At 39.8% G+C, this 70,568-nt stretch overlaps 2 protein-coding genes across 2 annotated transcripts; one reads left to right on the top strand and one right to left on the bottom strand.

Annotated features, from left to right (window-relative positions):
- The first annotated feature begins 56,820 nt into the window (after positions 1 to 56,820).
- Positions 56,821 to 60,030, top strand: LOC113092609 (E3 ubiquitin-protein ligase UHRF2-like). Its single transcript, XM_026258273.1, has 4 exons — positions 56,821 to 57,118; positions 57,807 to 57,900; positions 58,161 to 58,357; positions 59,502 to 60,030. Exons 1-4 carry the CDS (start codon positions 56,977 to 56,979, stop codon positions 59,693 to 59,695), a joined length of 627 nt encoding a protein of 208 aa, XP_026114058.1. The 5' UTR covers positions 56,821 to 56,976; the 3' UTR covers positions 59,696 to 60,030.
- A 299-nt stretch (positions 60,031 to 60,329) lies between these two features.
- On the bottom strand, positions 60,330 to 62,497 carry LOC113092604 (uncharacterized). The gene is made up of 5 exons (XM_026258268.1): positions 62,221 to 62,497; positions 61,609 to 61,737; positions 61,107 to 61,300; positions 60,761 to 60,921; positions 60,330 to 60,343 (listed from the first exon to the last, which is right to left on the bottom strand). The coding sequence occupies exons 1-5, from the start codon at positions 62,431 to 62,433 to the stop codon at positions 60,330 to 60,332; spliced, it is 711 nt and encodes a 236-aa protein (XP_026114053.1). The 5' UTR covers positions 62,434 to 62,497.
- Between the last annotated feature and the right edge of the window lie 8,071 nt (positions 62,498 to 70,568).

Below are 70,568 nucleotides of genomic sequence, written 5' to 3'. Positions count from 1 at the left end.
TACTTTTATGTCGAATTGCAGTGATGTTTTTCTTAGTCTAAAACGCTTCTGCTGTGAAAGCTCTTCATGATTGCTATGTCTCCTTGCCCACATAACAGATGTTATAAACTTCTCCAAGTCTGGAAAAAAATCACTAACTTCAACTTTTTCTACCCTTCGTTTCATCAAGAAATTCACTGTGATTTCAGCCACAGTATACAAATCTTCCTTCGCCACTGTTGGCATCATATTACACCTTTCCACCCATTGATCATCATCTTTCATGCTATCATCTGTACATTGAGGACATTCCATCCAACTCATCTACTGAGCCTTCCTCCACTGTTTGTACATCTGTCTGTGTCACATTCTCAACCACATCTTCAACTTCATGATTTGAATGCCTGACAACAGCATAACTACATCCAGCTTTCTCACCATCGCTTTCACTCACCTCATTATCCCCGATGATTCGTTCAGCAGGCCTTTCTCTGTCACTTTTTTTTGCCGTGTAATTTCCACGATATCCGAACTGTTGTTATCTTTTGACGATCCGCTCTCGGTTGAAACGACAGCAAAGGCTGTTCATTGTCCACTTTTTTGTGCGGGCAATAGAAACGTTTGTGGCCCAAATTTCCACATTCGAAACACTTAAGATTATCAGTACTCGCATACAGCATATATGAACTTTCTCCATGACTCACGCGGAACGAAATCTCTAAAGTGCGCTCGGGAGAAGTGAGACACATCAAAACTGCCGCTGAAAGAAAGGACGTGTTTCAATGCCGTGTTTTTACATCCCAGCGGGATCATATCTAACTGGACTAGCAATTTTTCCATAACGAATCAACTCTTTAATGATGGCTTCATTTGAGATGAAAGGGTGGCACGTTTGAAAATTGTTACTTTCGTGGCCGGAGCCGCCAAGGGAGTCACAGCACAAAAGTTTCATTGATCCCAAATCCCGCTCTCTGTCAGCTGATTCACTAACTGTTCCGTTTTTAAAAAACACTACAATCGCCTTGTTCATTCGTGATGCTGAGAGAATTTTCTCAAAACCAATCAAATTCTCCCCACCACCACGAGAATTCCTCCACGCTAACACCGGGCTCGACCACACACCCGCACCCCATTTCGCATGGACACGTGTGGGTTTACCTGTGCAGTTGTCAGATGCCATACGTCACGCGACAAAAGCCGCGAGCGGCTAAAAATACAAAAGTACTTTTACTAAATAATAATTAATTTAACACCAAAGAGGGGAACAAAGAAAAAATTAGATAAGAAGAAAGTTTTTTCGCTCGCTCAACCAACACACTCCACTCTTCACCACACACTCGCAATGCGCACCCTCTCGCTACCCAGCATGCAACACACCAGAGAGAGTGAGAGAGAGAGAGAGAGAGAGAGAGAGAGAGAGAGAGAGAGAGAAGAGTGTGTGTTTGTGTGTGTGTGTGTGTGTGAGAAGAGAGAGAGTGAGAGAGAGAAGAGTGTGTGTGTGTGAGAGAGAGAGAGAAGAGACGTTTAAAAATTCTTTACTCAATCAAAAATTACATTACACACTCAACATTAATACAATATATGTTCAAAAGTATTCACCCAAACAAATGATAAACAGTTTTCTTCACAAAACACAAACAAACCGCTATTTTACACCACCATTTGTTCATAAATTCGCCCATATTCCCGGTAGTTTTAAAAAATATATATTCTGCCCTTATTCTTGATTCAACAAGTGCTGTAAACAGAGTCAAAACTTTAACAATTCTTCCTTCCAGAGCAAGTCTGCAAGTCTTCCACATAGCCAATTTTGCTTGCCCAAGAATAAAATTAGCAACAGTACAGTGATCCTTGTTCACTTTAGAATACCTACAGCCAAAAATAAAAAATACTTTGTTAAACTCAAAACCCAGCCCATCAATAATTCTTTCCAGCAATGCCAAAAGTGGCACTAACCTTGGACATTCAATAAAAACATGAAAAACCGTTTCATGACTATTACAGGCATGACACAAGGGCAGAACATTCACGTTGAGTTTGGACACAAAAGCATTAGTGGCTATCACACAGTGTACTATTCTCCATTGCAAATCCCCTGAACGCTTTGGAAGGGGACTTTTATAAAAGAGTCTCCAAGAAGGAGAAAAATCATCTGCAACTGTGAGCTTTTCTCTCCATTTTGTATCAATTCTGTCATGAAGATCCTTAAAATACGCAGTTTTTACACAGGCCTGATACATGTCTTTTTTCCCCACAGAATGAAAAAGTAACCCTTTTAATCTCTCAAAATTTAGCAGCTTTCCAACCTGGCTGGTTTCAGGACAAACTCCAGGGCACACACCTAAATCAGGAAAATCAAGATGTGTAGGCCCACCCTCTAGAGAAAGCTCTACAAACTGCAAAAGAGGGAACGGAAGAGCAGCTTTCATCCCTGAAATCAGCCGCTCTACCACCCTCACAGACCTCAAATCAACCTGACTGGCAATATCTTCTGCTGACCTCCACTCTTTTGATTCTACATTAATCAAGTGCCCCACTTTGGTAAAACCTTTCTTCATGCATAACTTAACTATACTATTAGCCACGCAAACATTTCCTAAAAAAGGATTAAAAAACAGTGGTTCATTCAAACCATAATGATCATTTTCAGACCTATGCAGCTTAAACATTTCCCAAGATTTCAAAACCGATGCATAAAAATTTGCACCAAATGTGACCTTTTCAATAAACGGTGACATCAAAAACAGTTGCTAATCAAGATCACTACTACAAAGGGATCTTAGTAAAGTTAGTCCAAAAGACACCCAAGGAATAAAATCTCTAGAAAAAAGCAGCTTTTGTGCAGATTGTAGTCTCATGGCTCTGATTTTAGCTGATAATTCAATCAGCCCTTGACCTCCTTCATTTACTGGCAAATATAGGATTCCTGAAGGAAGCCAGTGAAAACCATCCCAAAAAAAATCCACAAAGTCCTTCTGTAGCTTTTGTAGTAGTTCTTTTGGGGGGTCGATAACAGTCAAGCGATGCCACAGCATAGATGCTGCTAGATTGTTAACAACAAGAACCCTTCCTCTGTATGACAATTGTGGGAGAATCCATCTCCATTTCTGTAAACGACCAGCCACCTTTTCATAAACGCCTTCCCAGTTTTTCTGCATGTATTGCTCTGTTCCAAGAAAGACCCCCAGCACTTTAAAACCCCTCTGAACTCCAGGGGCAGTGCTGAGGAAGTTTAGGAACAGGCCTACCTTCTTCCTCCCATTGGCCTATTAACAACGATGCACTTTTTCCCCAGTTAACTCGAGCTGAGGAGGCTTTTTGATACATGTCAAGAGCCACTTCCAGCTTGCACACATCTTCATTGGATCTTATTATGACAGTGACATCGTCAGCATAAGCACTGAGTTTAACGGGTACCATCTCTGATTCAAAACGGCCCGCCGTTGAAAACTCCACAAAGTTGACGCCTCAGTACAGTTAGCAACGGTTCAATGGCTATGGCATATAAAATACCTGACATACTGCAACCCTGCCGTATGCCTCTGCCAACTGAAAAAGGTCTTGTAAGTGAACCACTTATTTTTAAGAAACTATAAATATCAGTGTACAATAATTTAACATAAGAACTAAAAACAGAACCAAAACCGAAAGCTTCAAAACATTTAAAAAGAAACTCATGATCCACACGATCAAAAGCTTTCTCCTGATCTAAAGATAAAAAACCCACATTAACATTATTGTCTCTGGCACATGAGATCAAATCACGAAGCAGAAACAAATTATCAAATATTGTGCGTTTTGGAATACAAAATGACTGGTCTGCGTGAATTATTGTCGATATATGGAGTTTTAATCTATTAGTTAATGCTTTTGACAGAATCTTATAATCCACTCCAAGCAAAGACACTGGACGCCAGTTTCTTATATCCGCCAGATCACCCTTCTTGGGTAGCAAGGTGATAAGTGCTCTTCGTAAACTCAGCGGTAAGGTGCCTCTTTCAAAGCACTCTAAAAAAACTGAGAACAAGTCTTCTCCAATCACTGACCAAAACCGTTTATAAAATTCTGCCGTTAAGCCATCCAATCCTGGAGCCTTTCCAGCAGACATGTCTGTAATAGCAGCAGTCAATTCACTTAAGTGCAAAGTCTGATCAAGCTTGGCCTTATCACTCTCCATCAGATGAGGTAAATCCTGGATAAGTGTTTCTGCTATTTCTCCATCACATGGCTCTGCTTTGTAAAGGTTTTCATAAAAAAGCAGTGCTTGAGCAATTATCTCATGTTCATCAGTCGTTTCACCTCCTTCAGGCAGTTTCAGACGACTTAAAGCTTTTTTATCAACAACTTTCTTCTCCAAATTGAAAAAAAAAGATGTTGGGGCATCCATGCAATTAAAGGATGTAAACCTTGCCCGAACCAGAGTCTCTTTAGCTTTCTCTTCCAGGAGATTGTGTAGAAGAATTTTCCTAGTTTCCAACACCTCAACAGCACTTCCATCATATTGTTCAATGTTCAGCTGCAAAATGTCCTGTTCAAATTGTCTCATTTTGCTTCCAAGAGTATTCTTATTATGTGCAGTATATTTCTGGCAAAACATCTTAACTTGAACTTTACTAATATCCCACCACTGACTTAGGGATTTATACTGAGACTTACTCTCTCTCCACCTCTCCCAGAAAAGTGAAAGAGTGCACAAAATTTTCATCCTGCAAAAGCCTATTGCTAAAGCGCTAGTAGGGGCATTTAAATGTGCTCTGTGCAGAAGTGATACTGACAGACACATAATGATGGTCTGAGAAAGGAGTAGGAATAATAGAACTATCAATAAACTTTTCACAAAAACTTCTTTGAACATAAATTCTGTCAAGTCTGGCTGCAGAAACCCTATTTGAATTTACTTTTGTCCACGTATATTGTTTTACATCAGGAAAAGCTTCCCTCCAAACATCCATGAGATCATGATAAATTACCAATTTTCTAAAAACTTCTGCTGACGGCCTATGAGGTTCTTCATGATTTCTGTCCACTGTGTGATCTAAAGTGCAGTTAAAATCTCCAGCCAAAACAATAATCCTACCCTGTGGGACACTGTTTAATGCTGTATGAAGTTTTTCAAAAAAAAGTATACGTTCCGTCCCAATATTGGGGGCATATACATTAAAAAGTGAAAAATCGAGCCCATGTAATGCAACATCTACTCTCTGCATTCTACCTGGTAGAACATCAAAAACGCTCACATTTTGTTCCTTAAAGTCAGCTCCAAGAAGAATAGCCACTCCTGCACTGTTACTTGAACCATGACTCAAAACAACCTGTCCATTCCACCCACTCTGCCACTGGATTAGATTTTTAACATCCGTGTGAGTTTCCTGTAGAAAAACAACACTACTCTTTTTCATAAAAATATAATCAAAAAGACTAGTCCTCTTCAAAGCCTCACGACACCCATTTATATTTACTGAGCTAAATTTCAAAGGTGCCATGAAATAGAGTAAAAGATAACCACACAATAAAAAGACTCCACAGGGATTATTTGACAACCAAACTATATTCATTTTTTACTTTGCAATTTCAAAGAACTTCTAACGTTGCTAAGCAGTTTCTTGAGACGGTACCGTTTTGGTTTATCAAGCTCATCCAAAGAAGCCTTCTTCATGGCCAAGGAGCCGGACAATAAAAACAATTTTACATCAGGGAAAAATGAATCAATTCTCGGTTTACGTAGTCCTTTTGTAGTATCCAAAAAGTGATTAATCTGTTGAAGTGAATAAAGTTTGATCTTACCTCCAGAGATGAGCTCCGAATCCTCCCCATAATTACTCATTAAATCCGTATCATCATGCTCATTTTCAGAGTCATCCACTAAATCCAACGAGGCCTGAGATGAAAAGTCATCTTTACCCTGTTTAAACAATTCCTCAGTAGTAGTATCACTCTCCATTTTATCAGGCTGCGCCTGTCCTTCATCGCAAACCAAATCAGTTTCGGGCATGGGCTGCAAACCCACCTGTCCCGAGCTCGTCTCCGGCTGCATTTCGGCGGGAGCATGACTCGGACCGGCTTCCTCCTCAACAGCCTCCTTCGGGCCGTCTCCAGAGGCCTCCAGCACCCCAGTCCCCTCGGGCAGATCACCGGGCGCAGAGATCGCTCCGTCCGGCTGCGGTTCTGACGCCCCAGCGGTCGCAGCATCATCCGCGCCGGCCGCCCTCTCAATGTTCTCCAAAGCCGGAACCGGTTTATCTCGCTTCGGGCAAGTTTGTCTGACATGTCCAAAATCACCGCAAACAAAGCACTTCATTGACTCTGAACTTATAAATACAGTGTAATCCTTTCCCTCAATACTCAACTTCGCTGCCAGATTTAATGGATCACTCTGAGAATTCAGAATCATTAAAGCCTGACGTCGAAACGACATGACGTGTCTAATCTCCGGACTTTTACATCCAAGAGGAATCATTTTAATTGGACTTACTATCTTTCCATACCTCTGGAGTATTTGCTCTAGTTTTTCATTTTTTACAAACGGTGGTACGTTTGATAAAATGACCTTCTTGGCTGGGCTTGACAAAGGCAAAACAGGCACAAAGATGTCTTTGATTATCAACCCTGTTTCAACCAAATCGTTCACCATGTGGCTTTCACTGAGAAAAAACACAATTGCTTTGTTCATACGGGAGGCAGATTTGATATTTGCGCCACCGATCGCCGCACTCACAGCTATCAGACAATCCTCCACTGACACCGCGGCCTCAGGCATACACTTGCAACCATGTTTGATGGTTAACTGTGAGAGATCCGCCATATCTGGCCCCACAAACCTCCCTCTCTGACCGAAGTCAGGGGGAGAAAAAAAAAAAAAACTAACCTAACCCTAATACCTATAAATAAGTGAAAAGAAGAAAATAAATAAAGAAATAAAGAAATCTCACTCAACCAAGGAGACACTTTCACTCCCAACAAATGGCTCCTTCCACAATTTTCTCACGCAAACTGCTCTGCTCCACGCACCCACACCCTTGCGCAACAGTCACACCGGAAGTGTGAGAGAGAGAGAGAGAGAGAGAAAGAGAGAGAGAGGGAGAATTTTAACATCCTTTTATTACAAATATAATTTACCATTTATATATATAAAAAAAAAAAAGCAAAAAAAAAAAAAACTCACAAACGTGTAAAAACCAAATCACCTTCAAAAACAGAGCACAAAGCTTCATTGTAACACCAAATGTCCTCAAAAGCAGCAAGATCATCCATATGTTTATAGTATCTAAAATCTATCAGTATTCTTGCTTGTACCATGTTTGAAAACAATGTAACCACATTTGGTTCCAAATTTTGTTCCATCTTTTTCTTTCTACTTACATAGATGGCCAGTTTTGCCTGGCCTAAAATAAAATTCAGCAATTGACAAATAAACCTTTTCTTCCTTACATATTTACAACCAAAAACAAATAGCACCATAGAAAAAGATTCATTACAATTCTTAAAAATACTGCCTAAACACAAAAATAAAGATTCCAATCTAGCACAATTCACAAATGTATGAAAGATGGTCTCTCTCTCCATGCAAAAAGGACAACCCACATCAATCTCAGGATTTATAATTGAAGTAAAAGCATTGACAGCGACAGCACCGTGAAGAATTCTCCACTGCAAATCACCTGTTTTTTGGTCAACGGTGGTTTATATAGTGCTCTCCACTCAGGCTTCTTATCCATACTCAACTTAAAAAAAGCACGCCATGGAGTATCAGTTCTCTCATTTAACATTTTTTTGTTAAAATTAATTACACAACATTTATACAGAACTTTCCCAGTGCATGAAAAGAAATCTACACACATGGAGTCAACAACTTCAAAAAAGACACCAGAAAACCCTTCTAAATTCAAAGAAAAAAACAAACAAGGAAAAGAGTCTTTAGGATTTGGGTTGCAGAGGCCATCACCATACTCAGTCAGCAGAGTCCTTTCTGTAGCATTAAGAGCTGTTGACCATTTCTCTAAAAGCTGTGCAATCAGACGCGTTGATCTAAATCCCAAACGTTGAGCCGTTCCCTCCTCATTCTTAAAATCAGGTCCAGCTATTTCCAATAGCTGTCTTGGAGACTTCCAAAACATCACGAACCAATGAAATATTATCAAATACTGATCTACGGGGAACACAGTAAGTCTGGTCAGGATGGATGACACTATCCATCACTCCAGTTTATAATCACTACAGAGTAATGATACTGGCCGCCAACACTTAATCTCTGTAAGGTCGCCCTTCTTAGGCAGGAGGGTTAGTACTGCTCTACGGCAGCTCACAGGCAGCTGACCTTCAGCCAGGCTTTCATTCAACACCTCCAAAAGGTCCTCTTTCAGATCTGACCAGAAAGATTTGTAAAAATCAACTGGCAAACCATCAATTCCCGGTGCTTTTCCAGACTCCATTTTTTGGAGAGCCTTATACAGCTCTCCTGTGCTCAAGGCACCCGAGATTTCAGTGTTGGCTTCCTCTGATACCTGGGGTAAGTCATCAAAAAACTCACTTTCACCCCTGTATCTGGCTCCAAGTTCATTCCTATACAAGTTCTCATAAAAAGTAACTGCTCTCTTGCGAATATCAGCAGGGTCAGTTAATAAACCCCCAGATTCAGAGCGCAAGGCATGGATGGCCCTGCTCTGCCCATTCTTCTTCTCCAAGTTGAAAAAGAACTTTGATGGAGCATCCATCTGGTCGAAACTCTGGAACCGAGACCTGACCAGGGCCCCCTGTGTTTTGCCACCCAGCAAATCAGCCAACTGTCTTTTTATTTAAAAGAGAGTACAAATAACTTCGGGCACCAGTTGTCTCAGCCATTTCTTGAAGTTTTAAAATGTCAGCCTCCAAGGTGTTCATACTCAAAGTTATCTCTCTAGTGACGTTTTGAGTGTATTGTAAACAAAATTGTTTTATTTGGGCTTTTCCAAAATCCCACCACTGCCGTAAAGATTTAAAAGAACTCTTTGTAGTTCTGAAATCATCCCAAAACAATTTAAACGTGCTCTTAAAATATTTGTCACTTAACAAATTGGTGTTCAGCTGCCAGTATGCACTCCTTGGTTTAATAGAATTTAGAAACGCAGAACACTGCACCATACTGTGATCAGAGAAACTGAGTGGTGTAATTAAACATCTTCTTACAATATTACAATGATGCTTAAAAACATAAAATCGATCAAGTCTAGCCAGAGAAATCACACTGTCACGAATATGAGTCCAAGTATATTGTCTTTGTTTCTCGTGAAATTGTCTCCAGATGTCACACAAATCGTGTGTCTTAACAAGCTGGGTTAATAAATTTCGAGAGGGTAAATGTGGTTCAATGTGATTCCTGTCCAAATTTGACAACGTACAATTAAAATCACCACCCAAGAACAAATGTTCCTCCCCACAGCATTTTTGTAAAACCGAGCACAATGTATTCAGAAAAATAATTATTTCTACTGCTGAGGTTGGAATATACACATAAAACAAACTGTTCAAAAGTAGCTCTTACTTTTAAAAGCCTACCTTTAACTATTTCCTCAACCTGATAAGAATGTGGACTGAAAGTTTTAGCAAAAAGAATGGCCACCCCTCCACTAAGTGAGGTTTTGTGGCTCAAAACTGAGACCCCCCCCCCCACTCCCCTTCCCAATCAGCAGCATTCTTTAGGTCGCTGTGTGTTTCTTGCAGCATAACAACATCAATTCTCCTCTGTTTAACTACCTCAAATATTTCTGCTCTTTTTTTCATTTCTCTTGCACCATTTACATTCAGCGTTGCAATATTTACTTCACTCATCTTTAGAAAAGAAGATAAAGATGAAAACAAGAAACATAGCAGCACTCCACACACACCAACATCAATAACGAAGCTGTTAGGCTTTCTCAGAATCTTCATTGGCATCATCAGAAGTGAATTTTCTCACAATCTTCTTTAAACGATACACCTCTTTGTTGGTAAACAACCCCTCCGACATAAAAGACTTAGTTTTACCAACAAACTGCTTTATGTCAGGAAAATACTCATCAACACGCACCCCTCTCTTATTTTTGGTGGCTCTGAGAAAAAGCTTAATGTCATCCACTTCATAACTTTGGCTAGAAAAATCACTCTGAGATAAACTGACACTGGAATCGGAAGACTCACTGCCACTTTCTATTCCGTCTTCACCATAAACCTCCTCTACATCTACTTTCTTAGCCTTAACGGCTTGAAACTCAACAGATTTTTTTTCTTTTAGATGGAACTTTGAATTCACTTTGGCCCTTCTCCATTTCAATGACATCACCAACCAAAACGGGCTGACAAACGTTGACCGCGCTATCGCTTTGTCTCTTGTCCGTCTTAAAAGCAGACTTACGAGACTGAACATTCAAGCTTTCAGCACTCGCAGTGGCCGATGCATTTACATCATCCGCATCTTTGGGATCAGTTTCCTGAATCACATTCGCTGCGCCCTCACTCTCAGACGAATCCACAATAGTTTTCTCCTCCACTGCACCTGTTTCTGCCACAGGCGGCCCAGCCTCAACAGGCTCGCCTGCTGTAACATCATTCGCTGAGTTGTTTACTTTATTTTTAACAGGGCAAGCGCGGACCAAGTGACTCGTCTCCCCGCAATTAAAACATTTCATTTTGTCCGTTGTAACATAGATAACATAGTCAAAATCATCGGCTTTAAGATGCAGTGATAGATCGAGCTCCTCGTCATCTTTTAAAATCATGTAAACGAAACGTCTAAATGACACCACATGTTTTAAGAGAGGCGAACCGCAACCAATTGGTATCATCTTAATAGGTGACACCAATTTGCCATATCGAGACATAATTCTCACTAATGTTTCATCACTTATGAAAGGGGGAACATTTGACAGCAGCACTTTTTTGGACGGCATGGAAAGTGGAAGGACTGGAGTAAAAAGATTGTCAACAACAATTCCAGACTCAACCAACTCATTTGCTTTTTCTACAGTTAAGAAAAATAACTATAGCACTATTCATTTTAGAAGCTGACATGATGTCCTCATGTCCTATAACTTCTCCTACAGCTAGACAACAGTCTTCCACGCTCACCGCGGACGCCACTTTAACACCGTGGCGCCGCGTGAGTTTACTCGAAAACTGCGACCGTGGGGCCGTCATACTGGCCGCTAAAAGAACACGGCAGCACGCGGCCCAACAAAAAGAAAATAAATCACCAACAATTAAATAACAGTAGCCCAAAGCAAGGAAAAAAAAGAGATTCACTCACAGTCTCCCATTCACACCCGCACCACTCTGCCACGCGCACGCCCAACAATCACACCGGAAGTGAGGGAGAGAGAGAGAGTGTGTGTGTGTGTGTGTGTGTGTGTGAGTGAGAGAGAAAGAGAGAGAGAGAGAGTGTGTGTGTGTGTGTGTGTGTGTGTGAGAGAGAGAGAGAGTGTGTGTGTGAGTGAGTGAGTGAGTGAGTGAGTGAGAGAGAGAGAGTGTGTGTGTATGCGTGTGTGATTGTGTGTGTTTGTGTGTGAGTGTGTGATCGTGGTGTTTCGTTTTTAAATTAAAGATAATGCTCTGAAATCAGTCTGTGCTCATGTTATAAATCATGTTATTGTTTCTCTTCTCAGGATTTTGTGAAGAATATTTGTGGTTCTGATCATTTCTGGATTGGTTTGACTGATGTTGAAGTGGAGGGCAGATGGAAATGGGTTGATGGCAGCACACTGACCTCTGGGTGAGAAATCACTGAACTGATTATTATCTAATAAATGATTGTCTCAGTCAGTATCATATCACACAGAAAGCAGCTCTGATCTAACTCTGATCTGTTGATACAGGTCCTGGGCGCCCAAAGAGCCAAACAACTATCAAGGAAACGAAGACTGTGCTAACACTCATTCATCAGGATGGCTTGATACTAAATGTGATAGTAGTGTTAAATGGATCTGTGAGAAGAGTATCCTTAAATAAATGATACATTATAATAAAAATATACATATATACATCATGAACGGATAAATGTCAGTAATTTTACCTGTTTTTTTATGGCACATTAATTAGGTTATTCTGTAAAAACAAATACAAAATAAATAGAAAAAAACATTGTAATATTACAATTTTCATACAGTATTGTTCAAAATAATAGCAGTACAATGTGACTAACCAGAATAATCAAGGTTTTTCGTATATTTTTTTTATTGCTACGTGGCAAACAAGTTACCAGTAGGTTCAGTAGATTCTCAGAAAACAAATGAGACCCAGCATTCATGATATGCACGCTCTTAAGGCTGTGCAATTGGGCAATTAGTTGAATTAGTTGAAAGGGGTGTGTTCAAAAAAATAGCAGTGTGGCATTCAATCACTGAGGTCATCAATTTTGTGAAGAAACAGGTGTGAATCAGGTGGCCCCTATTTAAGGATGAAGCCAACACTTGTTGAACATGCATTTGAAAGCTGAGGAAAATGGGTCGTTCAAGACATTGTTCAGAAGAACAGCGTACTTTGATTAAAAAGTTGATTAGAGAGGGGAAAACCTATAAAGAGGTGCAAAAAATGATAGGCTGTTCAGCTAAAATGATCTCCAATGTCTTAAAATGGAGAGTAAAACCAGAGAGACATGGAAGAAAACGGAAGACAACCATCAAAATGGATAGAAGAATAACCAGAATGGCAAAGGCTCAGCCAATGATCACCTCCAGGATGATCAAAGACAGTCTGGAGTTACCTGTAAGTACTGTGACAGTTAGAAGACGTCTGTGTGAAGCTAATCTATTTTCAAGAATCCCCCGCAAAGTCCCTCTGTTAAAAAAAAGGCATGTGCAGAAGAGGTTACAATTTGCCAAAGAACACATCAACTGGCCTAAAGAGAAATGGAGGAACATTTTGTGGACTGATGAGAGTAAAATTGTTCTTTTTGGGTCCAAGGGCCACAGGCAGTTTGTGAGACGACCCCCAAACTCTGAATTCAAGCCACAGTACACAGTGAAGACAGTGAAGCATGGAGGTGCAATCATCATGATATGGGCATGTTTCTCCTACTATGGTGTTGGGCCTATTTATCGCATACCAGGGATCATGGATCAGTTTGCATATGTTAAAATACTTGAAGAGGTCATGTTGCCCTATGCTGAAGAGGACATGCCCTTGAAATGGTTGTTTCAACAAGACAATGACCCAAAACACACTAGTAAACGGGCAAAGTCTTGGTTCCAAACCAACAAAATTAATGTTATGGAGTGGCCAGCCCAATCTCCAGACCTTAATCCAATTGAGAACTTGTGGGGTGATATCAAAAATGCTGTTTCTGAAGCAAAACCAAGAAATGTGAATGAATTGTGGAATGTTGTTAAAGAATCATGGAGTGGAATAACAGCTGAGAGGTGCCACAAGTTGGTTGACTCCATGCCACACAGATGTCAAGCAGTTTTAAAAAACTGTGGTCATACAACTAAATATTAGTTTAGTGATTCACAGGATTGCTAAATCCCAGAAAAAAAAAATGTTTGTACAAAATAGTTTTGAGTTTGTACAGTCAAAGGTAGACACTGCTATTTTTTTGAACACACCCCTTTCAACTAATTGCCCAATTGCACAGCCTTAAGAGCGTGCATATCATGAATGCTGGGTCTTGTTTGTTTTCTGACAATCTACTGAACCTACTGGTAACTTGTTTGCCACGTAGCAATAAAAAATATACTAAAAACCTTGATTATTCTGGTTAGTCACATTGTACTGCTATTATTTTAAACAATACTGTATAAAACATTTTAAAATCATTTTGTTTTGAATTTTTAGATCTGAACTAAAATCTGAATGTGAAAAACAACAGCAATGTTTCTACAGACTGAAATAAAATCAGTAATACACTGATATAATAGAAATATTCATAAAAACAGCATTGATCCAATATTCTTAACCAAAATGATCATGATTTTAGGAATATTACTCAGTACATAAAAAATAAAGTTTGATTTGAAATGTGACTCTTGCAGCTTTTTTGTAATTACAGTATGACAATAAACCTACTTGACAATGATTTACTTGTTTTCAAAAACTGGTATATTTCCTGAACCACGTGAAGATGAATATAAATGGAAAGTTGCATAAACAGCTTCTAATGTTTGACTGAGAATATGAACAATAGTCTGACTGTAGAAATCAGGATATGATCTAACAAGTACATCTTCTTTATAAACACTTTCTAGCATCAGTATGATCGGTACATCACCAAATATAAGGAGAGTCATTCATTATCACTATATGAAACTATTACATGTTATTAATTTTTTTATGACTGTTTGTTTTATGCTAGTGAAAGAAAAAATTGCTTGCACAGCAAGCCCAGGCTTTACCCCAAAATGACTGACAGTTCCTTTAAAGTCCAGCCTCATTAAAGTGAGTGAATAATGGACTGAAGGAAGAGCATCAGATGTAGTCGCTGCTAAAACTGTTCATCCGTCTGAACTTCTGATGAAACGACCTGAAGCTCATCAAACATCGAAGGGTTTCAACACCAGATGAACAAGCCCCTGACGTCTTTACACACAAACAGACAAACTGTGCTAATGATTGTGTTTTCACATGTTTATTAATGGTCATTGATTTATTCAGATCAACACCAAATTTGGTATACCTAATCTAAAGCCCTTTGTGATGTTAAATTGCGAATATCTTAAGGTTTCGTTAAAGGGCGTGTCCATGGCGGCTTGACAAATTTCGATGTTTCGCCATGAAAAAGGAAGTTGCTGTAACTCACACATACAATGTCTAATATGCCCCTAACTTCACATGTTTGATAGGACTTCTGCCCTTAACAGATCTACATGCCCATTTTGTCATAATCATAGCGCCACCTGCTGGCAACAGGAAGTGGCATGTTTTACGCTGCGACAAACCACTCCTAGAAATATTTTGACATTAATGTATTTTTTTGTGGTCAGTCTAATCTAAAGGCCTGTGCAATGGTAAATTGTGGAGATCATGAGTTTTTGTTAAAGGGTGAATCCAAGGCACCATGACAAAATTTGATGTCTCGCCACAGCAAGAGAAGTTGTTGTAACTCAGGTATAAAATGTTCAATCTTCCCCTAACTTCATATGTTCGATAAGAGTCCTGCCCTGAACATATCTGAAGGCCAATATTCCATTATAATGATAGCGCCACCTGCTGGCAACAGGAAGATTGACACATATATGGAATATACTTTGATATATTCTACTTATATTTACGACTTTAAATGCACATTTCTCACCATTAGTTTTTTTTACTAAAGCAGCTCGCTGGCGGTGAGCCAGGTTCTTAAAAAAGTATAAAAATTATAAGGCAAACGCAGCATTGTACAGTGTAATAAACACTTTTTTATTATTAATTTTACTGTTAAAAATGGCAATTTCCCTGCAAGCTACAATTATCTTCCACTGCCTACTTTGTATACAGAATTACACTATGTTTGTATTAAAGGAAGGGATGGTGATTTGGTTCAAAAACATTTTTATGCTGGTTGAAAATCTCTTCACATCCAGACAGCAATCATTGAGTTAAGGGTATAAATGTATTTATGTCAACCATAAAATGTTTGTCCAATCATATCCCTGGGTCTGAGGACTTTGACTGTTTGCATATGAAACACCAGCAGCGCATTGATGCAGACCAAACAGAAAACAAGCGTGCAGTGAATGTCTGGGCTGCTGAATGATTTCATATCATCAGTATGAGAAAGGAAAATGAAAGGGGTGTATCATTACGGTTTTAAATTATATAGCATGACAAGACACCTTGTCATGTACACCTGAGTACACCTGCAAAGCGTTAGCACTCGTTAGCTTGTCATAAGCGTTATCTTTTCTCCTCTCCTCTCCTCTCCTCTCTCATGCTGCAGTTTTCCACAAGTTCATCAAACAACCGCAGAAAGAATATTTCATCAAGCACGGTGAGTAATGGCTTCTCCTACAATTGTTATTTGCACCTCTTGCCACATGTACAGTTTATCTATCTCTGTCGCTGATGAGGGATTCACATGTGATAAATGCAGGGAAATAGTGAGGCTGACAGAGAAGATTTCAGAATTAGAGACACGCATCCAAACTTTAATTGAGGACAGTAAGAATGCTAGGGCTCTAGATACGGCTTTGGATGCGTCTAGCTCCACTCAGTTCCACTCATTCTCTACTATAGGGGAGGAAGAATTGTATGAACTTGTTAAATCATCTAAACTTACAACATGTATGTTAGACCCTATACCATCTAAGCTCTTAAAAGAGGTGCTTCCAGAAGTCATAGGTCCTCTTCTGACTATTATTAATTCCTCATTGTCATTAGGATATGTCCCCAAAACCTTCAAACTGGCTGTTATTAAGCCTCTCATAAAAAAGCCACAACTTGACCCCAGAGAACTAGTTAATTATAGACCAATCTCGAATCTCCCTTTTCTGTCCAAGATACTAGAAAAGGTGGTATCCTCACAATTATATTCTTTCTTAGAGAAAAATGGTATATGTGAGGATTTCCAGTCAGGATTTAGACCGTATCATAGTACTGAAACTGCTCTCCTTAGAGTTACAAATGATCTGCTCTTATCATCTGATCGTGGGTTTATCTCTCTATTAGTTTTATTGGATCTTAGTGCTGCGTTTGACACAATTGACCACAACATTCTTTTGCATAGACTTGAACACTTTGTTGGCATCAGTGGAAGTGCATTAGCATGGTTTAAATCGTACTTATATGACCGCCATCAGTTCGTAGCAGTGAATGAAGATGTATCATATCGATCACAAGTGCAGTATGGAGTACCTCAAGGCTCAGTTCTAGGGCCGCTACTCTTCACGCTTTATATGTTACCCTTGGGAGATATCATCAGGAAACATGGTGTTAGCTTTCACTGTTATGCTGATGATACGCAGCTCTATATTTCCTCGCAGCCCGGTGAAACACACCAATTTGAAAAACTAATGGAAAGCATAGTCGATATAAAAAATTGGATGACGAGTAATTTCTTACTGCTAAATTCAGAAAAAACAGAGGTGTTAATCATAGGGCCTAAAAACTCTACTTGTAATAACCTAGAACACTGTCTAAGACTTGATGGTTGCTCTGTCAATTCTTCGTCATCAGTTAGGAACCTAGGTGTGCTACTTGATCGCAATCTTTCCTTAGAAAGCCACGTTTCTAGCATTTGTAAAACTGCATTTTTCCATCTCAAAAATATATCTAAATTACGGCCTATGCTCTCAATGTCAAATGCAGAAATGTTAATCCATGCATTTATGACTTCAAGGTTAGACTATTGTAATGCTTTATTGGGTGGTTGTTCTGCACGCTTGGTAAACAAACTACAGCTAGTCCAAAATGCAGCAGCAAGAGTTCTTACTAGAACCAGGAAGTATGACCATATTAGCCCGGTCCTGTCCACACTGCACTGGCTCCCTATCAAACATCGTATAGATTTTAAAATATTGCTTATTACTTATAAAGCCCTGAATGGTTTAGCACCTCAGTATTTGAATGAGCTCCTTTTACATTATACTCCTCTACGTCCGCTACGTTCTCAAAACTCAGGCAATTTGATAATACCTAGAATATCAAAATCAACTGCGGGCAGCAGATCCTTTTCCTATTTGGCGCCTAAACTCTGGAATAACCTACCTAACATTGTTCGGGAGGCAGACACACTCTTGCAGTTTAAATCTAGATTAAAGACCCATCTCTTTAACCTGGCATACACATAACATACTAATATGCTTTTAATATCCAAATCCGTTAAAGGATTTTTAGGCTGCATTAATTAGGTAAACTGGAACCGGAACACTTCACATAACACCGTACTTTCTACATCATTAGAAGAATGGCATCTACGCTAATATTTGTCTGTTTCTCTCTTGTTCCGAGGTCACCGTGGCCAGCAGATCCAGTCGGTGTCCAGATCAGAGGGTCACTGCAGTCACGCGGATCCAGTACGTATCCAGACCAGATGGTGGATCAGCACCTAGAAAGGACCTCTACTGCCCTGAAAGACAGCGGAGACCAGGACAACTAGAGCCCCAGATACAGGTCCCCTGTAAAGACCTTGTCTCAGAGGAGCACCAGGACAAGACCACAGGAAACAGATGATTCTTCTGCACAATCTGACTTTGCTGCAGCCTGGAATTGAACTACTGGTTTCGTCTGGTCAGAGGAGAACTGGCCCCCCAACTGAGCCTGGTTTCTCCCAAGGTTTTTTTCTCCATTCTGTCACCGATGGAGTTTCGGTTCCTTGCCGCTGTCGCCTCTGGCTTGCTTAGTTGGGGTCACTTCATCTACAGCGATATCATTGACTTGATTGCAAATAAAAACAGACACTATTTCAACTTAACAGAGATGACATAACTGAATTCAACGATGAACTGCCTTTAACTATCATTTTGCATTATTGAGACACTGTTTTCCAAATGAATGTTGTTCAGTGCTTTGGCGCAATGTATTTTGTTTAAAGCACTATATAAATAAAGGTGATTGATTGATTGATTGAAGACAATTATTGTTACATATAATTATCCATCATGCAGTTGATAAATGACACTGCAATAGTCTAATGTGTCTGCCAATTCAAATTTTATGAAACGTTTAATTTTAACTTTACTACATTGCAAAACATAGACTTTTTCTCCCCTTTATTTCAAAGTTTTTTCCTCAGTGTGATAAGGTGCATCTCAAAATCATAAAGTCCCTGCTGGAAAGGGTTCAAATATGCAAAGATGCTGGGAAACTGAAGAATCTGCAGGACCCTAAAGATTTTTCTGAAGAACGCTGCTCAGTTTAACTGTTCATAACAAACAAGGGACTCATGCACAACCATCACAAAACAGAAAGACAGTCTTGGATCATCAGGTGACAGAACACAGTATTAAGAACCAAGGGTTCCCAAACTTTTGAGTGGGGTTATTTTAATAATTTCAGCATTTTTTTTGTCTTGTTGAATAAATGTTAAAATATTTTATGTACAATATCTTACTCAGGACAGTACTAAATAAAATATAACATGCATTTAGTATGATCTCTCTTATTTTTTGAAAATTACTCATATTTTCACAGATTCTGGAAGGGGTGCCCAAACTTTCGATCCCCACTGTATATATATATGTGTGTGTGTGTGTGTGTGTGTGTGTGTGTGTGTGTGTGCTATATATATTTTTCTTGTGCTTCTATGGTCATAATTACTAACATCCTAAAGTTATGTTAAGACCCATTCACATAAATATATACACATGCACAACAAGTGAATATCAATGAATGCCAGAAGCTGCTCAGTTTAAGTCAAGAAAAAATGTCAACAGTGAAAAATATACAAGGCAATCAATTGCATTCAACAAAACATTTAATTAAACGTTACATCCTGCGACAGGGTAGATACATTTTCCTTGAATGTTCGTTCTTCAAAGAGACTCGCTTGACTTCCAACAAGGAAGCTGTAAGTAATGCAATAGTTACTTGAATTTTTGGGTGAGAGCATTCCATTGCCAGAAGCAAACCATGTTACAGGCCCCAGAGGAGACTGGGTCATGAGTCATTCAAGCCCATTGCAGCTGGACAGAACTGGGAGTGGTCAAGAAAGAGGAAACGGTGTTAAGGTTAATATATTGAAGGACAGATTAAATAAACATTGAAAGCCTATGTTTCGTAAACATTTTCATGGGATTGAAAGAAAGAAGTGAAAGCACACACCTATAGTTATGTCCATACTTATTTGGATGTCTGTCCGGATTTCTGTTATTTTGGCTCTATACCACAGTAAAGAATTTAATGTTTCCCTGGTCCTGTAATGAACTGGCTTTTGTCACAGGAGTCCAGGAAGAGACAATAGGGGAAAATGGAGTTGTAGGAACTACAGTATTGGAAGTGCAAAGATTTGGGAGGAGAGAGGAGGTGGAGTTGGTTAGGAAGAGGTGGGAGAGTTTGATGGCACCCCTTCCTGAAAACTGATCACAACATCTAACTTTTATAGACTGATTTTCTTACCATGGTTGGCTGTGTGGCATTTTGATGCACCAATCGGTCTGAGAAAGGTATCCAGATGTATGGTTTCCCAAAAGATGGCGACAGGAAAAAGAAATGGTTAGCCCAAGTCAGCAGAAGCAACCTGACCATAACAAAAGATTACAACAACAGAAAACTGTGTGCAGTAAGTTATGCTTGTAATGCACATTTGGACATCTCACTTGTGGATCAAGGTTCAAAGTCTAATATGTACAAGACTGCAATGAAATTGTGATTTAACAATTATGATGTAATATCTGGAAAATGTGGGGAAAACAACCCTATAAGCAACTCTGCAGGCACATTTTGAGGGAGAGCAATTCTCAAGGACAAAAAAACACAATCTGATATTGAAAACTGACACTGTTCCAACCATATTTATGCATCGCCCTGAGCCCAAGAGGCGGAAGGTAAGTGAGGGAAGAGAGGATAAGGAAGGAGAACACTGTGAGCAAATTGAGCGGGACATACCAGGAGCCAGGTGCCAGAGAGTCAGGTGTCAGTGAGCCAGGTGCCAGTGTGCAGGAGTCAAGTGAACAAAGACAAAGAAATAAGACAAGGAGGGCAGAGGGAGCTCTAAAACAACAGGAAAAAATTAATTCTGTCCTAGTCATGGAAAAGAAATTTGCTACAATTTTTTCTAAAGATCAGATAAAAGTGATCAGTATAAAGAGTAAGAGGGGCATGAGATGGGGAAACACTACAGTCAAAAAGGCCATAAAACTGCATTTTGCCACCGGCTCAACAGGCTAGAGACTGCTTCAAGACATGGAGATTCCTCTACCTGATATCAGAACACTGCAAAGAAGACTGCAGCATATAAAGATTGAGCCAGGAGTGTTAGGTGATGTATTTGACATGCTAAAGCTGAAGGTTGACAGCCTGACAGAGATGGAGAGGGAGTGTGTGCTGACACTTGATGAAATGGCAATTACACAGAGTGTGGAGCTGCACTTGGGAAGTGGGAAGCTTTATGGAGACGTGACATTACCTGACCACACAGGAATGGCAACGCATGCTTACATTTTTATGTTGGCAGGAACAACAACATGATGGAAGCAAGTACTGGCTTACCATTACAGCAGTAACTCCACTAATGGGGCAACCTATAAGCCTATTGTCCTCAACATTGTTGAGAAGGCAGCTTCCATAGGGCTTCATGTGGTTAACATCACCACTGACATGGGCAGCCCTAATCGGGCAATGTGGAAGGCATTTGGCATGGATCACAACAAAACATCTGTCACACATCCTGCAAGACCAGACAGGAGGTTATACTTTATGCCAGACGTTCCACATCTTGTTAAGAACTTGAAGAGTGCCCTGGTCCGTGGACAGACGTTCACAATTCCTCCGGATACGGTAGAGAAGGAGAAACTCTTCTTCAATGAAGTTTCCATTGGTCCACTGAAAGATCTGGTGGATTTTCAAGAGGGGATGACATTAAAAATTGCTCCAAATCTAACAAGTAAAACCCTTTAACCCAGTCATTTTGAGAAGATGAAGGTGGGCCCTGCAATGAATATCTTTAGCAAGGCAAACAGTGCAGGCCTGAAATACATGGTGGAGCAGGAACATAGACCACCCACCTACCAGACCACAGCATGGTTTCTAGAGCAGGTCGACCACTGGTTTGACATCATGTCCTCTCGCCGCCCAGTAATTGGCACTCAACACACACAAAATCGAGGAGTACCAAAAGGCCATCAAGTTCCTTCAGGACACCATCCAACTCTTCCATGGGCTGAAGATTGGACGAACGGGTAGCTTGAAGCCTGTGCAAACAGGAATTGTGATGGCAACACCTTCAATTCTATCAATACAGCAAAACATGCTGGCCCAGGGACACGTTTGTGTTGACCAGCAGGTTTACCCAAGACTGACTTGAAAACCTATTCAGCTGCATAAGACAGAGGAATCCAGTCCCAACTCCAGTAGAGTTTCAACAGGCACTGAAATCAATATCAGTTGGGCAGTTTCTTGCGACTGTGAAAACAGGAAGTTATCAGGAGGATGACAATAGCCTTTTGGCAGACTTCCTGGACACAAAGCAGTCACTTCCAAGTCCTGGCCTCAAAGTGGAGGAGCTGATGGCACGAAGAGCTGCTCCTGACCTCACAAATACTGAGATCAGTGCTCTCTACCACCTTACAGGCTACATCGTGCATAAAGTGATTAAATATTCCAAGATTTGTGAGGGTTGCCAAAGTGCAATTAAGCACAATGATGACAGTCCTGAAGGAAAGCACAGTGTTTTACTGAAGCTGAAAGAGTTCAAGTCAGGTGTACTTTGTCAGCCGTCACAAGAGGCCTTCGATTTAGTCCGGCAAATTGAGGAGCTATTCCGAACTAGGACCAGTGGCTCATTTATGGATCCAAATGCCATGGATATGCTGGAGAGAGAGGGTAGGCTCTTGGACAATAGGCTTCCTTCATGCCATGATATGCAAAAAAAGAAATAACCAACAGATATATCAGGCTGAGGTTAAGAATTGCAGCAAAGCAGATCTGATTATGGTCATCTTGGAAGCAAAAGCCAGACAAAAAGGGCAAAAAGGAACCAGCAAGGCCAAGAAAGATCCAGGCCTACAACAAGCAGGCCCCCACCAAACACCTTGCTTGTTATCATGGAGGAGTTTGGTCTGACCTTTGCTCCTACAAATGTCCCACCACCTAGCAAGGACTTCAGCTTCAATAGGTATGGAGGGTCTGTTTCGCCTGTTTTCTGGTATCTTCTTTTATGTCTATACAAGTTTCATTGATTGTATATGTGTTATTCATATATTAGTCCAACATATCTGCTTAAAGGGGGGGTGAAATGCCATTTCATGCATACTGAGTTTAACACTGTTAAAGAGTTGGATTCCCATGCTAAACATGGACAAAGTTTCAAGAATTAAGTTGTACGTATTTTTGTTCCAAAAAATCTCCTTCTGGTTTTTCGGAAAGTTTTTCGAGTATGGGTCTGTGTGACGTTAGATGGAGCGGAATTTCCTTATTTGGGTCCTAAGGGCACTTCTCCCGGAAGAGCGCGTGCTCCCGTATAGCAGAGCACTGACATTCACTGATCAGAGCGAGAGACCGAAATGTCACAAAAGTAGTGTGTGCCAGGGCAAGACAACCCTGCACAGATTACCCAAAAAAAGAAAAAAAAAGAAAAACAGCATTAAGGGACCAGTGGATGGAGTTTATTTTTACAGAGCATCAACGGAGTTGTGCAAGTGTTTTTGTTGGTTCCCTCCATTTCGAAGATGCTTATTTTACAAACAAGGCCCAGTTTGACGCCGGATTTGCGTATCGTTTATTTCTTAAGGATAATGCAGTCCCAACGAAAAAGGGTCACGATCGTGTGTTGGAACCGCATGCGGTGAGTAAAACTGCTTCAAATATCTCTGTGTTGTTAACTTAGCTATCGGCGCATCAGCACATCAAGTAAACAACATGCAATGTTGTCATCAAACTGCACTTTCCACATATACACCTTAAAAAAAAAAAGACGACATAAAGTGGAACTTAATTTCCAAAACCGCTAAGCAAATATATACAGTTTCAATACATACCACACAGAGACGTCATTGCTGCTGCTGCTCTTGTTAAATTTCAGCCTCTGGATCTGATTCTGGATCATAAATATATGGCTGAATCTGACTGTTAGCCATGGTTTGTTTTGGATGATGGTTTTTTTTCCTCACGGTAATGTCACAGCTTCCAAACGCTCTCAACGCAAAAGCCTACTCGCGCTCGTGATTCTTTAGCTCCGCCCACATGTCACGCCTCCAGGCGCTCGTGTTTTTCCGGTAAAAAAACAGTACAGACCATCTTTCTCTTATGAATATAATAAAACTAAAGACTTTTTGGAGTTATGAAGGATGCATTACTACTCTATAGGTACTCAAGATTAACAGGATATTGAGTGAAAACGAGCATTTCACCCCCCCTTTAAGGAAATTTTGAGAAAGATGTGACTTGTTTGTGGTAACTCTGGCACTTGACAAGATTTGACTAATTATGGACAATATTATCTTCTATCTTACACTTACAGCCTCACCATCACCCCACCAGCTTCAGCACTCCACTGTTCAAATTCAAACCAGCTTCATCATCACTCCATTGCTTACATGAACCACAAGCTCCCCCAGCCTGGCCACTGCCCCACTCCCCACCGATGATCCATCCTGTTGAAAAACAAAACACACACATACAGTGATGGCTTACAGTTTATGGCTTTGTAAAAATTAAATCCCACCTGTTCGACAGCTGGAACTTAAATTACTGTGAGTCACTTTATCTAGGTATAAGTCTTGGTTTTGACTTGTTTTCACCTCCTAAAAGAGAGAAAAAAGTGAAATATTGTTAAATTAAATGTCATCAAAAAATACTTAATATTTCCAAAGATGTATTCTGCTTTCATGTGTATACATTCCATTACACAAACAGGACTGTTAGATTAAAGTTCAATGTGTTATCAGAGCAGCAGTGTACATGTGCTTCTTTCATCAAAAATTTTAAGAGCCATCTACATGAGTTATGCAGCTGAAATTCTTCACTGTATTCTAAATAACAACTTTTAAAATCATGACTTCAGTTTTTTGGTCAAACGCCAGTCTCAAATGGTTTCACATGTCAATGCCTCTTGAATGCCTTTTCAATTTAAAAATAGATTAATAATCTTTCTTTTTGCAATTATACTTTTTATTTGCTGGCATCATCTACATTTATGCTACATATCCTATCATCACAAAGCACTGTCTAACAAACGGTCTGTGTAACTTTAATGACTAAATTAACCAAAGAACAACCTTGCAAGATAAAAGTTAGCTATGTTATCTAGTTGAGCTAGTAAAAATAAATAAAAACAAAAATTCTAGTTAAACTAGCTAAAGTTAATTGTAATCAGGTGTACTGATACGGTTGAAAACAAGGGTTAATCACTTTAACAACAAATCTAATAACCGACGATAAATGTTGTATGCCAACGAACTTGAAGAAAAATTTGAGGTAAATGTAGCCCATCATCAGATTATGCTAGCTAATATTAGTTAAGTGTTTGTTACTTAAGCAGCTACCTCAGGCTCCAATAAACATTAATAAAGCTGGCTACATAAAATACAACTATTATATAGATTCATGGGAGGTCGGCTAATGCGTTCAAATGTTGGAAATACAGTAATTGCATCAATTTACCAGCAAGCGTACTTCAGAAACATTGAAAATGTGTGAAGTTCAGCGCTGGAACTATCAGTGTTTGGAACTATTGGCTGCTCCACGACACGCGTTCTAAAGTTCCTATGGCAGTCTATGGGAGTGTTGCAACTCTGTTTTTCAACGGCTCTGCCCCGGACGTCAGCGTGTAGGGTCCGCTTGACGTTGTGCAGCGGACATTCGGGACGTTTTCAAATGTTATTTTATTTTAATTTTAGGCTAACCAAAGAAAACAGACACATGCCAACAGTTTGGAACATAGGGTACATTTAAACAATTTAAACGTTTTTTTTTTTCTTTTTCTTAAATGTTAAGAAATAAAAGATATATAATACACAACTGTAACAAAACAAAGTATAGTATATGTAAAGAGAATAAAAAGGATTGCAAGAAAAATGAATGTATAAATTAAATGTATAATTATGTATAATTAAATAAAATGAATAAATATAACTAAATAAAAAAAAGAAGAGAACAACTGCATCTAAAAATCAATGCTACAAAAACAACGTTAAATTTTAAACTACATGACTCTTAAGCAAATAAAAAAAATATTTGTATTTGTGTTTTTTTTTTCAAAATTAAGCAAATATACTGAAAATGTACTCAAATGTTTTCTAACCTATTCATTTAATTTGTAAAGGTCATCATCAAGTAAAATAAAAAATGACATTTGAGGACTTAAAGGGGGGGTGAAATGCTATTTCATGCATACTGAGTTTTTTACACTGTTAAAGAGTTGGATTCCCATGCTAAACATGGACAAAGTTTCAAAAATTAAGTTGCACGTTTGAAGGAGTATTTTTGTTTTCCAAAAAAACCTCTTCCGGTTTGTCACAAGTTTCGGAAAGTTTTTTTTCGAGTATGGCTCTGTGTGACGTTAGATGGAGCGGAATTTCCTTATATGGGTCCTAAGTGCGCGCTTTTCTGCCGGAAGAGCGCGCGCTCCCGTATAGCAGAGCACTGAGAGGCTGAGCACAGCCTGATCAGAGCGAGAGCGTCGCGAAAAGTCACAAAAGGAGTGTGTTTTTGGTTGCCAGGGCAAGGCAACCCTGCACAGATTACCAAAAGAGAAACAGCATTAAGGGACCAGTGGATGGAGTTTATTTTTACAGAGCATCAACGGAGTTGTGCAAGTGTTTTTGTTTGTTCCCTGCATTTCGGATTGCACATCGTTTATTTCTTAAGGATAATGCAGTCCCAACGGAAAAGGGTCACGATTGTGTGTTGGAACCACATGCGGTGAGTAAAACTGCTTCAAATATCTCTGTGTTGTTAACTTAGCTATCAGCGCGTAAGCACATCAAGTAAACAACATGCGATGTTGTCATCAAACTGCACTTTCCACATGTACACCTTAAAAAAAAAAAAAAAAACTGGTGTAACTTAGTCATTTTCCAAAACCGCTAAGCAAATATATACAGTTTCAGTATATACCACATAGCATACCGCCTTTGCTGATGCTGCTCTTGTTAAATTTCAGCCTCTGGATCTGTGTCACAGCTTCCACATGCTTCTCAATATCATAAACTCGTCGTTATCTTTAGGACACGTCCCAAAACCATTCAAGCTGGCGGTTATCAAGCCTCTTATTAAGAAACCAAAACTAGATCCTAGTGTACTGGCAAATTATAGGCCTATTTCAAATCTTCCATTTATGTCTAAAATTTTAGAGAAAGTTGTGTCTGCTCAATTGAGCACCTTCCTGCATAAAAATGATCTGTATGAAGAATTTCAGTCAGGTTTTAGGCCCCACCATAGCACAGAAACTGCACTTGTTAAAATTTCAAATGACCTGCTCCTTGCGTCAGACCAAGGCTGCATCTCATTTCTAGTCTTACTTGATCTTAGTGCTGCGTTCGACACCATAGATCCTGACATACTCATAGATCGATTACAAAACTATACAGATATTCAAGGGCAGGCTCTAAGATGGTTTAGATCTTACCTGTCCGATCGCTACCATTTTGTTTACTTAAATGGGGAGTCATCTCATTTATCATCAGTAAAATATGGAGTGCCACAAGGATCCGTCCTAGGTCCCCTTCTATTTTCAATATATATGTTGCCCCTTGGTAATATTATTAGAAAATACGGAATTAGCTTCCACTGTTATGCTGATGATACTCAGCTATATATCTCAACGAGACCAGATGAAACTTCCCAATTATCTAAGCTAACAGAGTGTGTTAAAAATGTAAAAGATTGGATGACACACAATTTTCTCCAATTAAATTCGGATAAGACAGAGATACTAATTATTGGACCAAAAAACACTACACAGAATCTTGTAGATTACAATCTGCAACTAGACGGATGTACTGTTACTTCCTCTACAGTCAGAAATCTGGGTGTTATATTAGACAGCAATTTGTCTTTTGAAAATCATATTTCCAATGTTACAAAAACTGCATTCTTCCATCTTAGAAACATTGCCAAGCTACGAAACATGTTATCTGTTTCTGATGCAGAAAAGCTAGTTCATGCATTCATGACCTCTAGACTGGACTATTGTAATGCACTTCTAGGTGGTTGTCCTGCTTCGTCAATAAACAAGCTACAGGTCGTCCAAAATGCAGCAGCTAGAGTCCTTACCAGGTCAAGAAAATATGATCATATTACCCCAATTTTACAGTCTCTGCACTGGCTACCTATTAAGTTCCGTATCAGTTACAAATTATCATTACTTACCTATAAGGCCCTAAATGGTTTAGCTCCAGCGTACCTAACTAGCCTTCTACCACGTTACAACCCATCACGCACCCTAAGGTCACAAAACGCTGGACTTTTGGTCGTTCCTAGGATAGCAAAGTCCACTAAAGGAGGTACATCACATTTGGCTCCCAAACTCTGGAATAGCCTTCCTGATAATGTTCGGGGTTCAGACACACTCTCTCTGTTTAAATCTAGATTAAAAACACATCTCTTTCGCCAAGCATTCGAATAATGTATCTTTTTAATTGTGAGTGTAGTTGCATCTGTTCAAAGGTGCATTTTTATTCATTAACTTGGGTTAAACTAATTTTACTTTGTTGGATCAGCAGCTATGCTAATGATGTCTGTATTTTGTTTCTATGTTTCGCCACCGGATTTACATCCCGTGGTAACTAGGATTTACACAAGCTCCAGTCTGGATCCAGAACACCTGAGAAGAGATGATGCTGACCCTCAGAGGACCTCAGATGATGCTAACCCTGAATCAACAAACAGAACTAACAAACATTGCTAAACGTGTGACTGAATCATATAATAACTTAATTAATAATATTGATAGTTCATCGTCTAGCTGACTACGTCTTGTATTATTATTATTATTTTTTCTAAAATCCTGTCAAATGTGCACAAACTACTAGCTACTACTAAATATTGTAGAAACATAATTTTCTGTAAAGTTGCTTTGTAACGATTTATTTTGTAAAAAGCGCTATACAAATAAACTTGAATTGAATTGAATTGAACACAAAAGCCTACTGGCGCTCATGATTCTTTAGCTCCGCCCACACGTCACGCCTCTAGGCGCTCGTGTTTTTCCGGGAAAAATCGGTACAGACTATCTTTCTCTTTTAAATATAATAAAAATAAAGACTTTATGGAGTTATGAAGGATGCAGTACTACTCAATAGGTACTCAAGATTAACAGGATATTGAGTGAAAACGAGCATTTCACCCCCCCTTTAAAGTGAACATCCAAAGTGGTCGCTGAACGTCCGGAGGACATCCTGGTGACCTTTATTTGTTAGTTAGGATATTGGCGTTAACAGTCACTTAAACATTAAAGTGGTAAAAATCTTTTAAAGTTGTTTCAATCAGGACCACTTCAGTCAAGTATATTTATGACAATTATAATTGCACACAGTTAGTGTTGGCGGTATGGTTATGTTCTGGGCAACACTCCACACGCCTGTCCATGCAGCCATGCTTGGACAGAGTGTGGAGAGCAGCAAGACAAACCCCCCTGGGGTACAGAACAGAACCATTATAAGCATATAGAATTACAATTCTCAATTACATGAGTTGTAAACAAAATGTGAGAGAATGCTTCCAATGAAGACACTGTAAAGAAAGAACAAGTTAGATCGGATTACAGGTTCAGTTGGTGGAGTTGGAGGAGGGAGTTCATTGCAAGCAGCAATGTGATGGAGAGACACTGAATAATGGGAATTTAAATAGACCGCAGGTGATAGGTGTCGAGACTGGATTGGTACACGTCAGCCACTTCCGTCAAGTATATTTAATGACAATTATAATTGCATACAGTTAGTGTTGGCGGTATGGTTATGTTCTGGGCAACACTCCACATGCCTGTCCATGCAGCCATGCTTGGACAGAGTGGGGAGAGCAGCAAGACAAACCCCCAAAACAACCATATGTTGGACAAAGATAATAAAACTCCTGTTATAAAATAACACACATTAGAATGGAATCTGGAATCTCATGACCAGAGCAGAAAGCTGATGTAATAAGTGAAGCACAATTAACTGCTTTTCAGCTTAAAAACAACACTACGGCTGCATCTGAAAACTTAGGCAGGTGACTTGCTGGCTGCGGTCTAATCATCTGACTTTGCAGGCAGCGTTTTTCCCAGAGGCACCTCATGCAACGGATTTCGGACAGGCTTCTGAGGCAGAGTAATGGTTTAATGATCTACATCAAAATATAGAGAGCTTTGGTTATAACTAAGTGGATATTTCATTACTGCAATATAAATTTCTCGCTTGAAATTACATAAGTGGAAAACATTGTTCAGAAACATACATTTACACACAAACTGACCACCGACCGCAACTTTCAGATGACAGCTTTCTTTTTTGCTTAACTGTCACAGATTGGAACGCATGGGATTGTGGGATATCAAAGGCAGCGAAGGATACATCTATGCTGCCTTCAAAACCGGCCAGATGAAGGCATCTCAGGAGACAGGAAATGAAGCTGACTTTAATTTCGGACGTGCCTTGAAGCCATCCTACCTTGGAATGTGACCTCCGAAGGCAGCATTTTTTTTTTCGTATGCAGCTTATGATAGTGAATAGCTCAATGAACACACTTGACCAAAATTTGCCTGTTATTGTATATATTATTACAGATTCATAAACCCATTTGTAAATGTTGTAAGATAGCTCATTGCAAGCACTTTGCATTCATAAGCTGCCCCCTCGTGATTCATGTTTTAACAAAACTTGGAGAGAATAATGTATTTTACCATTTAAATTTACCTAATATATATATATATATATATATATATATATATATATATATATATATATATATATATATATATCATAATACAATTCATTTCAGAGCTGCATTAAAGAAGGTCTTAGGCAGTTATTTCCCCTTGCTGAATTGACATGCCTTGGTGTTTCCCAGTTTTCCCTCTTAATGCCATTAACATTATTCTGGATGTTTTCAGCCAGCAACATTACAAAACCTTTAATGTTCTCATGCGTCACATGACGGTATCAATAATTCTCTGTAACAGCTGAATGGCTGAAGCGGTTTATCACTTTACATTGTTGCACAAACTCAGCGCTGTGCAGGAGACTCTGCCCTTGAATTCAGCTGGCGGATGCAGTGCGTAGCGCCGCCTCACACTTTTTTGCAGTTTGGTGTAATTTAGAAACGGTGCCTAAAGTGGGGGAGAACTCCCTCGCTTCGGCGATCAGTGCTCACTCAACCGGACCAGAAATGTCCCGGTGCTCCCGATGGCATTTGAGCGGAGTTCTGACGCTGCAGCGGACACGCGCACTCAGTATATGATGGGCGGGGAAATGTGAGATGACAGAACTGATAATGCACCAATTACAGCAAAGAATCACTAGTTTCTCAACTGTATGGTACACCATTAAAGGGAACGATTCCTGATGGTAAATTGAAGATTTTGCGAAGCAACAAAACAAGTGGGTATACACTTAATGGCCCCGACCACACCAGTGGTACGACAGAAGACGGCCTTGGTCATGTGAACTGAACACAGTCACTTACACACTGAGCACACAAATGAACACTAGAGTTTCAATATTAATCTGCAAATTCCAAGCAAGTGCAAACAGCTATTAAAAATATGAATGCTGGTGTAGCAGTCGATTCGGTTCCCTTCTGGAATTCCTCGGGTTGGCAGATCAGTGTAATAAACCCAACCAAATAGTTATTCAAACATATCCCCAAAGTAGCCTAAATTCCGTGGATTTGGCAACACTGTTGCATGCAAATACACCAAACACACCTGGATGTAAGGAAAGCAAAAAGGGACAAATCTCTTGCTACACTGCAGCATAGTAAAATTATCCTCACACTCCCATTTAGGTTCTATTGTTTTTTATTCATCTTGCAATTGTTCCTTTATTTTTGTCTTATGTCCAAGTTTTTGCGGTTTAATTTTTCCTTTGCAAATTAGTTTAATCTGTCCTTTCTGACGTCCAAACTCAGGGTATTATATTACTGTTTCCATATAGAGCAACAATACATTTGAACTAATATTCTATTTGATTAATCTGTTTACCTTCTTACTGATGACAGTGGAATATAGTTCTTCATATGTCAAACCTATATGAGGAAATTCTAAATTACAAAATTCAAGGTGTTTTTCCAGTTTTCTTTAAAAAAAAAAAGAGCATAAATATTTCACTTACAGATGTTCCTCCAGTATTTTAAGTGATGACTTCTCTACACTGACACGTTTTCTCATAGTAAAGTGTGATACACCAAAACAAAAAGTCAGTGCTTGTCAAGACACTATACATAACTGACTTAAAGCAACTAGCACATTGACAATAAGACAATTTAAGTTTAAATGGGTGTATTCCTTCAATTGGGCCTTTAGAACCTCATTGCAGGTTATTTGTTTAGATTTTAACAATACAGCTATTTCAATAGATGGCCAGCTTGACCACATCTCCTCAAAAAACAATGTAAAGTTTAGAAGAAAAGTGGTTGATGGACAACAAGAGGCCAGACAATTTTAGTTTTAGAATTAGAAAAAAGCAAGCTTGCCATTTCAGCTGGATTCTACTGGCCTGGAATGGGGGAACGTTGATAAATGGTTCAAAAGGCTACTAAGTATTTTCCTTTTCAACATTGCTGTGAGACATATACTGATTATGTTAACGGCTATAGGATGAATTTAGTGGGAAAAGACACCAGGACCAACAATGTAAATGAGTACATTTATTGACCATTACACAAAATAGCCTATGCTATTCTTACTAAATATGAAGCAGTTGTGTACTGCATCACTTTATTTCACAGGTTTGGGGCAACAAAGATCATTCTTTCTGACCAAGGCTGTTAACCAGGTTTATAGTTTATTGAATAGGGGGGGGGGGGGGGGGGGGGATAGCTATTATAGCTTTTTAAGCTATAAGTGCATACATAAATACAACAACAGCAAGGCATATAATAAAAAAGTAAAAATAAATTAGCATAAATAAGTATACGACAGTATAAAACAGAATAGCCAAAGCATCACATTGTAGCTAATCGGTAATAAATCTGATTGGAAAAAAAAAGGAAATGAATTTCAAGTTGAAAATCCTCTCGTCATAAAACTATTAACTAAGTTTAGGATTTAGGGTGGTATTTTGAACCATTTGACTTGCTGTACATCCAGTCGTGCTTCTTGCGCACGCTAGTTCTGATCGTACGTATAGTAACTCGGCAACTACGCAAGAATTATAGTATGTTTGCGTAAAGGGGAACAGAATCGACTGCTACACCACCGAGTTTTTTTTCCCCTCTCTCTCTCTCTCTCTCTGATAATTTGCATGTTATTGTAGCCACTTATGTCCCAAAATCGAAGCACGAGCACATGTAAACACCACATCGGATTAGATAACATCTCATGTGGTCCACCAAATCTTTAAATCTGGATGAAGAAATAAATATAAATATGACACCTATTATATAAATATGATAGGTGTCAAGACTGGATTGGTACACGTCAGGAACAGCTGACTGTCAGCTGATGCAAGCATGACTAACATGACCTGACTGAACTAACGAGATGCTCAATGTATCCTAGCCTATGTGTAAAAGCAGACCTCATCCTTGATGTCCTCATGAGCTCATTAAGCTTGATTTCCACAACGACTTTGTCACATGTGCTTACATCTAAAACATCATGAAAGCCGTACGAAAAATAAGTTAAAAATAAGTTTTGTGAAACAATGTTGAAATTCTGTCCATATATGAACGGTATTTCAATGGTATTTCAATTATCAGGAATATTGAAACAATGTTGAAATTTCAACTGAACTAAGGATCAACGTGATTTCAATGGAATTTCAATCGTTTTTAAATGTTAATTTTAAATGTAATACCATAAATTAAATAGCCTGCTTTATCTACAGCCAGGATGTTAAAAAGTAATGGAACATTTAAAATTTTGTATAACACAGAACACACCACACTATTTAAAATCAAATTCATGTTTATTAGCCTCTCTACTCTTTATTTACACTTCATTGTCATCTGATGCCTGCATAAGTTGTCGTCCAGTCCCTCCTGCCCGGTCTGGCACATACCGCAGCCAAGTTGTGCAAATGAAAATTAGGTGACGGTAGCTGTCCCCATCTGTTCAGTAAGGGCATCTAAAACAGAAGATAAAAATCGCAATGCAAAAAAAAAAAAAAAATTGCATTTAAGTTAAACAGAAAATATTTTGAACATGAACATATTTTGGCCTATGATTTTTCAATGACCGGATAAGGCAATAAGTCCTCGTGTTGTAGGCTAGATCATATTTCCCCTATATTCAAAGCACTTTTCAAAACCTGCCTGTTCATGGATGTAATGGAATTATAGGGAGGCAAAAAGGATTAGCTTGCAGTGACCTCTTTCATAAGAGTCAGACCTCTTTCATTTCTGTCAGAAAATGCACGTTGTCTACCTGACCATAATGCTGACCTATCGCTGGGTGGTAGTTTGTATGGTATTATTTATATCTTTGGGATGAAAATATTAACATGATTAACACGTGCAAGCGTGGCGTTTCGATTGCGTGTCAGCTGCGTCGCGTGCCTGACGCGTATGCCGTTCTTTTCCTGTCAAATGTCAAGAGCGCATTATTGTAGCGCGAAAGTACATTGCACTGAACACGTTTTAAGCAGGCATATACTCTGAGCGAGCCCAGAGACAATTCTTACAAGAGCAGCGTGTATCTGAGAGCGCGCGCCCAGTTCCAGTACTTGGCACTTTAAATTCCGTGCGTGAGCAGAGAGATTCGCGCTCGCGCATTATATATTAATGTACTTTCGCGCTACAATAATGCGCTCTCTACATTTGAAAGGAAAATAATGCCATAGACGCTGCGCTACTGCTGTTAGGTCAGAGCCAGAGGGAGGGCCGCCGACAGACAAGTCTACATTTGGATTAGCGGTGTTGCTCTTATCTTTACGGCAACATTTCAACTTTCTCATTTTGAGGTGAACTAATCCTTTAACAAATATAGATCACTGTTACAGGTCACTGAATGCTGAGGTTTATTTTGGATTATTGTGTTAACTTCATGCTAAGATTCCGGGTGAGTTGGGGTGTGCATTAAGGCCCTTTGGCTTGCAGCCAAGGATTGATAATATAATGGTGATTGAAAATGGAGCAGGACTTACCAAACAAAGATCGACAGAGTGCCAACTCTTTAAAGGGACGTTTTTGTTTGGTAGGCTCCTTGTTCTTTTTTCCAGCCTAGTTCAGTCTTGAAGCCAGTTCCTTTGACAACAGGTGTGCCATCATACGGCGGACCCTAATCTCTAGGGTAGTCCCTCCAATGGTGGCGAGACGAGCAATCTGACAAAGTATTAAAATTTGCAGCGTTAAAAGGATACTCCACTTTTTTAGGCTCATTTTACAACTCCCCCAAAGTTAAAGAGTTGCGTTTTATCGTTTTCAAATCCATTCAGCGGATCTCCAGGTCTTTAGAAGAATGTCAGTAACCAGACAGTTTCTGGTCCCATTGACTTACATAGTATACATTATTTTCCTACTATGGAAGTCAATGGGACCAAAAACTGTCTGGTTACTGACATTCTTCTTCTTCCTCACCAATCTTGTATATTTTAGCAGTAAACGCAATGTATTTGTCCCTTAATGTCTGTCCCTCCCCTGCCACAGCATACTCTCCCGTCATCTACAGACTGTAGCTGGATGGTTAAAGCACGCAAAAATAAGGCATCAGGAGACCAGAAAGTATTTGTTGATCATACGGCAAATTTGTATTGTCATTACAGTCAACAGCTCATAATATCTCAGATGTAGGCTAATGCACAATCTGCTTATGACTCCCATTCTTATAGTCATGTAGCACAGCCGTAGGAAATGAATGTTTTGGGCATTCAACAGTGCAAAGCTAGATACAGTGACCTTATGTAACTCCAGAGTAAAAACAGTTCAAGGTCTTGGATTTCTTGATTCCGCTTTGGAGAAACACCCCTCTATACAGTGCTTCAACATCGAACATAATTTTCAGTCAATTTGGTCTGTGCAAAATTATTTTTTTTCAGTCTGAATGTAACTGATAAAGGCATACTGAAAAAAACAGCAGTTTTTAGGAGATACTGAAATGTGAAATGTGAAATGATCCCATGAGTCTACTGTCATAAAGGTCAGACAGTTTAAGTAAGTTGTGCATATCAGTGAAGTTTTCTGGCAGAATAATGATGTAACTAAAACTACCATTGCCTGTCGGTTTGTGCCATTTAACAGTGTCTCTTCTGCTTGGTCAAGGGCCTCCATGGTGTGGAAGGGCAGCTCCAAGGGCTCCGACAGTTGCTGTACCACAGACTCCAATTGTCCACACCTGCAGGACTGGCGGAATTGCCTAAACTCCTCTCGCAGGTCCTTCACCTCCTTGGACAGCTACTGCAAGTGGTGCAAGTTGTTTGCAGAAATAAAATGAAATGAAATAAAAAAATATATTTTGCTTACTTTGTGTGCAATAGTGATCTGTAAAAGAACAGAAAATAAAAAATCTCTGTTAAAAACAGCAATTAAAATTCACAATCATACAGTGTGACTGTACTCTGTACATACAGTATTGTTCAAAATAATAGCAGTACTATGTGACTAACCAGAATAATCAAGGTTTTTAGTATATTTTTTATTGCTACGTGGCAAACAAGTTACCAGTAGGTTCAGTAGATTGTCAGAAAACAAACAAGACCCAGCATTCATGATATGCACGCTCTTAAGGCTGTGCAATTGGGCAATTAGTTGAAAGGGGTGTGTTCAAAAAAATAGCAGTGTCTACCTTTGACTGTACAAACTCAAAACTATTTTGTAAAAACATTTTTTTTTTCTGGGATTTAGCAATCCTGTGAATCACTAAACTAATATTTAGTTGTATGACCACAGTTTTTTAAAACTGCTTGACATCTGTGTGGCATGGAGTCAACCAACTTGTGGCACCTCTCAGCTGTTATTCCACTCCATGATTCTTTAACAACATTCCACAATTCATTCACATTTCTTGGTTTTGCTTCAGAAACAGCATTTTTGATATCACCCCACAAGTTCTCAATTGGATTAAGGTCTGGAGATTGGGCTGGCCACTCCATAACATTAATTTTGTTGGTTTGGAACCAAGACTTTGCCCGTTTACTGGTGTGTTTTGGGTCATTGTCTTGTTGAAACAACCATTTCAAGGGCATGTCCTCTTCAGCATAGGGCAACATGACCTCTTCAAGTATTTTAACATATGCAAACTGATCCATGATCCCTGGTATGCGATAAATAGGCCCAACACCATAGTAGGAGAAACATGCCCATATCATGATGCTTGCACCTCCATGCTTCACTGTCTTCACTGTGTACCGTGGCTTGAATTCAGAGTTTGGGGGTCGTCTCACAAACTGCCTGTGGCCCTTGGACCCAAAAAGAACAATTTTACTCTCATCAGTCCACAAAATGTTCCTCCATTTCTCTTTAGGCCAGTTGATGTATTCTTTGGCAAATTGTAACCTCTTCTGCACATGCCTTTTTTTTAACAGAGGGACTTTGCGGGGGATTCTTGAAAATAGATTAGCTTCACACAGACGTCTTCTAACTGTCACAGTACTTACAGGTAACTCCAGACTGTCTTTGATCATCCTGGAGGTGATCATTGGCTGAGCCTTTGCCATTCTGGTTATTCTTCTATCCATTTTGATGGTTGTCTTCCGTTTTCTTCCACGTCTCTCTGGTTTTGCTCTCCATTTTAAGGCATTGGAGATCATTTTAGCTGAACAGCCTATCATTTTTTGCACCTCTTTATAGGTTTTCCCCTCTCTAATCAACTTTTTAATCAAAGTACGCTGTTCTTCTGAACAATGTCTTGAACGACCCATTTTCCTCAGCTTTCAAATGCATGTTCAACAAGTGTTGGCTTCATCCTTAAATAGGGGCCACCTGATTCACACCTGTTTCTTCACAAAATTGATGACCTCAGTGATTGAATGCCACACTGCTATTTTTTTGAACACACCCCTTTCAACTAATTCAACTAATTGCCCAATTGCACAGTCTTAAGAGCGTGCATATCATGAATGCTGGGTCTCATTTGTTTTCTGAGAATCTACTGAACCTACTGGTAACTTGTTTGCCACGTAGCAATAAAAAAATATACGAAAAACCTTGATTATTCTGGTTAGTCACATTGTACTGCTATTATTTTGAACAATACTGTATATATATATATATATATATATATATATATATATATATATGAACGAATAAACTAGTCAAAATATAGGCTACAGTTAAAGCTTTCCTTTAGTTTGTGGAAATGCTCACACGCACACAGCCACGCACACACAAACATATCTGTTAACTGAAGTATCTGTATCTGTATCTGTACTCGGACAAAAATACATCACTGCATTTAAATTGACTCACGACATAGCTCTCCATTCACTCTAATCTAGTCTCTGGCCAAGTTTGCCTGTGCCAGCTCTCTTTGCTAGTCTGTTATTTTTGAAGTCTATGATGCTTTCTTCTCTGATCATATGCCTGTTGTATTTGAAATTTCCCTCTCCTATGCCATAGTTAAACCGTGTGCCACTGTGCGCCGTGGTCAAATAGTTAACCCTTCCACTGCTGCTCAGTTTTCCTCTGTTTTTAATCTAAATTGTGTCTTTCTTTGTCCTAATACAACTGTTGAAGATCTGTGCGTGGTTTTAATACTGCTTGCCTAGCAGCATTAGACATGGTTGCCCCTGTAAAAACCAGGGTGTCTAAACCGAGATCTGACCCTTGGCTGAATGATGTCACCCGCGCTGCCAGACGCGAGTGCAGAAGGGCGGAAAGAAAGTGGAAGAGGGATAAACTCCAAGTGTCATTTTAGATACTTAGAGAGAGTTGGTGTTCTTATAAAAAAATTGTAAAAGCTGAAAAGACCAAGCATGTTTCTAACATTATTTCTTCTAACGGTCACAATCCTTGAGTTCTTTTTAATACCATCAAAAATTTTTTTTAATGTCCCACAACTCCAGTGCTTTGAGAACCCATCAAAAGTGTGTGAGGAGTTTCTTCACTTTTTTATCCACAAGGTGGAGAGCATTAGGGCCATTATTGGTCCACCCTTGTATGAACCTGGTATTTATGTAACCTGTTCTGCTGTTTTGAACCAGTTTGAGCCTGTTAGTTTGCCTCTTTTAGAAAAGATTATTGGTCAAATTAAGTCCACTGGCTCCCCCAATGATGTGATTCCCCCTCGTCTTTTTCAAGAGGTTTTTCCTACAGTGGCGCCCTGCATACTTGATAGTGTTAATGTCAGTTTAATTACTGGAGTCGTACCTATGAGTTTTAAACATGCAGTTGTTCAACGCTTGTTAAAGAAACCTGGTCTAGACAGACTTGAGCTCTCTAACTATCGGCCTATTTTTAAGCTCCCTCTGCTTTCCAAAATTATGGAGAAAGTTGTTTATCTGCAGCTGAGCACTTTTTTGAATGACAATTGTATAACTTAAAATTTTCCAGTCTGGGTTTAAGTCAGCCCACAGCACTGAGACAGCTCTGCTGAGGGTTTTCAAAAACATTCTTCTGGCTTCAGACTCTGATGATACTGTTGCTCTGCTGCTATTGGACCTTGCGGCTGCGTTTGATACAGTCGACCACCGCTACTTTTTTCAATGTACCTGCTGCCTCTTGGGTCAATCCTTAGAAGTCACAATGTTTCATTCCATTTTTATGCTGACGACTGCAAAATATATGTGCCGCTAAGTCAGTCAAAAACCCTTTTAGAGTGTCTGAATGAAGTGAAAGCATGGATGGCTATGCATTTTTTTTGTATTTAAATGAGAGCAAAACTGAGTTTGTGTTATTTTCTCCTAGTGACTCAGCTGCTGTGGTTCCTGTTGACTTGGTTTGTCTAACCCGAGACATTAGCCCTGTGGTTACAAACCTGGAAGTCAAGTTGGATGGTCGGTTAAAACTTGATGCCCAGATTAGTGAAGTGGTGAAGACCAGCTTTTTCCTGCTGAGGCAAATAGTCAAAGTAAAACCGGTTTTATGTCGACATGATTTTGAAATTTTAATCCATGCTTTTATTGCCACTTGTTTAGATTATTGTAATGCACTTTACACTGGTATTAGCATATCACTTATGTCACGATTACAATTAGTCCAAAATACAGCTGCTCGTCTTTTAACTGGAATTCGAATATTTGACCATATTTCACCCATCCTCCAATCCCTCCACTGGCTCCCTGTGCACTTTCACACTGATTTTAAAATTATTTTATTTGTTTTTAAATGTCTGCATGGCCTGGCCCCCCAGTACTTGTCAGATCTTGTCGTGCCTTACACCCCCCTTCGTTCGCTCCGGTCGGCTGGCCAGGCACTGCTGGTCGTCCCCAGGACCAAACGAAAATCCAGCTCCGAGATTCTGGAATGAGCTGCCTTTACTGTTTTTAAATCCCATCTTGCGACTCAATTATTTTCTTTGGCTTTTACCTCAGTTTGAGGGTTGACTTCTAGTTTTGTATTACTGTTGAATTTATTGTTATGTTTATCTATTGTTTTATTATTTTTGTTGTGCTTCTGTTGTATGTTATTGTTTATTTATAGACTGTGTTCAGCACTTTGGTCAACACTGTTGTTTTTAAGGTGCTTTATAAATAAAGGTGGATTGGATTAGTTATCAATCTCGAATTACATAGGCCTTTACTAAAGAACCCCAACAGTCTTTTTAAAGACTAAACCCACAAATCTCAGCCCTAGCCAGTAATTTATTTAACTGCTAGGCAGTAGCTACACTTAGCTAAAACTACCCCCCTGCACACACACACACACACACACACACACACACACACTGACGAGGACTACAATCATTTAGTATTAAAATAAAATCTGAATTTTCTGCAAATAATTATTTTGTTCGTTTAATTAAAGATCGTGCCTAAGTCCTGACTGATTAGCCCCTGATACGTCTCTCAACATAGCCACACACACAGTTACATATTGCCTAAACTTTATTGTAAACACATAACAAAAATGGAGAAATTTGATCTGAGACCTTAGTGTGTCGTGTGTGCAGAGGAGCTGGCAAATGACAGTCGAAACAAAGCATGCTGGCATTAAAAATAAACCGGCTGAATATTTTAAAAGAAAGCTTGATGGCCTCCATCAGCAACAGGCAACCATATCAGTGCACAGCACTGTGTCTAAACAGTGTTTAGAGGCATCGTATGTAGTGGCCAAAAGAATTGGTAAATTGGGTAAACCGCATACAATCGCCGAGACTCTCAAGACATGTGCAAGACATGTGCAGAATAATAATAGGCGATAGTGCAGCAGCCAAACTTGGTGCAATACCCCTGTCCAATGACACAGTCGCTAGGAGAATTGTAGACATGTCCAATGATATCAGAGAGCAACTGATAGAGTTTGTAAAAAAGAGTCCTTACTACGCGCTGCAGCTGGACGAATCCACTGATATTGCTGGGCAGGCACAGCTCCTCACTTATGTCAGGTATCTGCGATTGAGGAGGATGTCCTGTTTTGCCGGCCTCTTCAGTCACACACTACAGGAGAAGCCATTTTCAATGTCCTTGATATTAAAAATCCCCCCTCCACCCCATCTCCTCCACTAGAGTTCATTTTACACTTTTATTATTGGGGGGGGGTGTACTCTATGTTCGGGCCATTCCCGAGCTCAGAGACCCTTCCCCGGACAGCATGCCAAATACGCATTATAATACTTCAGTTAATTAAATGTAAGTGTGAACTCGTGAATCTGTGAAAATGGTTTGGCTTGGGACCGATGTGTTGGCCTATGCATGGATGGTGTGCGGTCAATGACGGGGCGTGAGCGTGGCCTAGCTGCTTGCGTTCAGCAAGTAGCTCCACTTGTGAAATGGACACATTGCATGGTCCATCGCGAAGCACTAGCTGCTAAAAAGAATGCCAGTTTTCTTTGACTCCGTGCTGAACCAGTCCATAAAAAATGATAAATCTCTTCAAATCATGGCCGCCAAACTCTCGCTTGTTTGTGGTCCTCTGCCAGGAGATGGTGTCAGGGCACGAACAGCTGCTTCTGCACACTGAAGTTTGCTGGCTCTCCAGGGGTCGGGTGTTACAGCGGTTGTATGAGCTGCGAGAGGAGGTGAAGTGTTTTTTGACAGAAATCAAATCAGATTTAGTGAAGCATCTGGATGACACTATGTGGCTTGCATCTCTGTCCTATTTGGTCGATATATTTGACTGCTTGAATGGCCTCAACCTGTCTTTGCAATGCCGCGAAACTCATATTTTGCTCCTTGCAAACAAAGTGCACGCCTTCACACAAAAACTAGACCTCTGGCATGGCCGTATCAGTCGAGGAAACTGCGACATGTTCATCAGCCTCGCAGACTTTATCACTGATGCAGGCACGTCACACGATTTCTCCTTCCTGTTTCAATCAGCGTCTGAGCACTTGTCAGCAATGAGAAAACAATTTGCGACATACTTTAAAGAGGATTATCACTCTTTTGCATGTGTTCGAGATCCGTTTGTGTGTACAGCAAACGAGCTATCAATCGATATGCAGGAACAGCTTATTGAGCTGAAGAGTGACAGTAGACTGAAGGAACTCTTTAGCTCCTGTCCTCTTTGGTCATTCTGGGCAGCACTGATGCAGGAATACCCTCAACTCTGTGACATTGCCTTGAAGATTCTCCTTCCTTTCGCGTCGACATATTTGTGTGAGGCAGGATTCTCAAAAATGACTGCACTCAAAATGAAATACCGCAATCGTGCACAAATTGAGGATGATTTGAGGCTATGTTTTTCAAATATTGTGCCAAGAATTGAGGATCTTTGCAAGGCAAAGCAGGCTCAGGTCTCACATTAACATCACCTACCTGAAAGCTTCTGTAAAAAATGCAGATGATGCCTACTATTAGGCCTAGTAATAATAATAATAAAGCATAAATTAATTTCCGATGTCTGGTGCAATTCCCAATTATAGCAATAGTCTAGTTATGATAATAGGCCTACTGATTATGATAATAATAATACCAACAACAACAACAAAGCATGTAATAATTATATATCAATGGTGCCCAGCTTCCAATAAATACAGATATACACTTATGAAAATTTATTTTATATTGAGTTAATAATTTGTATATTTTTAAAATGCAAAACTGCTGCTGTGCAAACATATGGCAAAATATAATGATTATAAATTTGATACATGCAAACTACAAATTCATACATTTTAAGTTAAATCCTATAGATATTTTGGTCATCAAATAATTAATTCATTATTTCAATTACTTTAAAATTGAAATATATTTAATAAAATTAATACTTAAACAGCACTGACAGAAATTATACAAAATAAAAAATATAAATGTTTGCAGAAACATCTTATTGTGAAACCCTTTAAATAAATGTAATATTGGCCAAACATTCCCTTATATTATCCACTAAATCTTTCATGTTTCACAATTGTTTAACATACAAATACTACAATTAATAGCCTAACTTACACAAGGGTATTTGGAAAAAAACATGAAACAGAGAAAAGGTACAAACCTTTATTTTTTTTAAAAACAATGACCTTTTTTTTTTTTTAAGTTACAAATACAAAACAAAAAGTATACACATTTATATATATATATATATATATATATATATATATATATATGTTTTTTTATTATTATACCTTAATTGTTTTTATATACAGTACTAAATCCATATTTTCCAAATGTTTTACATACTGTACCCACTTAAGCTAATTCAACTCTGACACTATTTGAGCTAAAGGAATCAAACAAACTGTAAAATTAAAATACTGCAGAATATTATTCCCTATAATGCACAAGACTTGTTTTTTCAAATTATGCCTTTTGTCCCTAATAAATCATATTTTTTTGTATCTTTATTCACATGTGGTCTCCCATTTCATGTTGCCTGGACAAAAAGGAGCCTGGTCAGGGTTACACTGTTGTTCCACTTTTCTGGACTTGTAAGCAGGGCGCCGCCAGGAATTTTGGGCCCCATGACAAAAAAATCTAATTGTGCCCCCTCTGCGCAGCTGTTGTCACCACATCTCTAGGACCTAACTGTCCCATCAAAAGCTTTACATAACTCTAACCAAAGGCTTGCAACTGTCTCGCTTCTTGTAGTTCAGTACTAGTACTAGCACAATATTTATTGCTGGTGATTTGTAAATGCAAGTCTGCATACAGTATGCAGTTAACGGTAGCACTTTATTTTACAGTCCTGTTCCCCATGTACATACTATGTACTTATTATAGTAATTACAATAACTATGTAATAACTATGTACTAACCCTGAACCTACCCCTAAACCTAACCCATGTAGTTACCTTGTATTACCAGAACTTTCTTAGATAAATACACTGTAAGTGCACTATAAGCACATGGAAGTACACGTACTGTAAAATAAAGTGCAACCCAGTTGCACAATTGTAATGTACAATTCCATTTACAACCTGAAATATATTAATGTTTTAATGAAAATAAATTAACATAATCAAAACAAAGATTTGAAAGAACAGCAGATTTTTGAACATAACTCCACATAACCCAACAACAAGCAATAGGTTTTGGGGTTTGGAATATGGTCATAACAAACTAACAGTACCAATGATATCAAATTAAAAGGTAAGTTAAGATGGTACAAATAAGAACAATGGACTCCTGGACCCCAATACTTTTCTCTCAAATAACAGCTCAACACGTTTTTGGCAGTTCAGCCATACATCTCGTTCTCAGTTTGTTTTTAAGGCTGTGGGCATTATGTCTTTAGTTAGAGCTGCACGATTAATCGTTAAAAGATCGCGATCTCGATTCAAACCCTCTCGATCTCATTTCTAAATAACAACGATTCCTCGAGTCTGTTTTAAACCTTTGACACAGTCTTACCAGATCATTAAAATCTGTGTTCACACTGCCGCTGACACAGAGAGAGCAGTTAGCATGTTTGGTTAAGAAACATCTTCACAAACGGTCTTTTCAACTACACAGTATTACACAGTATTACAATGCCAATTGAGAGCTATCACTAAAACTTGCTTAGCCTGACTCAAGAGCCCAGCGCCGAGCCTTCTTGCTAGCAAAGTCATTGATCAAATCTAGCCAATTGACTTTCAATGGACAACATGGCAAGACTGCAAAGCCTTTCCTGAGCCATAGTGGACTTCAAATAGTTTTTTATCAGTTTTAGCTTACTGAAAGCTCACCAGCAACAGTCACAGACGATGTACAGAATATACGTAAAACAATGCAGACTTCTCCAAAAATGCTATTGTAGCTGCATCTTGTTAATTGCATTCAGGAGACCAAGAGGGGACAAGTTGGGAGGGAAAGTGGCAGCATATACTGTGTTAGGTGTCTTATTTCATTTTTCAACTCGGATGTGAGATCTCTGGAATATTTCGTGGCAAGTGGTTGGCACACAGAAGGGACTTTATCCTCACTAATCTGCCCAAACTTTGAAAACAGCAGAGAATTCCTCAACTATTTCTGCAGTAGTGGGAAACCTGGTGTCCAGATCACTTATGATGCTGTCCATAGCAGTATCCAATCACTGTTGCTGCACTGTCATGAGCTGTCTCCTCTTGAGAGGTCTCATCATGGAATCTCTTCCTTTTCTTTTGCTGACTGTGTTACTTGCTAAACTGAGGTGCAACATCTATTTTGTGTTGCAATCAGTGTTGCCTCAGACAGGAGTGACTCCCATCCATCTCTAACTGTGCGTTCACACCGCCGGCATCTAGAGCGTCAAAAATCACTCTTGCTGCTTTGCTACCGACGCTGCAGAAAGATTTGTGAGCGCTCAGACGCTCTGACGTAAATTGAATGCTTATTTGTATTTAAAGTGGCCACAAAGCAAACAAGCTTGTTGATCTCATGCAGACTAACCACAAGGAGGGTAATGTTATAATTTAACCTAATTAAATATTGTTTTGGACGAAGTATTAAGATCCTTTACCTAATAATGTATAAAGCACTGTAAAAAATTTCTGATGCAAGTAAAAGTCTTGCATTGAAAATGCTACTTAAGCAAATATAATCAAGTATAAACATTACTTAATGTAAGTATAATCAGGGAAATTTGTTTAAAAGTAAACTGGGACTACAGTACTATTATTTATTATATCATTAGATTATTATTCCTATAATTTATTTTTAATTCTTATATTTTAATTCTTATAATCTAAATATTTTTATTATTATAATTCCTAATTTATTTTTTATTTCCCTGTACGCAAACAGGGGCACATCATAGATTATTGCAAACGCGAAACAGCAATAATCAACCTGTACTCCATTGTGCTTGGGAACTAATGTAGTCGGAGCTGCGTTCTCTGGAATCCTCTCAAGCGGTGGACTTCTACGTTCTGATTGGTTGCTGCCCAATGGCATCATAGCTCATTACCATAAAGTTGCCTTGATTTCAACTCTCCTCGATGCTCTCAACGGCCAAGTCGCGCCGCGCCGCTCCTCGCCGATCCTCGCCGCTGGTCAACGCCGGCTTAAATTGAAAATGAATGACTTCCGGCCACTTTGACGCTCTCGACGCCAGCGGTGTGAACGCATAGTAAGAGCCAGCATCTCTTTTGTTAAGGCATTGATATTGGATGCCTCTGTGTCAAGTGAGATTTTTCCAGACTGGATAATCACATTCCTATCATCAATGCACTGCAGTACTTTGAGCCAGACAGTAAGTAGAACAATAGCATTGAATGAAACAAAGTAGTTCTTCAGTCCACTAGCCTGTGATCTGGCCTCGCTGGTGAGACTACATGTCGTGAGTATACTGTCAAGGGCCTCAATGACAGAAGGAAGGTGTTTTGCTACAGGTTTAACAGCCATGATTCTTGAACTCCTGTGGGTATCTGAGAAGCCATGCAAAGAGCAACCTGCTTTCTCTTTGTAGATGGCTCAGCATTCTGGGCTGGCACTAAAAAATGAGTAAAGATGATTGAGGCAGCCAAAAAAAATTGCTACTTCTGGGCTTGTCTGTGCAGCATATCTGCATATCCTCATATATCTTATGAGCACCACATTCTGATCAGTTTGGGAAATGTCTGGTGTAGCATCACAGATGACTGAAAAATAAATAGTCTCTTCTCTTTCATTTAAAATTGTTATCAAAATTATCCTACCACATAAATCAATAAATTCATTCTGAATGTCAGAGCTCAGATAATGTGTCAGCCTGGTTCCTTTTTTTTCTATCCCTGACTTTTTGCAAGTCCTCATTAACAAGTGGATCATAATGAGACAAAAGCTCTAGTGTGCCTAAGAAAATTCCATTATGGGTATCTTCCAAAATTCTCTGCAAGAGAGCTGTTTTTCTCAATCTCTGTTAGGATCTGCTTTTGCAACTGAGAGTCAATGAAACTAACAGCCATTACTGACTGTTGTAAGTTCTTCCATTTCAGATAGCAGTCTCTATGTGCCGTATTCTTCTCATGGACAGGGAATTTATCATACTGTCACAGTGTCTTGTCTGTGTATCCCTGGGTGTCACTTTCCCTTATCGTCACTGTTCATTGTTTTCAGCTGTTTCCACTTACATCGTTTGCACCTGTCTTTAAATACCTGGGTTGTTTCTGTCTTTGTCACGGAGACCTTGTTTATGTCTGAGCGTTGCATGTCCGTCAACTCTTGCCTTGTCTTGCCTTGTGTTCGTGTCCTGTTTATGTTTGGTTTTGGATCTACTGGTTTTGACCCTGCTTGGCTTGTTTACCTGATTGGATTACCCATATTAAAGATACATACCTGCACATGGTTCTCTCACTTCGTTCCTGCAACGCCGAACGTGACAGAAGAACTCCGTCACAAACAGAGAACCAGCGGTATGTCTGCTCATGCCTCATCCCTAGCCACAGAGCGGGACAGAGGCGATTTTGAGGGAACTCGCCTGGTGATTTTCCGGGGGACCAGGGGAGGTCGCAGAGGAGGGAGTGGTCGAGAGGAGACTCGGCATCGCTCTCAACCATGGCCCCCCTTCGATCCGGGGCTTCGGTGGAATGGGTCAGAGCCACCGTCTCACCATGGCGGACGTAGAGGTGAGAAGGAGCGCACGCCCGCCATGGTGGCACCACTGCCCATGGTGGCCGCCAGCCCCGCGCCACAGCACAAGATGCCCGCCAACCCAGTGCCGCTGCGGTGCATGGCCACCAACCCCGCACCTCGAGGCAAGATGGAAGCCAGCCTCACACCACAGTACCAGATGGCCACCAGCTCAGCGCCGAAGTTCAGGATGGCCGCTGACTCTTTCTTAGAGTATTTCTCCACGCTGTCACAGATCCTAGAAGTTCCCAAGAATGTTCATGTCAAAGCTGCTGAGCCAGCACCACAACCCAAGATGACCGCCAATCCAGAACCACAGCACAAAATAACTGTCAGTCCAGCGACACAGCACAAGAGGGCCGCTAACCCAGCGCCAATGCCCAAATTGGCCACAAGTCCAGTGCCACAGTACAAGATGGCCGCCAGTCCAGCGCCACAACCCAAGATGGCCGCCAGCCTAGCGCCACAGCCCAAGATGGCTGCCAGCCTAGCCCCACAGCACAAGATGGCCAACTCAAACCCGTGAGTCACCAGTCAAGGTGCCACCGACTCGCCTTCATAGAGGGCAGAGGACTAGGAGACAGGCGTCTACCATTCCACAAGGCCTGGACAACGTTCTCGAGCGGGTCGCTGCCTGGACAACGTTCTCGAGCGGGTCGCTGCCTGGACAACGTTCTCGAGCGGGTCGCTGCCGTCCAGGAAGACGTTCCCGGGTGGGCCGCTTCCGTCCAGGAGGACGTTTCCGAGTGGACCGCTGCCGTCCCCGAGGCGGTGCCCGAGGTGGTATCAGAGGCTGTTCCGGAGGCCGAGGTGGTGCCCGATGCCGAGGCGGTACCCAATGCTGTTCCAGAGGTCGAGGTGGTGCCCGATGTGGTGCCCGATGCGGTGCCCGATGCTGTTCTGGAGGCCGAGACAGTGACCGATGCTGTTCCAGAGGCCAAGGCAGTGCCCAATGCTGTTCCAGAGGATGAGGCGGTGGTCGATGCTGTTCCAGAGACCGAGGTGGTGCCCGATGCCGAGGCGGTGCCCGATACTGTTCTGGAGGTCGAGGTGGTGCCCGATGCCGAGGTGGTGACCGAGGTCGTTCCCGATGCGGTGCCCGATGCTGTACCGGAGGCCGAGGCGGTGCCCGATGTCGAGGCGGTGCCTGAGGCAGTTCTGAAGGCCGAGGCGGTGCCCAAGGCGGTTCCGAAGGCCGAGGCGGTGCCCGAGGCCGTTCCCGATGCGATGCCCAATGCTGTACTGGAGACCGAGGCGGTTCCGGAGGCCGAGGCGGTGCCCAAGGCCGTTCCCGATGCGGTGCCCGAGGCCATTCCCGATGCAGTGTCCGAGGCCGCTCCCGATGCCTTGACCGAGGCGGTGCCCGAGACCATTCCAGAGACAGTGCCCGAAGCCAAGGCGCCTCAGGTCTTCACAGACAGTCCAGAGTTTAGTCAGATTCCAGTGGACTCTCCCGAGTTGAGTCAGGTTCCGGTGAACTCTCCGGAGTCGAGTCAGGTTCCGGTGGACTCTCCGGAGTCAACTCATGTTCCCGTGGACTCTCCGTAGTTGAGTCAGGTTATGGTGGACTCTCCGGAGTTGAGTCATGTTCCAGTGGACTCTCCGGAGTCGAGTCATGTTCCCGTGGACTCTCAGGAGTCGAGTCAGGTTCCGGTGGACTCTCCAGAGTCGAGTCAGATTTCCGTGGACTCTCCGGAGTCGAGTCAGGTACCGGTGGACTCTCCGGAGTCGAGTCATGTTCCCGTGGACTCTCAGGAGTTGAGTCAGGTTCCGGTGGACACTCAGGAGTCGAGTCAGGTTCTGGTGGACTCTCAGGAGTCGAGTCAGGTTCCGGTGGACTCTCAGGAGTCGAGTCAGGTTCCAGCAGACCCTCCAAAGTCGAGTCGGGTGCCAGTGGACCCTCCAGAGACGAGTCAGGTGTTTGTGGACCCTCCAGAGCCAGGGCCAGTCACCGATGACCCTCCAGAGCCAGGGCCAGTCACCAATTACCCTCTAGAGTCAAGTCACTGAGTGGTCTGCTGCTCCGTTCTGGGAGACTCCTGCCTCAACCATGGGGGCGTGTTGGTCATCTGCTCCGCCCTAGGGGACTCCGACGTTGATCACGAGGATGTGGTGGTCATCTGCTCTGCCCTGGGGGACTCTGGTGGTGACCACGTGGACATGGTGGTCTTCCGCTCCGCCCTGGAGGGCTCTGACTTTGACCACAAGGCCGTGGTGGTCTTCCGCTCCGCCCTGGAGGGCTCTGGCTTTGACCACATGGCCGTGGTGGCCTTCCGCTCCGCCCTGGAGGGCTCTGACTTTGACCACATGGCCGTGGTGGTCTTCTGCTCCGCCCTGGTGGGCGCCACATGGTGTTCATTATGGACTTCTGTTTTGTGTACTTGAGTTCTGTTATGTTTCTGTCTGTTCCCCTTAGTTTGTCTGGCCCTCCATCCCTCCCCCTGTACCTCCTCCGGTCCTCCTCCCTCCTGGTCTTTTTTGTCTGTTTGGAGTGTCTGAGGAGCATCTGGTAGCTGCTCCTTAGAGGGGGGTAATGTCACAATGTCTGGTCTGTGTATCCCTGGGTGTCCACTAGAGGTCTCACTTTCCCTTATCGTCACTGTTCATTGTTTTCAGCTGTTTCCACTCACATCGTTTGCACCTGTCTTTAAATATCTGGGTTGTTTCTGTCTTTGTCACGGAGTCCTTGTTTATGTCTGAGCGTTACATGTCCGTCAACTCTTGCCTTGTCTTGCCTTGCCCTGTGTTCGTGTCCTGTTTATGTTTGGTTTTGGATCTACTGGTTTTGAACCTGCTTGGCTTGTTTACCTGATTGGATTACCCATATTAAAGATACATACCTGCAGATGGTTCTCTCACTTTGTTCCTGCAACGCCGAACATGACACATACATCCTATGCCACTTAACATCAGACATTTTATATCCCTTTTGGCTGTTCAGTGCACTAAGAGAAGGTATTTTTTGTAAATGAGAGAAAAGCACACATAGGATGCAGTACAGTGCATTAGAAGATTTGCTGTAAGTTGCCCAGTCTCTCTTCACCTTTTCCCTCCCATTGTCTGCCTTGCTGTACAATAAGTATTCTGGGAATGGTTTTCCCTCAGAATCCTGTGGCAGCAGTACATCATCATCATCTCTGGTAGACAGTGCCCTCACAGAAGCCTCCCTGTCCCTGTCAGTCACAATCCTGGGTCAACATCCTGCCTATGACTTCTGCCTTCTTCCACCATGCATCTTTCATTTTCGTCATCACTGTAACTTTCTTTCCCTTCTACCTTTCCTTCCACACTTCTTCCTCCTTCTACCTGAAAGGGCCCTGGCTCTGTAGTATGCACACAATGCATGTGGATTGTAAGGGAAACAGGTCAATTTAGCTCAAAGGGAATCATTTAAGATTTTAAAGGGAATTTGAACAGAATCACTGTTTCACGGCTGATCACTGAGACGCCTTGCGATTCACTGAACGAGCTGTTTAACATCAAATCTGTGCTGGATATTAATATCCAAACTATAGTGAATACACTATCCATTAGCACAGTCGGCAGTTTAAGACATTAACTTGTAAGCAATAAAACACAAGATATTTCTCTTTTCAATATGAATAAGGCTTTATTAGATAAATCTAAGACATATAAACTAATCTAACACATAAATGCACGCACTCACACATTCACACAAGTTGCAGGAAGATCGAAAGATAGGGAAAGATGAGTTTAAGAGAATGGAAATACGGAATCCCAAGTTTACAGCAATCGTTAAATTGCCTAGACATGAACAACCATCAATCTATCACTTAATTAACGCTCGCATTGAGTTCCTCAATGAGGTTAAAATTATATTAGATACACCAGCACAAATGTCTGAGAGGGTACATTGCCTTGGTTTCCAATGTCGCTGATTGGCTGGAAGTTCAGAAGTCGCTGAAGTGACGTCCTGGGAAGCCCTGGTTGGACGTTGGCTGAAGATGGAGTTGTGTGGCTGGTTGAAGTTGAACGCGCACCCGAGGTCAGGCGTCGGAGGCTCGACGTTACAAAACTTAACTCAGAACACGAAACTCTCAAACGGAAATGAAAAGAAGTAAAGTTTGACGAGACTAAGTTGTGTTTCTTCTCATCGTGGCTAAGTAGCAGCAGGCGTGCATGCCGAAGGGGGTATCATAAATTATATGTTTATCTTACCAAGCATGTTGTCCGAATTTTCCCACTCTTGCATGGTCAAATTTTGGACATGATTCCTATAACACGAATATGATACATTTGACCAATAATTGATTGTCAAAACAACTTCAAGCAAGCAGATTCAATTACATAGATACTAGGCATGACTATGTATCCTTAAGCTATCCCATAGTTATCAAAAGACATACACAATACGTGATTATAACATGATAGTCGAATGTGTGGGTAACACATAAATGAATATGGAGTGAAGCAATGGACTCATGATTCATTTATAAGTCTTTTTAAGTTAATTCTGGTCCATATATATGTACAAAAGACAGTTTCTTTGCCATTCTCTTGACAAATATTTCTGTGGAGACCAGAGGTTCAAAGCCCCCTTCCCCCCCTTAGGAATTTCAGTCTGGTTCTGCTGGGTGGGGGAAGTGTTTAAGGAAGTGTTTTAACTCTCATGGGTTTACACGTGATGTCCGACGTTGCATCTCACTTACGAACAACAACTTTGACAGTCTCTTCTGCGAATTAAAATTTTCAATAATTGTTCTAGTGGTGTTAATGTTGAAAGCTGTTCTGTGAAAGCGTTGGTTGGTTGGTTGGTTATCTTTCTTGGGACTTGTGGCACAGAATGTTTTATGACTTCCTGAGGAATTCGGCTCAGTGTTTCAAACACAGCCCTGATATAGACTCTTTAATTTGTCTGGTTCGAGTCATTTCTGTTACATGGCGTTTTGGTTGGTGTTAATCGACCTAGCAGTGGGAGAAATTTTATCTTTTTAAGGGCCCATCTTCGTATGGTTCTTAGAGGAATTTCCTCTTCAGCATCAGTTAGATACAGTTTAAACGAAATCCTGTGTAGAGGCTCGCTCATTGTGTCTGTAAATCAAATGTGACATATTGATTCATCGTAAAACCCAAAGGGTTAACGTTAAACATTTGTAATAAAGATTGAATGTTATGTATTGTGACATGGTTACCAAGTAGTCTTTCAGAGAGAATAAAACAAATGCATCATCTGAAATCCATCCGTCAATGCGCGCAGCCACGCACTGTCTGCATGGCACAATGGCTTGATGATATAATAAAACTGCATAATTACATTTAATTTAAAGGTACATTTTTTTTAAAAGAATTCAAAAATGTTTTAATGTAAGTGCAAATACATTACAAATGTCAACAATTTAGTTAAGGGGGTGGGGGGGGGTGAAATGCTATTTCATGCATTCTGAGTTTTTTACACTGTTAAAGAGTTGGATTCCCATGCTAAACATGGACAAAGTTTCAAAAATTAAGTTGTACGTTTGAAGGAGTATTTTTTTTCCAAAAATACCTCTTCCGGTTTGTCACAAGTTTCGGATTTTTTTTTTTCGAGTATGGGTCTGTGTGACGTTAGATGGAGCGGAATTTCCTTATATGGGTCCTAAGAGCACTTCTGCCGGAAGAGCACGTGCTCCCGTAGATCAGAGCACAGTACTCTGCACAGATTACCAAAAAAAACAGCATTAAGGGACCAGTGGATGGAGTTTATTTTTATAGAGCATCAACGGAGTTGTGCAAGTGTTTTTGTTTGTTCCCTGCATTTCGAAGATGCTTGTTTTACAAACAAGGCCCAGTTTGACGCCGGATTTGCATATCATTTATTTCTTAAGGATAATGCAGTCCCAACGAAAAAGGGTCACGATCGTGTGTTGGAACCGCAGGCGGTGAGTAAAACTGCTTCAGATATCTCTGTGTTGTTAACTTAGCAATCGGCGCGTAAGCACATCAAGTAAACAACATGCGATGTTGTCATCAAACTGCAAGACATAAAGTGGAACTTAGTCATTTTCCAAAAACCGCTAAGCAAATATATACAATTTCAATACATACTAGGGCTGTGCAAAAAATCGAATGCGATTTTCATGCACCTCTCATCAGTAAAGATGCTCCTGTAATTAAAATATACATTTTTGGGAAGGGTTTCCCTGGTAAAATTAGCATTTTAGGGGCTACATATCACGTTATTGGTATTGGGATTGCTTCAAACCCCGGACATGAAAATCAACCGCAGACTTGGCAACACTGGTTCAGGTGGAGTGGCAGTTACTACACAGAGCCGTAGTCTACCGACAACTAACACAAAATCGCTTTCAAAATCGACAAAGAATCGCCTGCGATTTTAACATCGATTTTGTGTAGATTGTCAGTGATTTACGGCTCGGTGTAGTAAATGCCAACCAGTGTTGCCAAGTCTGTGGTGGTTGGCTTTCATGTCCTCGGGTCACAGCGACCCCAATACAAATAACTTGATATTTAGCCCATAAAATGCCAATTTTACCAAGGCAACCCTGCTAAAAAAACGTATATTTTAACCCTGGCAAGCAATGTTTTATCGGAGAACCTTCTGGAAGCAGGATTGGGCTAGTTTTGAGAAGCAACTGGGCAGGATTTGTTGTGAAAACCTGGCAACCCTGATCTGAACACACGTGCTGGAGATATATTTCTAATTACAGGAGCGTCTTTACTGATGAGATGTACATAAAAATCGCATTTGATTTTTTGCACAGCCCTAACATAGAGACGTCGTTGCTGATGCTGCTCTTGTTAAATTTCAGCCTCGGGATCTGATTCTGGATCATAAATATACGCTGAATCTGACTGTTAGCCATGGTTTGTTTTGGATGATGTTTTTTTCATCACTGTAATGTCACAGCTTCCAAACGCTCTCAACGCAAAAGCCTACTCGCGCTCGTGATTCTTTAGCTCCGCCCACACATCACGCCTCCAGGCGCTCGTGTTTTTCCCGGAAAAATGGGTACAGACTATCTTTCTCTTATAAATATAATAAAACTTAAGACTTTTTGGAGTTATGAAGGATGCAGTACTACTCTATAGGTACTCAAGATTAACAGGATATTGAGTGAAAACGAACATTTCACCCCCCCTTTAACCCCTTACTAGTAACCCCCCTTTTTTGGCATGGAGACCGAAATTACACACCCAAAATAAAAAGGTTTCTGCTCATGATTCTTTCTGACTAGATACATAATCAACCTTTGTTCACAAAGCTGACACTTTAAAGTTTACTGTTCAGGAATCAGAATCACTCAGACTGTTATGATAATAGAGATATATCAGCTCAAACATAAAAACAAAAATAAAAATATTAAAAACATATGTTTTAAATGTATTTAATAAAATGTTGATGTAGGAAATGAGTTTGAAAACACAGTGTAGCTAAGGCCACAAGTCTTCCAAAACTTCGTAAAAAAATTCATAATCGAATCTGTAAAACTGTGAATTTTATTAAATATTTTCTAAGGCCATGTCATGTGTGTTTTTAGAGAAGGGTTATCAGATTGATTTATGGCACTTGTCATCTCTGTAAGATCTCACATGTAAACTCTCCTGTGTATTTTGTATGTGTGTTGGCTTTGCAAAACTCCCCATTCATGATTGTATTGTTCTCACCAAACGAGTCTTTCACACCTCCGCCAGGTATGACACATTATCCGCATTATTCTTTTATCGTTATTCTTTTGTTTTTATTCCACCTTTATTAGCCTTGATTGTTGTTTTTCAGGCTTTACAAAGCAACAAAGCAGCGATCTCACTGGTCCGTGTATCTTTTGGTCATTGGATTTTCCTTTCAGAAACGGATATCAAAAAACAAAAAACAAGTGGTTATTTGATTTTTGTTTTAAAATACAAAATTTAAAATTAAAATACAACGCTTTTCTCTTTTTCAGTGTCAAAAAGAGATGAGCGAAATTTTAAAAATGATTTGAATGTCAATTTCAATTTCGGAAATCAAAAAATAAAATTACTTTAAAACAGAAACCAAAAAAGGCCCGTTTGTTCATATTCCGAGACCGGATGTGGTTAGCACTCACGTGACAAGACCGCCACATTTGACAGAGTTGTTAAGCAATTAATTACGTGCTGTGACTGTCACTGATGTGCTAATTGAGCGTGATCATTGAGCAGACATGGAGCAATACGTTGTTTTTCGAAACAATAAAAGAGTCTCCTTAAGGGAAGAAGACATGACTGCAGAAAAAATAAGTCGCATTTTCCAGGTAAAAAGTGTTTTAAACTAACGTACTAACGTTCGCTGGCTAAACCCTAAAACTTCTCTTTTAACGCAAACATGGTGGTGTCTGATTTTAAGAAGTTAACCTTTCAGTAGTCCCTGGAAAATATTAGCACTAATTGAGAAAAGTTTGGAAATAAACACTAGCGGTTATTTGACTTGAATTGATTTCTTGACAGGTCTCAGCACATAGTCTATATGTGACTGACGACGCAAATGTGGCCATTTTTCCTGGAGCTTCTGGTTTTTTTAGTACATTGGACCTTACACCAAGAGCTCACTATGAGGTTCACGGTGAAGAGGAGGACGCCTCATCAGCTTCAAATGCCACAGCTCGTTTTTCATTCATGCGATCACCTGTAACTGCTACTAACTTTAATCCTAGTCCATCATCATCTGCTCAGCGGGCTGCCTCAGCCCCCCTTAGAGCCACTGCCTCTATAACATTTCAAAGGTAACGTTAACTTCTAAAATGACTGTGATACGATTTATAAATTTCAGGGATGCAAACGGGCGTTGTGACGAGCGCAGTGCATGTTTGCATAGCAACGACAGACGCCACGGGAAAGTCTTAAATTATAATTAGATATAAATGAAAAACACCATCACATTTGATGATGATATCATCTCCAGTTGCCTCCTTTGTGGTTGTAGTGTAATAGTTAATACTACTTGTACTTTTCATTTATATTTTAACTTTGCCCCCTAACTTTCATAACCTCTGCCAAGAAAGTGGTGGGGGAGGTTATGTTTTTGCAGTGTCTGTCAGCAAGCTTATGCAAAATGTTATGAAAGTAATATGTACATGGAACTTTGTGTATTGTTTGATGCTGTTCCAAAGAAGAGATTGTTACATTCTCACACCAGTTAACCCAAAGATGCTATAAAAGCAAACTGAGTGCATTTTATTGATATACGAAATATATAAGACTATTAACATTAAATAGGATTCTGAATGCAGTGTGTGTCATAATGATTATTTTAATATGATGTTCTTCCAGATCGGTTTTTCTTGCTGAGGTGGTTGGTGGGAGGCTGAGTCCCAGCAGAATGGTGGTGGTCCGGTTTTTGGAATCTGAGGCTACCCTTCAGGGGATCATTGGTAAAGTTCAAGATGCCATTGGATGTCATGACCCAATGATATTGACTGATGTGCAGGGGAATGCAATTTTGGAGTCAGAAGGCACAACTGGTGAGAAACATTAAAGGGTTAAATCACCCAAAAATGAAAATTATCTCAGTTATTACTCACCCACATGTTGATTTAACCCCATAAGACTTCCTCCTTTGTCCCATCATAATTTAAGATTACTTATAAGGTATGAATAGTCTACACGCAGGCTCACTATTGGTCTACACAGGTCATTTGAGTGGTGCGTGTGACGTTCAACCCAGAAGCTCTACGCACATAGACTAAAAATTGTCTAAGTAAAAACACCAGATAAACACACAAGACCAATGCTGAAGAGAATGAATGGTGGAGTAAAGTCATTATTTTGTTTATTTTTGCACACAAAAAGTATTCTCGTTGCTTGATAAACGTATGGTTGAGCCACTGGAGTCACTTTGGCTATTTTAACAATGTCTTAATACGTTTTCTGATCGAGCAAGTTTCGGCCATCTATAACACTACTGAGGAGTAATTAAGCTATCAGATGTCATCATAAAAATCTTAAATTATGATGCGATGAAGAAAGGAAGTCTTACGGGGTTAGAAAAACATGTGGGTGAGTAATAACTGACATTTTCATTTTTGGGTGAACTAACTCTTTAATTTTGTTTTATTATTAAGTCTTTACTTTTGTGATTTTAAAATTAGAGGGGATGAGATAACTCATGATGATTTAACCTTTTTTCTGGTTTTCACCCCTAATGTAAAGGGTCCCAGTACTGGAAACAAAATGCAAGAAAGATTCTTGCTATACAAGAACAGGCCTTCCAGGAGGTACAGGGCTCTAAAAGGAGGAGAATGAGGTAATCTTAAGTATTCGTATTTCTCTTATTTGTCCAAATATTGAAAGGCATTGTTTATTTACTTATTTGTCCTTACCTTTGTTGTCCAGACTACTGAAACTTTATTTCAAATCAGCACCGGTTTGCCAATCCTTTGGCCATTAATGCTTCTGTATTTTAGTGGCGTCTATAATGTTGGGCCAAAGATTTATTTGGTTACCACAAGCAAAACCACTAAAACACAAACAGCATATATCTATTATGTTTTTTCCTTGTAATAGCCGAAAAGATGAAGATGCTGCCGGAATTGGAGAGGTCACTGAGAAGATAGAAGAGCTTGTACTGGCATCACAGACCTTACCAGATATTACTGCAGCAATCAGAGAGCTCACCAATCTAGCTGCCACTCAAAGAGTGATCCTGACTCCTTCACAGCTACAGACCATCAAGCAAGGATTCTGCTGTGTTATTTGTATGAGTGAGTACACAATAGCTAGTCATTGTCCCACATGTACACTTATTTTGAATCCATTTTGATCCAGAATTGTAATTTTCCACGTACGCATTATTACATTTCCGAACCATGGTCACCTATGTCTCATCCACTACAATTAATTACATGTACAAATGCAGACCTTTGTGTTCCAACCCATGGTGTAACGATACATTAACAAAAGGTGTGTCTGAAATCGCTCCCTATCCACTATATAGTGCACTATTTAGGGTGTCCGAAATCTGAGTGAACGACATCATTCCCTAATTTCGTTTACTACTTTTACCCACAATTCTCTCTGAATTAGAGTTTAAATCCGATGTACACTTGCTGAAGCACTATTTACCACAATTCAATGCCTAGAGGACTGAGCTTGCATGAAAGTGAGGGAGTTGAAACCAGAGATTACTTTACAGCTATCTTATTTCCGCTTTAACATTTATTTAATCCTTTTTTTTTTTTTTTTTTTTTTAATCATTACTTGAATAAAACGTATTAAAATATTGAGACAATATTATATACAATATTATAAAATTCATAAAAGTTTCCAAGTAGTTAAAAGGTTTGAAAACCAAGCCAATGGTTTTCAAACCTAGTCAGCAAAGTTTTGATTGATGGGAGTAATAACCAACCAAAATCGATTGCAAGCTCTCCATTTGGCCTTTTAGAAAGGACACCTTTACTTTTCATGAATAAAAGCTAACAGAAACTAAATTGTTGGGTCTGGGAGTTTCATCCTCAAATTTGAATCAAAACATGGTCCAGATATTCTATTTGATCGTTGTTGTTGTTTTCAGGCCTTTAACATAAAAGTCTGATAAATGTTTCCCTAAGTTAAGTTCCTTCAAAGAAATCGTAAGTAACATTCATGTAAAATGTTTACCTCGTTTTACTCTGTTTCTTTGCTACTTTGAATTATAATGACTCTCGGGTAACAAAGTTTAAAGTGTCTAGTTTAAAAAAAGACCAGTTATGAATGTGGACTATAGGGTTAAAGAGCTACAGACATTTGTAGTTGGTTATGTCATTTTCAGAAAATTCTCAAAAAATAGGGGGTGCTGGTTAAGAGTTAAGGTCATATGGACACACACACACAGAATGACTAGTTTTTCCTCATTTTGTCTTTTAGAATTCATCGAGGAGCCAGTCTTCACCGAGTGTTGCCGGAGCATTATTGGCTGCAAAACATGTGTGGTACAGTGGCAGGAGACCTCTGTGCACTGTGCAAAATGTAGAGGGAACACTGCAAACAACACCATATATGAAATTAATGGTCTGTCAGATACTTTTTCTGTTCTGAGATCCCTTTATGAAGAGGAGTAACATGTTGAATTTTTACACAAACGAATTTCAAGTTAACCGTCTTCAAGTTAAATAGAGCTAATGGCTTTTCACACATTGCGCTGAGTTGTGGTTATAAGACAGAGCAATGCCTGTTTGTATGGGGCAAAGTCATTGTTCACTGCTCTAGAGTACAATTCTGAAATGTCTGAATAATGCTCGGCAAACTGGTTCTCAACTGTAATCTTGTCCTGTTCATTTGAAAATGGATCCACTCCAAAAGTTGAATGCCTGGTCAGTGATGATCCCAACTGTTGGCTGTAAAGGTCTGCTGCTTCAGCTGAATGAGGCAACAGTTCCTGTTGGATTTTTTTGGGACACCCACGGCCACCAAGTCATTTGGTGTTCCTTTACCTGTAAAATAAAGACCATACTGTTGGTATAGAAACTTGTGAATGCCTTTTGTAATAACTGTAATCCGTAATTTCACCTGGAATTCTATGAGCATTCCATGACTCCACCAGCCTTGTAAGACCAATCTCACACAAGCGGCCAGTAAGGTTGGACACACAATATCTCACAAGGCTGTCGTTCATGTCTATTTCCTCTTGATCCACCAACCCCATAAGTGCTGCCTTCAGTGCATAGTTGATTGCTGACTTCAGGCCAGATTCGTTCAACTATATGATTCTGAATTTGCAACAAAGATGTGTTATCAGTCAATGTGTTCTGGTGGGTAAATAAATCTTAGTCTATCAAGGAAAAATGGTCATGCAGAATTCCCAGTAAATGTATTAACTCAGCAGTCATTATGCACATTGACCACCGAACAAGTACATTTATAGTTTTACCAGGAATTCTGCTTGAAGACAAATAGGATGTAGCTGCTTCTGCAGCAGTTTTTTATTAAGCTGGAACCAGGTTTTAAAAAGAAACATTCTCAGCCATAGTTAATTTTAATTAACTCAAAAATTTGGAAAGCATAGTAATAGCAATGACAATTTGTCTCATGCATGCAAAACAACAGTATGCTGCTGAAGCAAAAATAATAATAATAATTAAAAAAAAACAGGCATACAAGTGAATTGCTGAAGCAACCAAACAAACTGTTGAGCTGTACCTTTGTGGATGAAGTCTGTAAATATGGCCTTCGCTCCTGATTATGGCGGTGAGATGACAGCAGCTCCTGCATGAAAAGTGTCAAATAAAACTCCTTGCCATGATCTACTCGTACCTGGTCCCACATACCATAGGCAAGGACTGCAGGCCTATTGGATGAAAAAGTGTTTTATTTTGTGCAAAACTTTTCAAACTTAACGGTTATTAGTTACTCTCAGTATAATAGGCTTCATAACAATATACTGTAGATGTTCAATGTTTTATATTCTATCATGAATGGTAGCCATGTGTATGCACTTTCTTTAGTGTCCACAATAATAATAATTGCTATTACCTGAAAACATCTTCATAGATGGCAAGGTTGTTTTTTATAGGCATTGTAGAATGAGCAACAATCTTTTTGCTGTAGCCATCGATGGCTAAAACATGGGTAACCCCAAACATAGCCAGTTTTTCGTTTTGGTCCATATGAACCTTTTGACCCATGTAATCAGCTTGATATGGTATGGGGTTGAGATTGCGGGCACCCTAAGAGAGATAGGAAAACGATGTTACTATTTCACACAAAAAAATTTCATTAGTCCTATATGGCTGCATATTTTACAAATATAACCTAATGTCTATTTGTGTCTCTGTCAAAAAAAAAAAATGAAAATTAGGGGGTTGTTCTGATTATAGGCTTACTATAAATATCTGTAAGTTTTTAATCTTATACAATCTAAGTAACTCCAGCTAAACAGCAAAAAAAAAAAAAAAAACACAGACAAAAAAACATTATCTCATATTTACACATAAATTCCACATATTTGATTATGTATTAGAGAGGAGTAATAGACCTGACGTCTTGCTTCATGGTATGGCTGATGCATGGTTCTGAGCACTGATCCAATTCGTGTCTCTGCAGCATACACTCCTTTCATAGCGAGATAACCCTTCATCATCTTTCTTCCATATGTAGGTCCAGTCTAGAAAATTAAAAAATATACATGTCCAGCTGATGTGTGTATCAAGAAATAAGACGTTTTTGTGTTATAGAATTTATCAGTGTTGTGAGGATTATATTAACTGTGACTTAGAAACTATTTATAAATAATGGAAGGCTGAGGCTATTTATTGGGATTTATGTACTATTCGTAATAAACGGGCATTAAAGATACCAGTCAAATAAATTTGATAAGACATATAAATGCGGGACATACTGTGCATATCACATGTTCGTTCTGTCTCTCTCTCTCTCTCTCAATGGGGCTTTATTGGCATGAACGTTTTTTGAAACAATGTTGCCAAAGCATATACAAATAAAATATATATACATAATATATACAAACACAATAAAACAGTTATATGAACAATAGTAAAATAATAATAATAAATCTAATATACTCTCTCTCTCTCTCTCTCTCTCTCTCTCTCTCTCTAGTAAAAGGTTAAAAAAAGCAGGATCATACCTCGGTTATAGCTTTTGCCACCTCCAACTCCAAATGTGCGTCAGGGAGCCCCATCAAACTTAATCCATTTTCACTGCAAAATCTCCTCACGTTTCTTGCGGAACATCCTCTCGCTCCCCCATTTACTTGTGATATCTGCGCTGAGATTTCTGTGGATGACAGGCCTTGTTTTGCCATGTCTAAAATCATAACTGAGTAAGTTTCCAAAGACATTTTATTCTGGGCCTAAGCACACTGTCACTCTGTCAAATGTGGCGGTCTTGTCACGTGAGTGCTAACCACATCCGGTCTCGGAATATGAACAAACGGGCCTTTTTTTCGTTTCTGTTTTAAAGTAACTTTATTTTTTGATATCCGAAATAGAAATTGAAATTCAAATCATTTTTAAAATTTCGCTCATCTTTTTTTGACACTGAAAAAGAGAAACGCTTTGTATTTTAATTTTAAATTTTTTATTTTAAAACAAAAATCAAATAACCACTTGTTTTTAGTTTTTTGATATCCGTTTCTGAAAGGAAAATCCAATGACCAAAAGATACACGGACCCTCACTTCAGTCTCTCTTTGCATTTAGCCTTTATTTATCAAAAGTCTTACTATAAAAATACAACAAAACATTTTCTTACGACCTTACGTGAATTATTGAGACAAAAATGCATTATGAAGAAGAAAAGCACCTGCTATTAGTAGCATCGGAGCTAACGTTAGCATCAAGCTACATCAGACAATTAATGAAATTATTAGTACACTATTACTCAAAACTCACTTTAAACCCCGATCGAGTGTTTATAATAACTTCCTTTAGCGATCAGGGGTGGAATTTGGTCGTTTACTGTTGTAAAAATATGTTATTTGTAGCCTTTTTCATCGCTGCACAAGTTAGCATTTCCGATGTACATTTTTGATTTTTTTTTTATAAAAACGCCCCAGATCTCAAGAAATTCTCATACCAAGCTTTACTATCATAATCGCGGGTTTATTATTCGGATATTTCTTGTGTACAGAGGTGTTTCAGTGTTGTTTTGGCCAGATAACTACCAGGAAGTGTGCAGGAAGCATGTGACACGATGTGGCGGTGTCCAGATATTACACTCTCAGATTGAAATTGGGAAGGCCCAATCAGAGTCTGAGTCACACACAGCACAAGCTGACAACACAGCAAACACATACACAGATAGCTGGGAGAGGCTGTTTATCATCAGATCGCGTAAATCCATGGAAAATGAATAGAAATTACAATTCAGTCTGAAGAAATATGAAGTAAACATCAGTAAATATATCCATATATCTCCGCAGATATGCATCTTTGGTCTATAAATCCTTATTGACGCTGTTCAGTGAGTCTATGTGAACACAAATAAACCGCTGCTGACGTGACTGAATATGAGTGAGTGGTGAATTTCTATTCAAAATGTGGCATAATACGGATTTATTTATTTGCACTCCTGACATAAATCACTAAATATCTGTCACTGCAACAATGTTTTATCAAAATATTGGTCAAATATCGAAGCTAGAGTCTTTAAACTTTCAATTGATGCACAGTTTGTCCAGATGAAGTAAGACAGTGATGTTTAATGTGCTGTGAAAGTGAAACAATAATAAACTAGGGCCGTCGGTGATGTTTGCACGTAAAGGGGTTAAATAAAAAAGCAGTTTGATGAAGAAAAAATGTTGCCTGAGGTGCGAATTATGTGACTTGAACACTTTGTTGGCATCAGTGGAAGTGCATTAGCATGGTTTAAACCGTACTTACATGACCGCCATCAGTTCGTAGCAGTGAATGAAGATGTATCATATCGATCACAAGTGCAGTATGGAGTACCTCAAGGCTCAGTACTAGGGCCGCTACTCTTCACGCTTTATATATTACCCTTGGGAGATATCACCAGGAAACATGGTGTTAGCTTTCACTGTTATGCTGATGATACTCCGCTCTATATTTCTTTGCGTCCCGGTGAAACACACCAATTTGAAAAACTAATTGAATGCATAGTCGATATAAAAAATTGGATGACAAGTTATTTCTTACTGCTAAATTCAGAAAAAACAGAGGTGTTAATTATAGGACCTAAAAACTCTGCTTGCAATGACCTAGAACACAGTCTAAGACTTAATGGTTGCTCTGTCAATTCTTCGTCATCAGTTAGGAACCTAGGTGTGCTATTTGATCGCAATCTTTCCTTAGAAAGCCACGTTTCTAGCATTTGTAAAACTGCATTTTTCCATCTCAAAAATATATCTAAATTACGGCCTATGCTCTCAATGTCAAATGCAGAAATGTTAATCCATGCATTTATGACTTCAAGGTTAGATTATTGTAATGATTTATTGTGTGGTTGTTCTGCATGCTCTGTAAACAAACTACAGCTAGTCCAAAATGCAGCAGCAAGAGTTCTTACTAGAACCAGGAAGTATGACCATATTAGCCCGGTCCTGTCATTGCTGCACTGGCTCCCTATCAAACATCGTATAGATTTTAAAATATTGCTTATTACTTATAAAGCCCTGAATGGTTTAGCACCTCAGTATTTGAATGAGCTCCTTTTACACTATACTCCTCTACGTCCGCTACGTTCTCAAAACTCAGGCAATTTGATAATACCTAGAATATCCAAATCAACTGCGGGCGGCAGATCCTTTTCCTTTTTGGCGCCTAAACTCTGGAATAACCTACCTAACATTGTTCGGGAGGCAGACACACTCTTGCAGTTTAAATTTAGATTAAAGACCCATCTCTTTAACCTGGCATACACATAACATACTAATATGCTTTTAATATCCAAATCCGTTAAAGGATTTTTAGGCTGCATTAATTAGGTAAATCGGAACCGGGAACACTTCACATAACACCCTATGTACTTGCTACATCATTAGAAGAATGGCATCTACGCTAATATTTGTCTGTTTTTCTCTTATTCCGAGGTCACCGTAGCCACCAGATCCAGTCTGTATCCAGATCAGAGGGTCACTGCAGTCACCTGGATCCAGTACGTATCCAGACATGATGGTGGATCAGGACCTCTACTGCCCTGAAAGACAGCGGAGACCAGGACAACTAGAGCCCCAGATCAGAGATGGGGACTCGAGTTTGAGACTCGGACTCGAGTGCGACTTAAGTCGCACAAACAGTGACTTCAGACTCGACTTGAGACTCGTCCTCGAAAGACTTCAAACTCGACTCGGACTCGAGCTCCGGGACTCGTGAACAATGTTAATTTTTAGTAAACGTCAGATGAGCTCGCTGTTAGAGTTGTGACGTTCGCGAACGAACCGATTCTTTTGAACGGCTCATAAACATGAACGATGGGAGCCGAGTCACGGCTGGAGGGGAGCCGTTCTTTCTGTCGCTCTTTTTTCCTATGCGTGTTTCAGAGCGCGTGTTTCACACAGATGCACAAAAATGAGCTCCTCCGCGAGACAGAACAGTTATAGGGGGAGGGGCGCACCCAGCGCAGGCCAACCCTTTATAGCGTGATGATATTAGTTATTAGTTGTGCACGCATCCTTCACGTGAGTACTCCAGTGGAAAAAAACCTGCGTGCCTCTGTCATTGGGTAGGAGCGGAGCCATGACGTTTTGCACAGATATTCATTGCAGCCCACTTTGTTATTGTTCATTGACTTGAAGGGGCTGATGTCCTATTTGCAAAGTTTACAGTAGTAATAGTATGTAGACATTTCCATTTTATTTATTCTAATTTTATCTACTTTAAATATTTTTGGTTCTCTATCTCTATGTTCTTGTGTGATAACAATGTTCTTGTGTGGAAGTGTTTGTAGTAAAAGCTGTTTTGCACAGAAATTCATTGCAGCCGGCTTTGTTTTTGATGTTTATTTGTGAGTAGGTATTGTATGAATAACATAAGTCAGCGTAGCTTTGTTCATTCTTAACCCAGACAAGAGGTGTGCAGTTATACAGCCAGGACAGACAGAAGGCCATTACTGAATCCATAAATGCAAAATACAGATATTAACTTAAAAGTAAAGCATTCTTGGTGTTTTTGTCATGTTGCAATAGCCTGTTTACAATGATTATATACCAAAATCAAAGTTGATATTGTATGCTAATAGATAGAGTTGTCATAATAACATATTACATGCTTTGAATTCCTTTTATATAGCTATGCAGTGTTCTAAGCAGCTTGGATGGGTCGCTGTATGTGATGCAACATTTATTATAACCAGAGACTTAATATAATAAAGAGACTTGAGACTTGACTTGGACTCTAGCTCAGAGACTTGAGACTTGACTTGGACTCTAGCTCAGAGACTTGAGACTTGACTTGGACTCTAGCTCAGAGACTTGAGACTTGACTTGGACTCTAGCTCAGAGACTTGAGACTTGACTTGGACTCTAGCTCAGAGACTTGTGAGCATCTCTGCCCCAGATACAGATCCCCTGTAATGACCTTGTCACAGAGGACCACCAGGACAAGACCACAGGAAACAGATGATTCTTCTGCACAATCTGACTTTGCTGCAGCCTGGAATTGAACTACTGGTTTCGTCTGGTCAGAGGAGAACTGGCCCCCCAACTGAGTCTGGTTTCTCCCAAGGTTTTTTTTCTCCAATCTGTCACCGATGGAGTTTCGGTTCCTTGCCGCTGTCGCCTCTGGCTTGCTTAGTTGGGGTCACTTCATCTACAGCGATATCATTGACTTGATTGCAAATAAATGCACAGACACTATTTAAATTAAACAGAGATGACATAACTGAATTCAATGATGAACTGCCTTTAACTATCATTTTGCATTATTGAGACCCTGTTTTCCAAATGAATGTTGTTCAGTGCTTTGACGCAATGTATTTTGTTTAAAGCGCGATATAAATAAAGGTGATTGATTGACTGCACCGAGGATAGGAGACGGGAAAAAACAAACTGATTATGTTCGCGCTAATTAAGTGGGTGGAGGATGAAAAATTCTAAATTCTTCCAACTGCACTTATTAGAGGATTTGATGAGGATGAATACCCAGCGAGTCTAGAAGAAAATGACGTTTACTTTGTGGAGTGGCACCAAGGCGTCAAAAAGCTGAAAGGCGGGTGGCCGGTTTTTGAGGCCTCCATCATCAAGATAGCAGGTAACGTTACCTATTTTTATTATCCTATCCACCTTATTCCTGACGAGCCTACTGCGTTTTGATTTATGGGAGGTAACTTACTTCCCGTTTTGGAGAACTTCCATTCCATGAAGTTCCAATTTTTGCCTACTGTTTTTTTAAAATACTATGAATTTGGACATGCTACTCTGTTGGCGTATTGTTTTTCATATACTATATAGTAGAGAAGTATTTGATTTTGAATGCAGAGTTGGTGAAAGGAAAATTTACTAGAAAATTGTCATTTACTCACACTCATGTCATTCCAAACCTGTCAGATTTTCGTTCATCTTTGTAACAGAAATTAATATCTTTTTGATATAAAATCTGAGATGTTTTCTGTCCCTCCTTTGACAACTACTTAACTACCACTTTGACGCTTCAAAAAATTTCATAAGGAGAACGAGTTTGATTGACAGGTGATCTGTCCAATCATAATCACTGCGTGAGAACATGGTGGGGAGTGAAAATATATTTTTAGGCAATATATTTTTTGTATATTTTGAAATATATTTAAAAATATATTTAAAAATATATTTTCTTAGCGTACGCATCCAGTGATATCTACACTGTAAATTGTAATAGCTTTCCTGACTCACATATACTTAGTTAACTTTACTCAGTAATATAAAATACATAATTCTTACTAGATTTTGTTGAGTTACAGTCAATTGCAGGTTGAAAATGACAATTTACTTGATTGTTTGAGTGACGCTTACTTGAAACAAGCAAGTAGCTCCAAAGGATGCAATGACGTTATTACACCAGTGAGAGGCAGCAGTGCAATAAAGCATGCATAATGTGCAGAAAAAAACAAAGAAAAAGAAGCTGTACTTGAGCATGCATAATCTGTAGGTGTTTCTCAATGTCAAGGAAGGATCCTCGGAAGCCAGTATTTCGAGGATGCTACGTCATCGACATCCGTCGAAGGACTGTTCCAATGTCGAGGATCCTCAGAATTTCAACCAAGGACTGAGTCCTTCGTTCGAAGAATATGCCATACACAGGAAAGGATGCATACGTGTATCCTTCGCACTCTCAAATCACCCACAATCTTATGCGCGCAGCTTTGCTATCTAGCGTTAGTTCAAAATTAAAAAAATGTCGAACGTTAATGTAGTCGGAGCGTTAACGGTTTTTATTTACGTTACCAAACATTTGTTATAACTGTAGTAAATATAAGTAAAGTTTGACGTTTAAATGCCAGTACAATTTACTACCGTATTGATATTATAAATTATACAAATACAAATGGTTAACTGAACCGGACCTGTCATTGGTTGTGTCAACGGCATTTCTTTTATAAATAACTAGTTAAGTTGTCCAAGTAATTTAATGATACCATTCACAGCATTATTCAAACGGACCTTTTCACTGACCTAATGACGCAATTACGTGCACTTGCTAGCCTGTTCCATTTACGTGTTCTCCATATGCTAAATAAGAGTCTCACCTAGCCTCTGAAGGAAGTGACTTGCAAGGATCAGTCCTACCAAGGAAGTATCCTTGACATTGAGAAACGCCTTGTAGGTATCTCAGCGCCAATTCTGCAGGTGTGGAAAGACGTTGACAGGCAACCTATGTTTTTATCCGGAGCTTCGTTACTTTTTTTTGAAAGAAAAAAGAATAATAAGAAGGTAAGTAATCAAGCATGCAACATTTAAGTGAATGTTTTGTTACTGTCTGTTGCTAATTGTTGCTGAGCTTCTTAATGTGTAACAGTTACCAAATAATTTAGATTTTATTCAGATCTTGACGAATATGGTTTGGCCTGTGTTTTTTTTTTTTTACATATAAAACTATCAGGTAACACAACGGTTCCTGGATTGACTAAAAATAGTTTTAATGGTTCCAAATACAATAATGGTGTTCTATTTTACCATTTTCCCTGATGCATTCCCATCTGTTGGCTTTGGTTTATAAATTATTAACATTACAAATGTTGAAATGGTAACATTTATTGTTAAATGTAACTTGCAGCTTATGCTGAGATGACGTTTGTGATTATTTTTGACATGTTTTGTGATTTCACAGTAACATTATACTATTATTTTTAAGTTCAGTAAATTAAGAATATAATACAAGCACTGTAAAATGAACTTTTGACCGGTAGTTTATTTGCTGCCCTTTTATTGAGACAACACTTAAGATTAATCTTGATTACATCCTATGAGTATAGTAAAAAGACAAAGGCTCCAAAATTGTGGCAATTCAGTGTAAGCTAGAAGGGTGATCAGAGAAAATAAATCAGGAAAACTTTACCTTTATTTTCATAGCCTTTATACAATACAAAAGTTAGTTCACAGTGCATTAGAGCTTAGATCGGGCCTAACAAATCAAGCCGACCCTACCCGGGCCCGAGCACATTGTGCCCAAGCCTGGCCCGGCCCGACACTTTTAATGTAATTATGAGCCCGAGCTGATTTAAACCCAACCATTTTTAATATGTGGGCCGTTATAACCAGGGGCGGCGCCAGATTTATTTATTTTTTACCGCAGGTGCTGCTGTGCTAGATCATTTAAGCTACGGGGGAGCTGCGCAGTCCCAAAGCCACGAGACAAAGCCAACACATATGTTGTCACTCCCCACGACTAGTTTAAAATGTTTCCATACCTCCGGTTTTCCTCCAAACTTGCTCATAGTTAATTCTCCTATTTTAATTTTTTTCTATGCTTCTTCAAGCTCCATGTTGCACTTAAGCTACTGAATAGTACAGCACGCACAGCAGGTGTGATTCGTCAGGCATGCGAGACTGCGAGTTGACAAGACGCTACGCTTGACACGTGACGTGCTTTATAAAGGGCCCGACCCAACCCGGCCCGAGGACGGGCAGAGAATCTAAGCTCTACAGTGCATTAACTAATGTTAACAAGATTTTAATAAAGTATTTGTAAATGTTGAAATTAACATTAACAAACAAGATAAAGTGCATCTTAATAAGTGAAATAAATTTTTAGTTCATGTTAACTAATGAACCTGTAAGTGTTACCAAATGTGTATTGAATTTGTAAGGATATTAAACAATCAACGCCAATTAAGTAAAAAAAATATATATTGAAAAGTCCATGAAAAAATTGATCTTATATCTGGTAACAATTATGACCAGTAGTAGAACACAGTGGGTCTTGGTCTATGGTGTTAAAGCATTTACAAAATGACAAACCTCCAGCAATTAGTTTAAAGACTGTGTTAAATAGGACAAAATAGCATTCATATGCAGCATTACAGCACAAATGATCAAAACAAA

The sequence above is a fragment of the Carassius auratus genome, unplaced genomic scaffold, assembly GCF_003368295.1.
Source record: "Carassius auratus strain Wakin unplaced genomic scaffold, ASM336829v1 scaf_tig00214667, whole genome shotgun sequence".
Taxonomy (NCBI): domain Eukaryota; kingdom Metazoa; phylum Chordata; class Actinopteri; order Cypriniformes; family Cyprinidae; genus Carassius; species Carassius auratus.
The sequence above is the reverse complement of the archived record's forward strand: the minus strand, read 5'-3'. Positions and strand labels throughout refer to the sequence as shown.

Excerpts from the sequence above, each read along its gene's own strand:
- LOC113092609 (XM_026258273.1), top strand. The coding sequence starts at position 56,977 with ATGGTGGTGGTCCGGTTTTTGGAATCTGAGGCTACCCTTCAGGGGATC. Across the intron at positions 57,119-57,806 it reads GGAGTCAGAAGGCACAACTG|GGTCCCAGTACTGGAAACAA; the intron begins GTGAGAAACATT and ends CCTAATGTAAAG. Across the intron at positions 57,901-58,160 it reads TCTAAAAGGAGGAGAATGAG|CCGAAAAGATGAAGATGCTG; the intron begins GTAATCTTAAGT and ends TCCTTGTAATAG.
- LOC113092604 (XM_026258268.1), bottom strand. The coding sequence starts at position 62,433 with ATGTCTTTGGAAACTTACTCAGTTATGATTTTAGACATGGCAAAACAA. Across the intron at positions 61,738-62,220 it reads TGGCAAAAGCTATAACCGAG|ACTGGACCTACATATGGAAG; the intron begins GTATGATCCTGC and ends TTAATTTTCTAG. Across the intron at positions 61,301-61,608 it reads ACCATGAAGCAAGACGTCAG|GGTGCCCGCAATCTCAACCC; the intron begins GTCTATTACTCC and ends TATCTCTCTTAG.